We start from the raw sequence: 69,682 nt of genomic DNA on the forward strand, positions 1-69,682 counted from the left end.
TCAAAATATACTTCGCAAATATTATCCTACCTTTAGCGACTTAGTTGGTGTGTGTGTGTGTGTGTTATTCGCAACAATAGAAAAACATATCCTTCTACAAACTCCAGAAAAGCCGGCCATAAAACCTTGTACCTGGCTATCCTTTTTGCGATGGCCTGCGGGGTGCCTCTTCAGAACAGCAGTGTATGACCATGACATGTTTTTTGTTTCATGCTGTATCGATTTTTTCTCAAACTTTTAGAATATTGTTGTTGATGAGCCAGTGTATATTATTATTCCTGGCAAAAACTCGAAAGATTCTGCATTACGAACAGGGTACCGTGTCTTTGTCTATGTGGGTAAAGAGATATCCTGCGGTGACGACTTTTTTTTCAGAATATCCAGTATTTGAGGGGATGTGATGTTGCTAGTGTTATGTTTTCTCAAAAGCAGCCTTCCCATTATTGTCAATAACTCTGCTTTGCGCACACGGCATGGTTTGGGAGCAACCCAAATTGTTTAATTATCCTGCTGTCACACGCTGGAAGATTTTCTTGTTTGAAGTGTAATGGAATTTGTGTGGCACATTCTACTTGTTTTGCAGTTGAACTCTCAGTATGTTAGCTGTAAATTCTGGAATTATAATGAAAAACTTTTAGTGTAAAGATCGATAAAACGAACAACAGTTTTACCAAGGCCGTAAAAGCATGGAGCAACATGATGTTGAATCCATTTTGAACTTCCTTATGATATTATTTTATATTATTTTATGAATCCTATTAGGATTCGAATGAACTGTCAGATATAGCATAATTTTCATTCTGAGCACAACTTTTTTTAACTACTTGTAATTAAAGTAAATAGAGTTTCTAGCAAGTAAAGTGCCGCAGGCGAGCACGTGAAAAGCAGAATAACAAATCTAATGGCAAAAGTTCCTCATACCAAAAACCCACGTCCTGCTGTTCGTCATTATGATCAGGTAGGGTAAATTGAAACAACCTCGCTAGCGCTGGTGGAATAGTTTTATGTGTCGTGACGTACAACCTCAAAAGTAAGCAGTGTTATCCCGATTTTGGTTCGTAAATCCCCGGCCGGCCAAGGGTTCAACAAAGTTCTGTAGAGCGCTTCCTTGCGTCATCACTGATCACTGACTGAAAATGCGTAATTCGATGTCAGCTCTGTCCATTCCACACAGCTTCAATGGAGTATAACGATTACATTAAATATGGCGCGTGCATTGCCTATATAACATAAAAAAGAACCCTCATTACGCACCCTGGTGTGACAATCATCACAAGTTGCTCCACAGGAACGAGAGAGACGTGCGCGAGAGAATATTAAAACTAATGACAACATTTATTTAAAAAAAAGTTTCTTTGCCAATAAATCGTTTTATCCCTCTCCAGATAGCAACCCCAGGTGTAGTTTTTTTCGCTTCGGATACCAATTGATTGCACTTATTCCCCTACTTGTGAATGGAAATTAATGGCTCAGTGAAAGTTTAGGACACAGTTGGGAAACTGCTCATTACTAGCCCGAGGGATTTTCATTTGTATCATCTCACTCCGACAAGGGCATTATTCTGTTTTCATAGCTTAACATGTGTCGTTGCAATTAACCAACTATATCGTTACAAAGAGTCGATACAGCAAAGATCCGTTTACGTTTTTAGCGTAAACTTTTCCACTGTAATCAAGCATCGCGCTCTCCATTCTCTTAAGCTTTCACCATAGAGTATACAGTAATTGTGAACTATAATCAAAACATAATAAAAAACTAAAAACAAATAAATATAAATATTTAGAATACGTTCTATATGCGTGATATTTCATGATGAGATTAAATGGAGATTGTACATGTTTATCTCTATTGCATGGAAAATAAAATACAAAAAATGGAAAGATCAAAATAGTCTAGTATTTTGGTCAGCTTTACTTTACATGCTTCTATTCTATTAGTTATCAGTCAAGCACATAGTATTCATTAGCTCCATTGCTGTCAACCCTTTTAACCTTCGAAACTATAAGACCAAATTTATCACTTTAATTTCTTCGTACAACCGTTTCATTACAATTTAAGAAAAAACGGTCCCAGCCAGATAACACACTTCTGATTTCGGCAGTTTGCTAGTTTCTTTTTCTGCTCCCGAAGAAACCCAAAACCTTATTTATTGCAATTACGTTGCTAATCTAAATCAAACGAAACATCAGAAGCCCTTCCCCGGCACAGTAACCAATATTTCGACGTTCGAATGGAAATAAATTGATTCTGAGCGAACGTGCACCAGCTGTGTCAAAAAAGGTTGCCCGACATTTATATTTCCCATTCCTAGCTTATGCTTGTTCCTGTTTCAGTTAAACACTTGGGGCCAGCAGTTTGGGGGACCAGTATGCTCCTTAGTGGTGGGCTGAGTTTCTGGTTGTGCTCCACGTTTTCTCTAATCGGCGGTGATAAACGTGATTTTCATCACAAGTGACCAACTGCGTGTGACGCATACGTGGGAGCACCTTTGCTGTTGAGATCGAGCATCTGTGTCTTAAAACTTCCTTAACAATCCTTTATTTGTAAAGAAAGAATGATAAAGGGCACACATGACCAGGAAACGTTTGTGTGTTGAAAAGCTAAGGCTATCATTTCCGACTTTATCGTTCAATAGCGTTACATAAATCATCGTCGCACAGGCTGCAGACGTGTTTGAACTCTGCACCTTTTCACAGTGGCGCAAACCGTTTATTTGACGATATTTTTCTTCCTTACCATCGTGATCAAAGAACAAAGTACACAACACGTATGGCCAAAAGGAAAGATACTTGAGCAATGAGCAATAAAATGAACCAGAACGACCCCCAAAATTGTAGTTTTAAGCAGAAATATATTTTAGCTTAAAAAATACAGAACAAGCACTGAAATGGTCCGAAAGGCCAGAAAAATCGTTGAAATGTGAAGAATTAAATATTTATCATAGTTGATCAGTTGAATGAATGAATGTTTTTCGCTATATTATGTATGACGATCGGTGCATTTATGAAAGATTGGAGCGCTTTGTTGCAACATAGATGCACTTAATTGCAATGGTAGCAACTGCGAACAAAAGATTTTAAAAATTTTAAAAAAGAACAAATTTACAGCTAGTTTCCCACACCGGTATGACAGCGGATCACTTATTCTAACATTGTACGAGGGTTGAAACTAGGTTCATGGAACGTAGGTACTCTGAGAATCAGCTCGATGAAACTCTAGCGCACGCTAGAAATGGACCTCGTGGCACTACAACAATTGCGCTGGCTAGACAGCCGTGCGCAGAACCGGCATAGTAGCAACTACTACATCTACTATAGCTGCCACGATCGTGAACACTTTCTCGGAACCAACTTCAGCGTAGCTCCGCAATAACTTTAGAGAAGACGGAATGTGCTTCGATGAAGGTTCTTCTCAATACTACGAAACCTGATGCAGTGTTTTATTATTCAATAATTTCATTCATGAAACTACTTGGTGGTTCATGTTTATTTACTAAATCACCATGTTATTTTACGAAAACTCACTGGAGCTGTTATTGAGTAGATTAAGAATGATATTCATGTACACAGCAACGGTGTGCTCCTATACATTACGTCATTCCTGCTAAAATGCTGCGTTTTTTCTGTACGCGAAACCTTTCTTTTTTAAACGAAAAAAACTGAAGGGTTTTGTTTCAAGAGCTGTTTCAAGGCAGCGAAAGTGGAAATAAAAATTTATGGCGCTACCGAGTGCCTCTGCAGCGAACCATATTCAAAAATATATTCTATCCGTGACACCGTTTATGGTCACAAACTGTGCAGAATGTGCGTGTCCCTGCGTATCCAAAAAATATTTTCTTCGATGTCAAGTTTTCCACTTGTGTGCGTATGTTCTCACCATTTTCTTTATATTCCATGACCAGCCTGAGAACTCAGAATCGCTTTTATGACTGCGGCGCACACAGAATTTTCTACAGAAACGTACATGTATTCTGTATGTTTGTCGTGTATGTTTGATTGTGATATACGCAGAAACAAAGATTTGCAAGATAGCTCGCGGATTGAAATACACACCAGTCAAGCCTAACAAGGAAATGTCGCTATGTGGTTCATTGTTTCTTCCCTTTGTAGATAATTACGCAATTGAAGGTTGGGCCAAAGCCAGGAAAGCTGTTGTAAAGCTCGATAGGTAAGATTTTTCTCTGCTCCGCCTTAAGGGACCGATGGACGGTCCAGTCTTAAGGATGGGTAGTATTGGGCAAATGATGTTATTGTCGAGTAAATCAGTAAAATTATACTGATTTTGCTTGGAATTTTTATAATGTTTTGTTGTGTATTTCGGTGAAGTTAAATCTCCGGTGAAGGTAGCAGAAGATAATAGCAAATTCTGTGCTGCTAATCACTGTAGTCATAAGTTGCTACAATGTATTATTCTTGTGGGTTTGATTTTTCAAAACGTTGCTAATATTAAGAGTAGTTGTTAATGAGTCAAATTACGAGAGAGAACATCGTTTTAGCATTCAGCAACTTTTTTTTAAAATACAGTCCACTCCGTTCTTCTTATGTTTAAAAAACCTTTGTGTACGAGTAGATGTTTCCCTGGAGCCAAATTAGAACCGATGGAGAGTTCAAAGTAAAACACAACAGGTCTACACAGTTGTATGATTGTGGCAAAATAGCAAATGAACATAATTTCTGATTTAGAAAAACAATAACAACCACCGTTCGACCGGGACTCATTGAATACCAAAGAAAGCGGGCAATATTCCTACAATGTTATCATGATAAATGTTAAACATCCGCCGCGGCATAGTCTACCTCGAAAACTTTTGATTCGTCGCATTGAACGATTGTGAATGGGAAACCCTTCAAACTTAATTGCTAAGCAACCCATTTCCTGCACCCAGCAAAGGCTCAGGGCGACCTTTTGCAACATTACAGCAACGGAAATCCGTAGCTAATCTTTCGTATCACATGCAAACGTTGGTCGCCACCCCTCGCCGACAGAAAAGATGTGTCATCTGCGATGTGGCCAGGAAAATCTCCTTCAGAGGATCATATATTTTATATTATGACCCTCGAACTGCACTCAATGCTTAGGGGACGGCATTGCGCCGCTGAAATGAAATTGTAGCGAATCGAAACGGAACGTGTTGATACTTTTAACGATAGCGACACGATGCCAAGTTTTCCGTAGGGCAAACCGACTACTGCAAATGTGAGATGCATTACCCAGAAAATGCCATGCCGCTAGTCGCGTGCAGCGGTCGTTATCGTGTGACGCGGTTTTAATTTTGTCGAATTTTTCATGTATTTAGCATACTGAATATCCCCCATAATTCAAATGGATTATAGATCACACGTTGCTAAATCAAGAATCCTTAAATATCGGTCGGGTTTCAAGTTTACAAATATGTATAAGAAATTTCATAAGAAGAATAGTTCTGAGGTGCAAGAGAAGCTACAAAATTGTTTTACACTGCAACTTAAGAGATTTAATATTGAAAACATAAGGTAGGTAAAATGCACAATTTAGGCCTTCTCCAAAATATTGAGGATTTCATGACAAGCAAACAAAATCTAACCACGTTAAATTTTGACTAGAGGTTGGCTGTAAAAATCTTCATTATTCCTTCTTTTATCTGTGCACACGTTTACGAGAGCTTAAGCAGAAAGTTTTGAGAGAGAGCGAGAAAGAATAAGAATTCAATGCAGCACACAGTACCAAATTATAAAAATAATCTGATTAAGTTCTGTTCGCATACAATCAACATTTAATGGGTAATTGAGGTTGCTGCAGCTGGCAGAAAATGATTACCTACATTGCCGCGCTCACATTTTGCACCTTATGTCAAGAGAATAGAGATGTGAAGCATTGCCTGGTTATCCAAACACTTTTCGATTCCATAGAAATAGAATCGTTCCAGTATTTGTTTATCGTAAAGCTAAATTAACGTGGACAGTTCTGAGTTGTGGTTTGAACTTTGATTGCGGGTTTCACTTTTTCGTTTGCTTGGTTTGATTTGATTTTGGGTTGACTTAGTTTGCTCCATATTTCCAAATTATTTTTTTCCAGAGTTAATAAAATCGGCAAATCGAAACACTAACACCAAACTAATTGTTTATATTATTGTTTGGAGACTTTACTATGCATAAGAAATCTATTTAAATTCGTCTACTGTTTGAAACCTGTAGGCATCTATGTCTTTGAAGTGTGATGGTTTACACATTCCTGGGCGTCTAATAGCATTCCTTTTGTAGTCCAAATATCTTCTAATATGTTATTTTCCAAGATAAAGTGAAAGTGTAAATTAATTCTGCCAGACGGAAATTAAATTAACACAGTTTTTAAAAGTAGTTTGTCCATCGTTTAGCTGCTACGAAAATCAAAACCAAATGTATATCGCTCCCTAGTCATTGATATAGTGGTATAAATAATCCGAAAGGGTGGTCCAAATCCTGCAAAAACCATTTATTTGCCGCGGTCGTTCGTTGCATGGTTTAATTTAATTATCCTTGCTACATGAAATGGGTGGATCCTTCGATTTTGTAGTGCGTTTACTGTTTTCTCAATTTTGGGATGCATTTTATGCGCGTGCTACTTTATCAATGAATACATCAGTCAATACAATGACATTGACGAATGCGAATAAAATGTGATTCCTTTTATTTGCTGCGTACGGTGTTGGGCTCTGCAGATTGTCTGCTGACAATATCGAATGAGTTTGGAGCACGGATGGTAAGGGAGGAACACGAAAGATGAAGAGGCAATAGAATGTATTTAGTCTCTTGTTTTTCACAACAATTGCAACATCACAATCAATTTACCAACACGAAGTGAACTTGTTGAATTTATTGAAGTGAATTGATTTTATAGAATTTTTTCGAATTACCTCCTGAAATACCTAATACTACTTTCAACCATTCTCTGTGCATTCTGATTGATAAAACTAAACATATCTTATACATTGTACTAAATGGGTTTGAAATGGAAATTACAATATAAATCAGATGGAATTACAAGAAAACGGACAACATAAAGAAGTATTACATGTATTACGAAATGATTTATACGGCAAGAGCCCCTCTGATAATTATTTTACATAAGAAGTAAAAATATGCTTCATCGGCAGTCGTAATTGTTTCAAAGAAGATAGTATTTTCATATCGAGAATTGATTTCGAAACTTTCAATGTTGAAACACATAACAGAGAAAATAGAAAACAAACGCATCTTCCTAAATTTTGCATTTTTGTTAACAAGTTTTTCAAGTGACTGTATTGTGAATTGAGAATGAGTAAATAAGCAACTACTGCAATACGCATTATTCTTAAAACAGACTTAAAACAGCTTAAGACAACAGCTTAGAAAGTACATACTAGATAGATACGTACGTAATAAAACTACAATGATAATTTATTTTCTTTCATTTTATTGTAACTCTGCAACATCGCACTTGTATGGTGTGATATAATACATGCTCTATCAGCACATAGTTTACGTAGTATTGTTAATGGTATACGCTATTCTTGCCGAACAACGAATGTCTTAAGCACCGGGCAAACTTACATTAGCAAGGAGCAATATGTTTGCTTTTTCAGCTTTGATTTTCTTAGTGACTCAGTTCTTTCACAATGACATATCCACCAAATATAAATTATAGTCATTCTTAGCAATCACAAAAGGATTTATTATTATTACTATCTCCTAATAATAGCTACTTGTCTCGGGCGTGTTGCCAGCAAGTTAAGACATGATATTTTTGGGCGTTCCACACATTAAAACTACGCGTTGGCCATGTATTTCTTGCTTTGCATTGCCATGGCTCAAATAATTCGATACCTACAATCTGCAAAAAAATCCCATCGCTTTATCTCTTTGAGAAACATCAGCCGAAGATTCTTGATTGCTGCCAATGTATCATGGTCCATGGTCCATCATATAGAACCAGTTGTAACCAGTTACCCTTAGCTGTCCTACAATTGTTGTTTGTTTCGATTTACCACATCTTGCTTGCTACTTCTTGCAAATTACAATAATTCTGATTGTGTCACTCACGTTGTAATTCTCTTATAAACCTGTTATTTAACAAACCAAACAGCTGATGAAGAATTTTTTTAGTAAAATATATTTCACTGGAACATGCATCTTGCAACAACGAATCATTTTGGCAGTATTTGTACTAGTGCGACGGCTTTATTTTATACTTACTCATTTATCCGCTCGAGAGGACTTATTCATAACTCCCTCCACCGCGATTGACATACTTTGTAATCATATTAATATAACGAAGCATTAATTCAGGATCGAAGAACCACGAGAATATATGATACTTTACTTTATTATGCATGATACATATGATATGATGCGTTCTACATCCTACATTTATCGGCTTGATATTTTTTATTATTGCGTAAACGCCAGCATATAAATTCCTTTAACGACCTTTTCTTTACTAAATAGTAGTCGTTGAAAGTACATCAATTCACTGTGGTCAATAGACAAGAAATTATAATTTCGATTTGAGCATTTCTCCCATCTTCCCATCGAGCCTTCGATTTTGGCATTTATTCGATAAGTAAAAACTGGAACAAAATGTATTATAAAACAAAATGTATTATTATATTATGTATTATAAAATAAAAAAACAATTAAGTACTGTTCAAACGTAGTATCACATGCACCGATGCAAAACGTCTCAATGCATACAAAAAAACACGTAGCAGGAATAACAGGGAAATTGGTTTTAAAAAGTAATCATAAGTTATTGACCCTAGGGGATATGCGAACGTGGGCAAATGAGAGTAACCTGTCATACGCGTAAGTCTGCAATCAATAACGGGTCATTTCCTGTTCGGATATTGGTCCATTAGGAAATAATAACCTAAAAACGCACGACCGTGAAACTTGCAGGTACGGTGTAAAATTTCCGGCGGTGCAAAAACGTGTTAGCTATCAATGAACTTCATGCATATTAGCGAGTTCAAATTTAGTCAGTCAATGTTATTATAAATCAATGGGCATGGTTTCATAAATATAATTTGAAGCCGTAGAAGCGGATATTTACAAAACATAGAAATTTGTTTTTCACTAATCGTTATTATAAGTTGGTACCAAACCAATTTTCGCTAACTGTTGGAAAACAACAGACTTCTACTGTTTTGCAGGTTTTTGCTAAGAACAGGCAAACGAATTTACGCGTTACGCATCCAATCACGTTGGTCACTAAGTAGTGGTGTCGCGTAAATGGTACTTTTACTTTGCCTAAAAAGGGAACAATACTGCGTTGCAGAAGTAGAACATAAGCCCATAAAGACTATTTCCATGGAAGCATATTGAAAAGAACGTGATAACTGCCTCTAATATGACTCAATAATCACTTTGGGAGAAGCTAAAGTTGCTAGAGATCAGATATTTCTTAAAAGGATCTATGGAGGGGTAAAAAACTACGACAAATAGCTGGACCGCTCTAAAATAAACTGTATTAGTAACTTTGCCCAAGAAGTCTTGGGAGGACTTCATGGATTTATCATGCCTGGTTCGACGATAGCTACTGAATGTAACGATGTCACGGAACTGTAGAATGGTTGCTCAAATAGCAATGATAAGTTGATACAGCACACAAAATATCGTATAGTAATAAATGGCTCAGAGGATAAATCATAAGCAGAGATAAAGTTCAATAAAAGTTCATAGACGCAAATGATTATGGGAAGAAGAAATACTTAAAGTTGAAGAAAATATTATACAATACAGACCCGAACAAAGAAATACCTTTGAATGCGACATATTCCATGATGCATAGCAATTAAGGTAAATTAGACGATGGACTTGAGTAATTTTATTATTAAGCTCGTTTTCGAAAAAAATTCAAGAGACAACAATAGAAAAATTACTGATAAGTGATAAGTGTTGGAACATATGAGTGCACAGTAATTTGCAATATACTTATGCCGAAAACAGAAAGTAACTTGAAATGATCGTGTTTTGGATAGGTATAAATGTTCAACATCAGCTTAAAAGTGGCTGAACTCTTTTCAAAATATTTCAAATAAGATTTTAAGTTAGGTTGATAGGTCCCAATTAAAACTAGGAGAATCGATTACTACTACGTATTCAGAATATTACATTCACTTCAGTAACCGTTTAGTCCAGTATCATTCTCCTCTGGTATCTATGTAAAATAGCTAACATTATCTAGTATTTCAACAACCAACGAACAGCACTTTCGTTGCCTTAAGGAATTTATTTGAAAGAAGAGGTTAAAGGACAACAATAAACAAACATAGGAAATTATTCATAGCTATGCCTCGAAATATTATCTAGCCAGAGGGGCGAAAGATTGAAATCGCAATTGCGTGGCTTGCGAATCTTTGATCTTCCACACGTCTTGAAATTACAACGACTTACAACTTTCTTTGAACAAAAGTTTATTGCTTTCAAATCCATGAAAAGACATCGTTACCTATTATTTACTATCAAGATGCCCATTCGGCAAAACATCTATTATAGCAGATAGTAAAATGTTTATGTTGCAGAATTTTTGATCAGGTGTTCTTTATTCAAACCCATGAGTCTCATGAATTTGAAGTTAGCCTGTTTCGTATTTCGCTCCATTTAACAGGTTTTCAACGTGCAAACACAAATAGCTAGTACCTGCCATTATTTACAACACAGTGACACAATTGCAGGTAAACACGAATTTGTAAAACCTTTTTGTAAACGAATTTTTTCACAAGGTTCTAGAATTTGCTTGATATACCAGCCATTTACAAAACATTTAACATTTACAAACACTTTACAAACACAAACAGCATCGCAGAGGTATTTTAAAACATTTAGGATTAAGGTGGGAAATTTCTAATTCTGTCACTACGTATCTTTTGCCTTGTCGCCTTTTTTGCTTTCTTTATCTAGTTTTCCAAGCCAAAACTCCAATTATCGTCAATTATTACATGGCCGTGCCAGACAAAACTTCATGACATTCAATTTAGAACAACACAGTTTAGAAGACTTTTTGTTGAAATGAACGTTGGTTTTTTATTTACGAAACTCAACATTGGTTCAAACGAAATTCTTAGGACCGACCAGTAATCTACGATTATAGTATCTTGAAATAAAATAAAACCATTTTTCCGAACAATCTGATTGGAAAAACTTTCAATAGAAGAGACTAATCCTAAAATATTCAGATTAAGATAATAATATTCAAGAATAGTCTCGAAACATGTAAGCAATATATATCAGCGCCCTGAGAACAGCTGAAGATTCTTGTCCATCACTCAGAGAAACTCAAAGATGTTTCCCCATCCTAAAATTTTTTTCACTGCATTCTGCCAACTGCCAACATCGATTCCATAATCTCGAAACATTTTCACAAACGATCGGAATTCCCTTGAGCTCTGCAATCAAAAGAATGTTCATGATCGGTTTAGATCCATGGTTAGAATTTTGTCGTTCGTAAACGATACCATTCAATGATGCTGATGTAAATGATGTTTGTCAATGTAAGTGCCAATGTTAGTAGAGTATTAAATATGACTTTAATAACTTACGGAATAAAAATTCTTTATTTGAACGTAGTCAAATCCTCTAAGTTTGTTGATAAACTCCTTAAATGCCGGACTGTTTTTCATTTTCTCTGCATACAGTTGCTGCCATTGAGCGACCGGTAAAACTGAAAATAATTCTTTGACGAATCCTTTAAGTCCACCTTGTCTTGATGCTTTGAAAGCTGTAAGACCAGATGTTATAAGAACACTTATAGACTTTAAATTATATGGATAACATCACACCTTTGCCCTGTGCTGTTCTTAGATAAACACTAGGCTGTCCAATAAAAGCTGCAACGATATTTATCACATCATATACTGGGACGTTAGCGTTTGCGAGGTACTTAGTAAAATCATCAACAGCAGGCAATGCAAGTATTCCGTTCCATACAACAGAAAACTCGCGTCCTTCTAAATATGTTAAGAAGGTTTTGAAATCTGTATCTGCATTGTAATAGTCATTTGTAAGTCTAAACAAACGATCTATTGGCAACACATCAACAAATTGATTATAATCGTTTAGTAAAGATGTTAAATCCGTATCAACCGGCACTCCATTCACCGTTACTATTATCACCAAGAAACCAACTAGTTGCAGCATTGTGAATCAAATAATCGAATTAAAATTCTATCAAGAACTTAGGATTTGATACAAGTGGGATCCGTCCATCAGTTCTAGTGTTTATATACTACGAGCCGTTAATACTACAGACAACTGTTCATACAAAGTATTGCTCAATTATGTTCAAAGTACAGCAACAACGAAGATACGCTTTATTGCACAATTTTTAAATATTGCGTAGGTTCTGGAAACGAATGCTTTCACAGATATGGGCAAAGAGAAAGAAAGGCGATTGAATGCATAGTTTCGACAAAAAAAGATGCTTCATTTTTTAAAGTAGCTAAAGACCAGATATATAGGAGAATTCATATAATACAGTAGGAAGGAAGTGGCATTTTGACTTTTATCAATAAGATACCAGTAGACGATCCGGCTAACATTTTTTCTGAACAAGACTTGTTCGTCGTTGAACAAGTTGACCGTCGTTTATTGAATCATTGCGGTGTTGGTGCTAAGCCACATTTAGTTTTACGCCATGCGAAAAAAGTTTTCTCGAACCTAATGATATGAAATGAAATAAAACACCACATTGAATCTGAAAATCAAAGGAGAAAAAGCATCATATGATGATTTGAAAATGTTAGAGTTGATTTTAGTCGATTTATTTTTTTTGTTTTAGTTGATTTAGTTTTTAGTTGATTTTTGGAGTTGAATGTTGGAGTTGGCGTTAGTCATGATTGTCTGATGATTGTGTCGTAGGAATCCCAGTCGTTCGTTCCTTACATTTCAACCAAGAATTTTGGGCACAACTTTCGAGCTGACTTATTAGTGGCTTTTGGTTTGTAACGTTTGATTGGGTTGTTGACTTTTTGCCGCAGTAATCTTTCTTTTGCTGTGAACGATGTCATTTGAAACTCTCGTAATCGTAAGTTCATAATGTACGACGAAGCGAGCTCTTCTTATGTGCGCCAGAGTTAAGATCTCTGGTGCTATTCGCTACGGTTCGTTTTTACGGGCGGGGTTGTTAGAAGTTCACAACCGGTCCCAAGATTCGAACCTAGGCCAGCTGCGTGACAGTGACAAGCATTACCTACTGCTTTATCAGCGGGGGCCGAAGCAGATATTAGTGCTCAATGTACTTGCTCAGTAACTTTCCCAATATAAAAGTCAAGTATCGTGCAATGACTGAATTGTAATTTTGGAAAGTTTTATGGAAAGTAATTTTATGAACGGATGTTAAAAGTACTTAAGGACTCTTCGCCTTCAATTAACATACATAGTAGAAAGATGGGTTGTTGAATTCAAACGTGGTCGTACAAGCCTTGAAGACGAGCTTAAAAAACTTCTTAAGATAAAGCAAAGGAAAGGAAAGAAACAAGGAAATCAAACTAAGAGCCTGTTTGATTTTATTCTTAGGTTAGACTTTCGATTCGCATGACCCTATGCCTTCGTCCTTCGTGATGATAACCTGCTTCAAAATTCCACATTTCTTCTTTCTGCCAATAATACCGAACAGCACTTACGTTAATTAAACGAGTGATGATTAAATGCCCGCAAGTAGGAACACAGTAAAAGCTGAAATGGATTTTGAAGTAGCAGTCAAACAAACACACAAAGTCATCAAGAGGATAGTCCCCTTCATTTTTTGATTTTTCGTTTGGACTTCGTTTTCACACACTTTGCAAAATATTCTATGTCAAATAAATTTATCGATAATATTATTCGGTGGAATTAAATAACATTATTAAATTATTACATTAAATTAAACTATTATATTAATTCACCAACATTTTTTTCGTATACTTTTCAATGCTTGCAAAGGCGTAAAGAAATCTTTGTAACTTAGAATTTATATTGGGTCAAATACTGCGGTTTTTGTCACTCGATGACGACGTTGCCCGATACTCGATTCCTATCCTATTACACCTAACAAACACAGGCAAAGCGTTTCGGGGAACAGTTTTCGAAAATTCAGATGAGTAATTAATCGCTGTAGATACTTAGTAGATACTTTAAGAATTTCGCCATGTGATGCTTTTTCCCGATATAGAAAGTTTATGGTGAAAATGCTGTTAATGTACCCGAATAAGAAGTGTTTTCATTAATTCCGTTGCGGACATTTCAATGTTGAAGAAACACCTCTATTGCAAATGCGACTTGAATGCGGATTTCCGGTTTAGTAATCCCGCTGCCAAGCGGAAGATTAAAAAATTTGTTTATTCTTCCTTGTGCTGCTAACTGTTTCGTGTTACCATTTATTGTAGCTGCTTTGGTAGGTATTTGCTGTTGTTGGGGTTTTTGGAGAGGACTTGAGATATGAGTTGGTCTATATTACAGATTGTTCTTTCTGAGGAGTATCCATGGCAGTCGAGAAGGATGTGTGCTACTCTGTGATGGCAACTCGGCAGAACTGGAATAAAGGCGGACTGAATTTGTCGATTGGGAATGAGTGTGTTAGCCTAGTTTGCCCTATTCTCATTCGAGAAAGCACTTTTTGATTTTGGCGGAGGTGTTGTCGGTCCAGGAAAAGATGGAGGTTTTTTTATATCTGATGGAGTGGTGGGTTTTGGTGTTCTATACACGGTGCCGGTATGGTAATGGTTTCGAATACTAGAAGCATTTTGACGACAGAATTCTACTTGCATTGGATTACTTTGGAGTCCGATTTGGTTACGGTACGACGGCTTAATATTTTTCTATTTTAATAAGTCTGCATTCCACATTCTTATCACGATACCACGAGCCAACCACGCCCCATCTGTTTCTCTGGGCCGAGGATCCACCGAGGACCACCGAGGATCTGCTCTGCTAAACTTCTTCGAATTATTTGCTCGCCTAAAGCCTAAAGTATGCTGCAATCACCTCTTAGTACTCTTGCTGCAGTGCTGCTCGAGCTGCAATCACCTCTGTACTCAAATTGTACTGACGCAGATAAAAAATTAATTATATCTCTAAAAATTATAAGTTTATCTCTCCGGTAAGATTATGATTTTCGCCTTTGAAATCATTCACTGTACGAACATGGTACTTTAACATAAACATTCTTGGGAGTGAGAATGGACTCATAAATAAGGTTTCCATTCGCTATGCACAACCAACCTTTAAGTACATCACATAAATAGAAACGATTTACCAACGCGTAAGTATCTGACGTGATACTTTTAGATCGTTGCCGTTATCAGCCGATGTTAGGTTCCTCTTCTTTCCAGCTTCTGTTTGCTTGAAAAAAAGCTAGGTACATTTTTCAAACCCTGTATTGTCTTATGTGTACACATTTGTTCGAGGTCTGTTCCCAGATCTCTAAAAGACAAACAAATTCTGGGGTGTTTTCATCGTTTTCATAACGCACAAGAACTGTACCATGGCTCTGGTCCTAGAATAGCTTTAGCTGTTAACTCGTAGCATTGGCCAACATTGGTAGTAATCCTACTTCATCGCAATAGCCTTAATCTACCATTTGCATTCTTGTGAATTCTGGTGACCAAGAGGTAAAAGCGATAGTCCTGAAGTGTTCGTGATAGTCCTCATTCTAAAAAGTGTTCAAGAACTCGCAACCTTTTTTGTTAGCGAAGACAGAAAACTAAAAACCTGTTACCTGCACGCAATTGTACAAAATTATCAAAGCGGCAAAAATAATTATGTTCATGCTGTTAACGCTAAAATCCAAGCAAAAGTATGTGTAACCAATTCAAGGCGAAGCTATAAACTATCTAACCGAGTTGTTGAATTCGCTTTATATACTAGGCATTCCGCCTAATGTTTAAACACTTGAAAAAGATCCTTCTTCGACAGTCTCTGCTTCTTTGTAATGGGACCAGGCTTGCAATGATAAGAATTGTGAACAATAGCAAGGAACTACTATTCCAATCGCCAAATTTAAAACTTCAATATGAAGCTTACGATGCATTGTTACGTTGAATTTTATTCATTCCCACAATTGCTTTATTATAATTCAAATAAATAAAGTTTTTAGAAAGATAATATGTACATCATTTCAACCATTTAATGTTCAACTTATAAATCCTTAATTATTATTCGACCAATCCAGCTGCCACAAGATCTATCGCCCGGTCTATAAGTAGGAGAGATTCCTTTTATTTGCTTTATTTTCATTATTCACTACATTTTTCCGTTCGTCATTGAAATCAGTGAAGAACCGTTCAAATTCATCTCATCAAACTCGTAATACGTGTAGCATTATGAGTCCAGGATTTTGTTTTTTATTCTCAAACGTTCATCAATTTTATTACGTTTCCACTGGCATCTCTAACATCGAAGAACCATTTTCGTTCCGATTCTTTTGATCGATAATGAGATTTTCAAAACTTGGCCGTTATAGAAAATATCTTCAGCATCACCACATGACATTGTCTTTCCACTATCTGCCGTATCGCGAAATGGACAGCTGCGCAGTTTGATAAATTGTCATCGTTAGACATGTGCAAAAGTTTAAGAAGAGAAACAAAATCTTCTCAGCCATCGCTTTGCTTTTCATGGCTTCTTCACTATCGTGTTGCATATTACACAAGCAAGATATTGCCGAATACGAAAAACATGTGAAAGGCGATGATTACTGTTTAATGCCTTCGTGCAATAATGGCGATGGCAAGTATTACATGTATGTCGTTTGCAACACAACGGAAGAGGTCACACGTGTTCCAGCGTACATTCGATAAGAATTGATGATCTTTGATGATAAGATGATGATCTTTTTTTCTGTTCAGAAAAAAATATCCAAATGTTTCTAGGATATCGTCATCCTTCCATGTGTCTTTTGAATGTTTTTTTCTTTTGTATTATAAAGACTTTGAGCTGTATTAGTCTAACATTCGGCTCTTCTTTTGAATGGTGACCACCAATGTAATATGTGCTTTTTAATACAAGAAAGACGAAAGAGGCAAAGGCGGAGGCAATAGGCAGAGAACCTTATACGGGTAGGTCAATTTTTTCTTTTTAGTACTAACTACGGTTACTGAATTTGAAATGTCTTAAAATATAGAAAACAAAAATGACAAACGTACACAAAAAAGAATCTCATATTAAGTAATTTGTAGTCATGCTTTATCTGTGTATACCTGCAAAGAAGCTTAGACTACGCTTTTAAGACTTCAAGTTTTATATATTTTTTGCCTGTACTTTCAAGATAGGAATTCTTGCCCTTTTCGAGAGGAATTATTCTTGCCCTTTATGTGGAATAAAACTTAGAAAATGATTGCTTCTCTCACAGGTAATTGTATGTGGTCTGCTAAACAGTTGGAAAAACGTAATATTTTCATATATATGCATCTGTAGGAAAAACTAAAAACATTATCTTCCTAGAAACACTACAATAAATTCCATTGAAATCAACGATATAAACTTCCATGTTCAATGCAACAAATCGGAAATATCCAATTCTAATTACATTACCATTACACTATACATACACATTACACATTAATTATACCGGATCCCTGAAAACGAAATTCCCATTTTAAATTCCTTGAATAGGAGCAAAAAACTGCTTCAATTTATTTTATTTTTTCTTTTTAATAACTTTTTTTAAATAAATGTTTTATTACATTAATGAAATATTTATTTCAAATAGTTTGTTTTCAATTATCTTTAAATTTACCACAATGATTTTCACACACCAGTATAGAATAAATAAAAAATTAGAGCATTGCAACCCCCAAAAAACTCCGCTAAAAATATCATTGTTCCCACCAAATTCGCATACACCATGGAACCATACGTTTTGATTAAACTGTTTCACACTGTTTTTTCCAGACATATCACATGCACACATTTCTGTATTATCATCCATGAAAACAGTTCGGAACAATGTTGCTGGCACAATTCCAACGCTAGATTGAACAATTCTTTTTGCAACTTGCAGTTTCAGTAAAGCATATGCATGAAAAAACGCAGTCCAATTCATGCTTTTTGCTACAAGCCAAATTTTCCATTTTCGAATTACTAATTAGATATCATTAAATGCTTAATTCACATGTTGTTGCTTAGTTCACGATGAATTAGAAAGATTTTAGAAAGCATTTTTTTAAAAGCTTAATATGAATTAATTAAAACACTATACCGAATGCAGTGTGCAAAATGGTGAACGAATAGTTACCTTGTCCATCATTCACCAAGATGAACTTTCTTCGGTATGATTACTGATTCCTATGAATCGACAACAGCTAGGGCGTTAAGATATTTCAACATACCAATCCTTGAGAAATCTTCGATTTCATCCACATTTATTTTTAACACAATCAATAAACGTTAAGCTGGTCTCAAGAATCTATATCACTCGAGCCAAACGAACAAACTCATACTTTTTGTTAAGTTTCTGTACGAGTGGCTTAAGTCATTAGGATCTTGTCGAATTTTTAACATCATTGCAATAGTATGCACCTCATCACACATCATGTTTTAACAAACGAGTGGATAAAAACAAGTGAATAAAACATACACGTTAGATATTAATGAAAAGATATCACTGAGCTTCTATAGGGCAATATTTCGATGAACTGACCGATCGCCATTAAAATACAACCTCGGTGTTAGTAGTAGAAAAGGCGAATGATTTTGTCCAACCACATTGGCAGTTACCAACAACTGAAATGACTATCTGCAGTGCCTCTAAAACGTGTACATATCTTGCAGCCACCACTATCATTGTATGTTGAAGACACTTCTATATAGACATTCAGACAGCAAGAACACCATGACTAACCGAACAAAACATTTATCACAGACACTAAAAACCGGCGTAGCCACATGATGCACTCGCCCAAACAGCGACACAAGAGCTGAGCTAGTTAATTCCCTTCAAAATTCGGCCACGCAGCATGCACGACAATCATACCCCTGTTCCTGTACGCCCCAAGACTGCCTAACATAGTACGATATTGATCATTTCGATTCGACGATCATGGAGTACTCTAAACAAGAAAACACTTGTACCTATGAGGTACATGGTGTATGAAAAATGGGTAATAGTGACTGCGTTTGTAATACCAAGAGCCAGTTATGTGCCATGGATAAATCCAACCGACGTATTGACATCGAATGTAGATGTGTTTACTTTTTATGGTTTTAGTTTGCTTAGAGCTAGAGTTACATGCGCCAGCTCCAGAACAAGACACATTCCAAATGTGATCGTATCATTTATTGGAATATTAGATCTTTTAAGGCAAGAACTTGCAAGCCAAAGTTAGTTGTTTGTACTTGTTTTGGATGCTTGTTTTTGATAATTTTTAAATTCAATTTGCATTTCTCTATGAGCTACATTGTCTTTAAGACACGTTATGGTCAATTATTTGGAGCTAATATTTTGCTTGTAAATAAGCATCGGTACTGGGAAAAGAATATGATTTCAGAAAAACCGCTTCATATTGACAAAATTGAATAAGCATTTACTAGAGAAATTTAGAAAGGCTCTTAAACATGAAGCCTTTTCTCAGCATACATAAACGCTATTCAAAAAGACATAATAATGTCACTTTTATAAGTTTTTGGCAGACTACATCAAATATGTCGCCGAAATAATATTTCATCTAAAACAGTAAAAGTGTTTCAAATGTTCTTTCTATTTTGTTACCTGTCCGGATATACAAGGGAGACGAACTTATCCTCCTACTATTTACTTGATTACTAATCCGGCTACAACAATCCCGCTATCTCAAAAGTAGCCTAACACACCCCCTCTGTCTCTGTGGACGGCCTTAGAAGACTTTGCAGGTTGGTTCGTCGTCCGCCATTCTCATGAGATGACCAGTGCACGAAAGCTTAGCGAGATGAATACGTTGCACGACAGACGGAGGTTGTCGTATTGTAGGTGCTTTCTGTTGGCCCTCACCACATACTGGCCATAAATCAACCTGAATATCTTCTTCTCAACGCGGTTTCAAACAGATTCGACCAGCATAGCCCTAGCTGGACATAAATTAAAAGCTCCCTGTGGTCTCCACTCCAGAGTTCCGGATGGCTCGCTCCATCACAATGTTGAAGCTCGCCCCTTGACGCAGATTCCATGCAGTTCCTGGACTCCAGCAATAATTGATGAATTTTGAATTCATTCAGCACGTCCAGCAAATCGTACTAGATGAAAACATGAGAAAGAAAGTTCTATGCACCATCTTTATAACCTCTTCCCATATGCTTTATCTTTGCTATTTGCTTCACCATATTTCATGAAAAAGCCTACGCATTTTGGTTCATTGTTTGGCCTCTGTCGTTCATCTGGACCATGTTTTTCTTGGCGGGGCTGAATGAACTGCAACCCTTTCAATCTTATTGGTGACGCATTTTCATGAATAATCCAAACAAAGGAAATCGAGCGAAAGGCTTAAAATAAAAGAGTCAAAGACTCAAAGTTCTAAGAGAAAAAATCTCCAACATTCCATTTATATGCTATATTCTACGGCTTGAATCGGAAATCGGATACAAAACACTCTTGAAAAATGTATATTTATATTGAGCACAATAGTGACTATATACATGGTTCAATCGTTGGAACAAACGACGTAAAGGTTTCTATGGAAACTGTTCTAAAGTTGCTATGACAACGATACTCAAAACAGAAAATGTATTTTTTTAAAACACAGTTTCTTTGTAAGCAAACTTTGGCAGCAACAATGACGAAAACGATTGATTTTGTTGCGGACTTAAATGAAAGATATGCAGCATTGGAACATGACCTGGACGAAAAACTAAAAAATATGTGAGTAAAATAAAATCCAGTTGATTGTGCGGTTTAAATCTGTACTGAATTTTGATCTTTGAGAAAATGTTCATTTATTGTAGCGTGCAACCAAAACTGAAGCACCATGAAGGTGGATCAGAATTCCACAATGAAGATCGCAGTCAACCGTCGACAGCATATCATATCCTGAAAGCAAAACAACAGCGGAACCACCATTTAGTGAAGTGTTTGGAAATCTCAAAAGCACGACTTCGATCACGTGCAACTTTCAGTCCCTTGGAAACAATTTTACAAAAAGCAATTGAAAACTATCTGAAAGAATCTGCACTTATTCCTTCCAATACCATAAAAGCTTACGGTCCTACATATGTATAGTAGAAAATATTACGTTTCACCTTAATATAAACAATAAAACGACATAAAATAAAATAAGCACTATGTCAATCATTCGAATAATATTGAGATACCTTTTTATTAAACTTTATTATTTTGTATTATCGTTCCTGAAACGTTCTGTTCCTTTTTCTAATATTTTTAAAACAACACCATGATTAACCTTCCCAATAACGCAATTCATCCATACAATAACCAACGTATTTCACCAATTCATACAGGGCTTCATCGTCATGCTACATGTAGCTCTGACATAGCATAGTGTTAAAATTTCAATACAATTGATTACACACTACAAGGCTGTATTTGTCCGGAATTATAGCTCTAGCTCTGTCAATTTTTTTTTTGAATGCAATATAATCTGAAGACCATTACTGTTCCTGAATTAACCGAGTAGCACAACCTCCTTGAAGCCCACGTATTGTTTCAGTGTATTTAGGAATTCTCTAAATAACGCTAATAGTTCACGACCTGCCCTATGTTTATTTGTAACATAATTAACCATTATTCTTAATCCTCGAGCAAAAACTGGCTAACTTCATTTGATATTCTTTCCGGTGTTACCAGATGTAAGTGATGGGTTCCCGAAATTTCATAATAAACAACCTTCGACGCAGAGCGATGTAACACTTCCATTACCTTTTCGTACACTTCAGGATTGCCAAAATTCATTCCGGGTTTTCCGCGAATGTTCAACACCTTACATTTTATACATTCAGCGTAGGCAAGAACTTGTTCCAGGGAAAGCATGCCCAGTAACGCCACTTTCAGCCGAAGATCTCGTGCAAAATGATATCCATTTTTGTGCATATGCGGTGGAGCCAATGCCATGCCTCGGCGCATCAGCACCTCCACAGAATCATGATCTACTGAGCCTTCATAAGCCGCTAGTACTAGATCAATCATTTCTTCATAACCATAACAAGGCATCTTAGACTCGGGTAGCGTTTCATAATGTAAAAACTTGTCGATGCTATCGCCAGTACTAGCTGCCAATTTGATGTGATCACGAACCGTAGGACCAGCAATATCGAGACTAATGAACCGATTCACTTCATTCGGAAAGCTGGCGGCGTACATAAAACTAAGCGCACCTCCTAACGAATGACCGAGAAGAGTAATATTTTCCCATCCATAGTACTTCACAATGCGCCGGATCAGTGTAATACCATCCCAAAAAATGAAATAATGCATGCCCTTTGGATAGTGAGACGACTTTCCATGTCCTGGGAGGTCGATGGCTAAAATGGAAATTTCTGCTGGTAGCAAAGGGCACAGACGATCAAAAGACCCTGCATTATCTTGCCATCCATGAATCGCTAGCACAGGTTGCTTCAGGCGAGAGCCCCACCATTTACCTGCAAACAAACAAATAAAATTGGAATAAATATTCACGCAAATAACAACTCAACACTTGAATAATACTCTCATTGAATAGATCCTTAAACTTATAGAATTATGTGTAAAACAATAAATCAAAGGGTATCAAACTTAAACCAATGAAACAGCGTATTGTTCCTGTGTACACAAGCTTTGTTTAAGTCATACGAAACAAAAATCAATATTTTTCCCTATATCCGCTCCATCATACTTCGATCACTGTCTACAATTTGTATTTTTAGTTTAAACTTTATAAATGTTTATCGAAACTCTAAAGGTTTTTAATTTCTCTCTTAATTTAATATTTTTAATTTCTCTAAACAGCAACAAACGTGTGATTGTTGCGAAATGCGCGAAGCTGCTTAAACGAACATATTCTTGTGTAAAACTACTTCAATGCACATTCTATTCTCGCAATGCTGTTTCAAGTGATTTCGTTCTACCGATCGGATTAGATGATTAGTAATGCAAATTATTCTCTATTGAACTTGAACTGACCTAAGTGAACCACTGGACTGATGATGCTATAGAACGATTCACCACACCATGCATCAAGAATTCGTTTAACTGGGTGCTCACTCGATTCAGTCATGGTAGTTATCACGCTTTACGTGATAGCACAAGCTTATCAATAAAGAGATCCGTGACGGCGCAAAAAAACGATGACGTCAAAAGGAAGATTTACGTAAAGTCCAATGTTCGTAAGCCTTACCTGCAACGATTCCCCATGGAACAGGAATTTCTACTTCTTCTACCATAGGCTGGCCAACGCTAACCTCACCTACAATTTAAAGCGTTACATATCAATTATGCGAAAGAATATTATCGATTATTCGATGTGATGTTCGATGTTGATGTCCATACCCATTTCGTTAGCTTGTATCTATTTTGCCACCTGAAGATACGGTTCCGTTTTCAGGCGATCAACAATTTCCCAGCAATATTGAATGGATCGATTGAGACGCAGCTCCGTTGTGGGTAATTTACGAAAATTATCGAAGCTGAATAAAGTTGCCATTAACTAAAAATTACAAACGGCTAACGTAACACAGCCTCGACTCGCACAGCTGATGACAAACAAGAGCAAGAAGAACTCCAAAGCAAGTTTCGACGCTGTTACTGGGAGGCCACACGATCGTAAAAACTAGCGTAAAACTAATTTGTAATGCCAAACCGTTTACGTTCGTGTTTTTGGTCAGAGAAAATAAAAATAGAAGAGAAATGAATTGATTTTTGAACATTTTTTTCTGTTTTTTCGATTTTGTTGCTGTACCAGCAAATAAGAACTTAAATTATCCTCTGTTTGTAAACAAAGCGTTTTCTAACAGTGTTTACGGTCGGTAGTTTTCTACGCTTCGTGTGGCCTCCCAGTTACAGCAGGTGGAATAGCACTAGAGGTAGAACGAGATGCAAATAAAACGTGCATCAAACGTCAACAACAACCCACCAGGCCGACTGTGAAGACATCGCTGAGACTTGTATTTACTCTATCGTTAAACTGTAATATAAAGCACACTTAATTCTATCAGTAATTTACAATCTTTTTTGCTTAAATTTTACACATTTATTTTGCAAAGCCTTGCACATATGCTACGATGTCATCACAAAGTTCACGGATCCTATCATTTGAGACGTATTCTAGTGCTAAAACAGCGTTCCCAACAGCGATAGTTTCCCTTACGCCCTTTCCTCGTATCCAAATTCGCCCGTTGATTCCGACAGCCATCTCAAATGCAAGCTCTTTTGCGAGTAAACTCAGAAACGTGCATTTTGGGTTCAGAATCTTCCGTATCAGATTGAGACTACAGTTCAGCAAAAACCCATCATGAAGAATTCCTAGTTTGCCCTTTTTGCCGTGAGAATCAACACAAACCAGCTCCGGTTCCACGTCTGGGTGAGCAATTAACAGTCGAGCATACACAATATCGCCTACATTAACATCCGGGCGATTTTTCTTCGTGGCTCCTTCGAAGGCGACATACGACAGGGACGCAGTTTCGCTGCTGCCGATATCCACACGAAAAATGTCCCCTGCTTTTGCGGTCACAACACCAATTACCAGCTCTCCTCGACTCGGCGTGTACCGTTTCTGGTAAGCGTCCACCCAAAAAGTGTTGGGAGCCTTCATTTTCAGTTGGCCGCACTTGCTTGCCCGTACGACTTCCTGTTGCAGTCGCAAGCCAGGCCCAAGAATCACTCTTTTGTTCGTATCCATCAAATGTATCGGCTCCTTAACAAGATCACCCGCAAGAATGGGATGGCCAGCCATTCTATTTCTTTACGATAATACAATTTATCAAATGCAAAATGTGGCCAAGGCACTGTTCACCAGCGTGGAGCCAATGTTTACGTTTGTTGAATGTCAGTTCGTGACAGAACCAAGTGTCACTCTGTTTCGTTATGTTGTTCATTTTCATAACATTGAAACGGCATAAGTTTTGTCTGTACCAACTTTTCGTACGCACTATGGGGAGAAAATATTACTGTGACTTCTGTGATAAAAGAATTCAAATCGATTCTCTCATCATAAAAAAACACAAGGAGGGACTCCCACATCTCCGTGCCAGAGCTGAACATTTTGAACGATTCAAAGGTAATAGTTTAAGAAACATCTTGTGTGCGATTAGAGTGATATTTTACAATACACATTGCTTTCAGATTTGGAACAAATCATTCAAGAATCAAAGAGTAAAACACCCTGTCGCTCACTACAAACCGGTAACGAATGCATATTCGGTGCATTGTGCAGATTCGGACATTACACAGACAGACAGCTGTGGGAAATTCACCAACACTGTATGTGTTTAATTGTTTTTGTAAAAACTAAATTCTTCACAATGAATTGTTTTTTTATTCTTATCATTTACAGTAGAAAAATCAAGATCACGCGCAGCCAAGGAACATTCTAAAAGGCTTTACCAAAGAATGCATAATGTGAAAACACGAACAAATAATTTCACAAAAAAACGGATCGAAAAATATGAAGGAGACAGAAACGAACCCTTACCACCATCGATGCAGCTTATTGAATACGAGAATGACCCAGAATGCCCAGTAGCCGAGTGGGGAAGATATGATAATATAGCAAAATAACACTGCTTTTGATTAAACCACGGTACAACGACCACATCGCCATATACATTTGTGTAAACCTTATATATTTATTTGTTCTTAGTTTGGAGCTATGCAATCGTTACCATTGCTAAAAAACGATACTTGGTGTTACACTGAGAGTTACAGATGGACGTAATAACGTAATTTTAATTGATATTGCTAATCATCCCAATAATACGGTTCAAATTCTAGTGGAAGAGGAATCTACTTTGAAGATCATCTTTCACGATCACGTTAGAGTTCAAAATATCTAAATGTCAATATAAGCTCTGCAATGCATATTATGTTTAAAGTTAAATTTAATAACGATGATGCTACAAGAAACATAAATAATTATTTTAAAATTAGATAAACACTATAAACCATGGAATTGTTCGTAATGCTTGTAACGATTTCCAACTTCTTTTTATATCTTTTGCTATAGATCAATACGACGACTGTCTATGGCTACATTCATTTGGAGGGTTACATGTTTGATACAGTATAGCCATACTTGGTTTCGGTCGTCGGCAAAACAATGTCCAAGAAGCTTCCAATTATTTCCATTTCCATTCCAATAGAAAAGTTTTTTTTTCTGTTAATTCACAGGCACTGCAAACACCCTTTCGTAAAATCCTCAGAGAGTTGTGGAGGTGACATCGTCGATGCCATGGACAAGAATCGTGGGTGGAAGATCAAATGTCAGCTCAGTGAGCAAATCAAGATAGTGGTGACACTTTTCTTCATAATCGATTGATGCTGTCGCGGGAGGAATTGGAAGGTACATAAAGGTCACGGCCGTTGCGTTGGACTTCTCGCGAATAATATGATTAATTCTGAAGAATACGAACACAGTTGCGATATTGGTAAAGGCTCGCAATCTTCCATCCGGTTGTACTCACCTTTGCATGTACAGTTTCGAACGGTTGATGTTTTCTTCCGTCATCGCTCGGTTACTACTGCTTTTCCCTGTAAATGGCTTCAATATACTCCGATATTTGACAAAATCAATATCTTTGTTCCATTCGGGTATCTGATGAAAAAATCATATAAGACACACAAACGTTTTCGAAACAAACAATAATGATGCTTTGTAGTATACCTTGTGAATCGAAGCTGATATTCTCAATAGTTTCAACCGTTGATCAAGTCTGTGTTCCGCTGAACGTTCAAAGTTAGCACTATAAAAATTAAAAAAATATTGACAGCATGATGCTTAGCTTAGCTCGGGCTTAGCCATTCTCTCACTCACCCATTTTCAAGAATCGTTTCTGACTCGCATAGGAAAACGCGTAATTCGAGCTTCTTCCAGACTGGAAGCATGTTGATGATACATGCGAGCTGCAACATAAACTGTGAAACAACGTCGAAGGAATCTTCATTTTTCGGCTCAAAAATGTTCACCGGCCAGACGTCGATGTAGCGAATATGGTTGTTGCGTGCTATCATCTGTTTATCCAATCGATGGAAATGCCGACAGAGGCAGAGATTCTTTTTCATTCGCAGCACATCATCGATTATTCGTACGTATTCAACAACGCCCAATGTCTTGACGTCTCCATTTTTGCGATAAGGGAACAGCTTCATTCCGTCACCATCGAATTCGTTCGTCCTGTACGGCGAATCTTCACTTTAAATGTAGAACAAGCAAGGTTAGGGCAAAGCAAGAAAATACAAAGAGACGTGTACGAAACTTACTACTCAAAAAAGTCTCGAGCTTGTTCCTCGTCGTAAAAGCCTAAAATAGTTGTGTTAGGTTTCATCGCACCCACGCCGGCAATACGTATTAATTGCTGTATGCCCTCGCGTACGGTTCTCGATAGCGTTAACTCTACGAAAGCTTTGACTTTCATATGATCGATCAGTGAAAGCCACTGCGTGTACTCATCAATTGTTGGATCGTTTGAGGAGTCATTGTCTTCGAACTCGCCCACTTTTACGTGTCCTATGACGTACAAACCCCCTTTCTTCATATCGTTTACAAAGTGGATTAACGGACAGCAAGAACGTGGACTTGACACGAGTAGCAACATTTGTGGACGCCAAAACTTGACGTGGTCTTTACGGGAGTCAAGCATTAACAAGTATTTACGAACCTGATGGAACATCAATGCTTGAGAAATCGATCCCCACTGTGCACCCTGCGATGCGGGTGAGAAAAGGTGCAGAGCGATGACGAGAAACATGCAAAGTATGATGCTAGACAGCGCGTAGATAGAGTTGATCACAAACATCATAATGCCTGTCCCGAGTAGCCCAACAAAAGCCGTATGCCATGTAAAATATTTGTACGTTGGGCGGAAGTTTGGTGCTCCCGTTATTTCGATACCGAGACATGCCAAATTAGTGGCAAGATAGGAAAGCATGAAAAGTACCGAGTTGATTTGAGCGATAGTGTTGAGTGAGCCAATCAATAAAATCGCTTCAACTAACATCCAGCTGGCGATCACTGCTGCTATTGGGTTACTTTTGTACGTCCCCTTGACTACAAAGTTCATGAGTGAACCAAAAACGCGATCTTTCGCGAGGGCTTCCATTACGCGACTGGCCCCAATTAGGTTACTTAGGCCGGTGGAAAAGGTCGCTGTAAGAATACCTATCGTCACAAACGTTGGCCACAGGTTTATCGGGCCAAGAAAAAGAAAGTTGTTTTGAAGCAGGGTTCCCGTTGTAGTGGCCGCTATTAGTACTGCTAGTGCCATGTAGCAGAGGAATGTGAACAGAACCGCTGACAGAGTGCCGGCTGGAATGCTTTTGGATGGATTTTTCAGCTCGCCAGACATATTTGCACCAGCCATGATGCCGGTAACACCGGAAAACAGCACCCCAAACACGACGGCAAAATTCACCTGATTGCCGTCCGACGTGTAATCTTTGGTGTAATTGCTGTGAAGATTCGCCCACAATGTATCTGCCTGCAGCCCGCTGTAGTGTGCCGCCGTGAAGTTAACCAGATGATTCTCGCGGGGAAGTTTTACCTCAATTGGGCCTTGCGTGAGAAAACTGATGTAGGTTGAAAGTAAACAGACGATCACCACGCCGAGAATGACCATCGACGTCTTTGCGAACATTTCTGCTCCGATTAGCACCACAATCAGCATCAAAGTATTGATGCAACTGCAGTATAGAAAACGCCACCAGCGCCCGTCTGGAATCGACCCACTATCGATGCTATCGTCAGTTGGCCCGAAGTTCTGGATGATACCTTCAGCGCATCCCGATATGGCCAGCCCGCACCCCACAACATTGGCAAGAAAGAAGAGAGTACCAATCGAGCCTCCGAATTCTGGACCAAGCGTGCGGCTTATCATAACTGCAATGACATCATTGTTCAACACTTGAACTGAATTCATAAAAAATACATTTATAACGTACAGTAAACTCCACCGCCCTCAACGGCTCCATTTGTCGAAATCGCGCAGACCGATGACACGGTAAATAGCAGAATAACGTAGGCTATGATAAATTGTAACAGCGTTACATACAGACCAGCATTGCCTACGATGAATCCTGTGGAATGGAAAAGCATTTTGATGTTAGCTGGTTCCGCGATCTTTTAAGCGACTCATACTCACCGACGCGGATAAACACCAGAGCACTGAACATGGATAGTGCCACGGGACAAAAGACGCCCGCGAACGTTCCCAACGTCCGACTACTGGATCCGGGAACTGGGTCGGATATGCTGCCAAACTCGACATAACCTGCGGGATCGTTCGGCGGTGCGGGAGACGAAAACAGGCTGCCAAACTGTCGAAACAGCCGTGAAGCTCCCGTGCCATTCGAAGATCCCGTTATGGGCGATGAATCGGACGATTCGACTGGATCGTTGTTGGTACTATGAACATTATTTTGGGCAATCATTCTAAAAATCCACGACCAAACCTAATTGAACGAGACTCGTATCGCTGACTGTTTCGTGACACCATCCGTGAGTCATGCAAAATGGGAAGATAGTGGACAAAGGCTTATGGCACAACTGTTGGCAAGAGACGCGGACAATGTTACCTATCTGCACTTTCAGTGTTGATGAAGATCTTCATACAGGCATAACTTTTTACACTTCACGCACACAGTCTGTTATGACGTAAATCACAACCAAAGCGCGAAGAAATGTTGTGGAATCCTAGTCGATCGTATCCCCAAAAGGATGATCGAATGCGCACTAAATTCAACCCGCATCTATCCTCGCACAGTACTAAACGAAACCATGCACACACAGTAGATAGTAGACTAAGCAGTCTACTCTTTATACATAACTTCACTATATATATAAAAATAAATGTTAGTAAACACAAGACTCATCTATGAAATTTCACACGAAATCCTGGAAATCTCATGACACGAAACGTCAACAAAAAGCGCTCTCGTGAATCGCCTTGGACGCAATGTTGCGCGCAATAAACGTATTTTTTAAATTTCTCTTTTCTGTTATTGTGAACACAGTTCAAAAACTGATAGTGATTGGCTCGTAAAAAGTTACTTGGAGAGGCGGCAAGAAAAGTTCTTATGTTTGCTTCCTAGTCGCTTGAATGTTAATCATTACGCCGAGATATCGAATTGCCTTCAGAGACCTGCCTTTTAGGTTGTCGATTGTCTTCCGGCGCTAAGACTTTCTTTCCAAAAACACATTGTGTTGAATTATGAGTCATACATGATACAACATTTGAATCATACTGTTTATATTTGTTATCATTGCTTTCCGTAGACATATTTTTTCGTGGACCACATCAGCTTTCTGCTCGGATGCTGTTGCAGTCGTTCTTTGTTCCAGGTTAGAAATCAATGCCAATACAGCATCCGCATTATTTTGCATCGCATCGTACGGGACCTTTTATAATTCGTTTATCTTTCATTCACTCTTTTACGTTTACTTAAACTGCGATGTGCTGATCCGTAATCCGATCACGTCTTTCCCTACCTCAGCTACCTTGCACACGACACATGTTATACCTTTGTAAGGCGGTTGATACGAAGCCGCGCACAGTGAACATTTTTCTTCTGGTTTTCCGCGATATATCGGTCTGTATGTAACTGCGCACAATGTGAATGGATTATGCTCGTCGTAAAGCAGGGTGTGTTCATCCACTTCGTTCATCTCACAAGCCTGCAGTATCTTTCGTGCTTGCTGCGCCACTTCCGGCCGTGGGCCTAGTTCCAAGACTCGACGTGCGAACGAAGCCGCCGTTTTGTAATTCTTCAGTTTAAAAAACAAATTGAGTGCGGTACGCAACGTAAGAATCTGATGAACGGGCTGTAGGTTTACATGCGTGAAGTATGCAGCTAGTTCACAAATCCGCTTTTGCTCGTCGAGCGTATTCTTCGGCAGAATTTTCCGTTCGGTTTCCATCTGTAAACCGACCACATATTCCCGGCAAATAGTTAATAATTGTTGTGCTTCCGCGATTTCTTGACGTGTTTCCACTATTAGTAGTGGAATACACAAGATTATATATTGAAGCTTTTCGATCGCTTCTCCGAATTTGCCGGTCGTTGTCAGCTGATAACAGTTCTGTAGACTTTGCACCAGATCGTTTAATTTGAATGCTAGGACAGGATGACCGTTCTTAGGATTTAGCTCTTTCCAGTTACGGTTGGGATACGCCGACAGTGCCGGTACGTGTGGCAGACATCGGTACGACGTTCTAGAGGCGACAAACGACTCCAAAAATAGTTCTTGATAAGGTTCAAAGTGGACCACACCGACCTGATCATTCAGCAAGCGACATGCAGAGTCGTAAGACCCGGCCCGTACGTGATCTGCCGCCAGTTGCGAATTGAGCGACCAAAAATGTGACGGCACATGTCCCTTGGGTGGAACAGCAAAAAAGCTTTTGTTCCCGGTTGCGTTCGAGGCAGATATTTTAGACATCAGCTCCTCAGGAAGCTCCAGGTCGTCGTCGCCAACATCCCAGCCTGCTCCGTCGCCTCCATCGCCACCGGTCCTGCCACCATCATCCTCTTTAGCATCTTCGAACCGATCACCATCATGTATATCATCATCTACACCCCATCCGTCTTCCTCCGCGGCAGCTTCAGCGACAGTTTCGCTAGGTGCTAGCGCTTGATGAACAGTTGTGGCCCCGCGTGACATCATTGTTCCTTCGAAGAATCCTTTTGACACGGTTAGCAAAGGCCAGTTACTTTCAGCCTGCTGTATCGGAACCGGCGGGCGGAGGAATTTAGCATTTTCGTACACCTCCGGCAGATCCTTGCCATCAGCCACTATTTCTTCTGCTAGTTGGACTGCATCATCCTCAAGTCCATGCGTTTTGGCCGTCAGATACGCTAGAGACGTTTGCTTGCAGTTTTTCAAGATCGACACCCTCTCTTTAACGTCACCAAGTAACAAAGCACCCTGATATTGCGCCGAAACATCCTTTCTAATTTCAGCTATCTTGTTCATTTTTTTCAATTTTTCCAAATTGCCCGTAATTAGGTAAAGGAAAGAGAGTTTATCGAAATTTTTCGTGCGCTGGTAGCACATCTCTACAACTTGATGGTTGCCCTGCATAAGAGCACTTTGCGCCAACCGCTCCCAACATTGTTTGTCATCCATTGCTTTAGCCGCCTCTAATGCCACCTCGATGTTACCACATTCAAGTGCCAATCCGAAACGGGTTTTTTCGTCCTTAACGAAATGCAGGGCCACTTCTGGATAACCCTTCTGTTGTAGATAAGCAATGATGCTCTGACCGACCAACCGAGCATTACGTACCATGTGCAGCACTTCCTCGTACTTGCGGTTGATTAATGCCAGCTTGAACTTGTACTCGGTGGTATCGATCGTCAACAGTCGGGTGCGACATTCGCGATCCAAACAGAATACCTGACTGTTCTTGACGCGTGTTATGTATATCGGAAGATCGAGAGTACGAATAATGCCGTGATCACCATTAATGATCGCGTACTTAATGTGATTAGATGTGGTGTAGATGAAGACGCCCGATTCATCCCATGCTCCGGATTTGATGCGAGCACTCTCATGGATGGAACAGAGCAGATCTAATCGGCGATTACAAATGTTGAGCGTATGTTTGGCCAACAATGCTACGTGGCTCATATCCGTCGACCATACCACGTACTTACATTTGGCTATTTTGACCTGCGCCAGCGATCTTAGTTGCTGTACATCAAAGAGCGTCACATGCTCAGGTTCACGTAACAGCAACATGCCAGTGCCTGCATAGAATATCTCATCGCAGACGGGAGTCTGAACTTTCTTAGTTACCTCGTTTTTGAAGTTCTTTATCACGAGCTGGTTGGTACGATCTAGAACAGCAAATCGGTTTCGCGCTACCCACACGGCCGTCACTCCCGATGAGCGCTTGCTGTCCGTTTCTTTGTTCTGTGATCCGCTATCTTTTTGCGGGATGCTGTACAAATCGTATGTACTGTTCTCCAAATTGGAAGTTCGCGTGCAAAGTAGTACCGCGTTCAAGGCCGGATTGTAAGACATGCTGTATACCGGCATCTTTCCACCGCCACGAATAGTCATGACTACCGCGTCGGTGTTTGTATTGAAGTCCAGTTCACGAAGAAATCTTTCCTTTACGTAATATAAGCAATTTCCGTACACTGCATATGCCGGACGCTCTCTTTCCAGCTTGAAAACAATCGTGCCTGAATCGTGTCCAGCCGCAAACAAATTCAAATTCGGATGAGCCGCCAGGATCCAAAAACGTTCATTCTCGCGCCGAAAAGTGTGGATGCACTGCCGCTTAGTCATATCCCACACTCGAATACTTTTGTCTTCGCTATTAGAGATGATCAGATCGGCCCGAGGATGGAACAGTACACACGAAACGTTATGATAGTGACCACGGCAAGTATCTACCTCCCATGCCTTGTACTCGTTCATGCGCCACAGCTTCACTTGGCGATCGTCCGCACCCGACGCTATCAGCGGCATCGAGGGGTGAAAACTGGCCCAATTAACGCCACGATCGTGGCCTTCGAGGACATGTTTTACAACGGCATCCGCTTGACCAAACAGATCTGCCGTTCCTGGGTTTTTCAAATGGTCGTCCAAACCTGCAGGGCCAGGCGCTACGTTTTTCTTACGAAGCCCAGAAATATCCCAAATGCGAACGGTTTGATCCAACGACGCCGATACAATTATGTCCTCATCACTCATGTGGAATTGGGCGCACATCACGTAATGGTTGTGGCCAGTCAACACACAGATGCAGGAGCGAGACTGCCAGTTCCATATGCGAATGGTTTGATCGTCCGAAGCACTTAGAATCCAAGGATATTCATGGTGAAATACAGTTGTCCGCACATAGTCTAAGTGGCCCAATAGCGTGAAGATACAGCGACGCTGCTTGTAATTCCATACTTTGATTTTGAAATCATCGCCACCCGAAACGAAGAGCGGCTGCTGGTTATGAAATGCAATGCCGCGTACCGGGCCATCATGTTCGTCAAACTTTTCGATTAATGTGCTGATGCGATAATCCCACAGTTGTATGACGCCACTGTGCAAACTGCAAATATTTCAAAAAGTACAAACAAATATCAAGTATAAAAGTAAGTTTAATGTATAGCGATTATCGATTCTAAGAACACACCTTGCAAGAATCCACGGACGTTTAGGATGGAACGATAAACCCTTCACACGAGCCGACTTGGTCTCGAAATTAGTCAACATCTTCGAATACTTTCACTCAACTAATCACTCAAATCAATGTTTTACTTTCTTACTTTAAACACTTGCTACTTTCGTAAAACCTGTGGAGAAGCAATGCTCAATAATACGCTTTAATTACTCGCTTTCTGAAAACGTTCGACAGAAAATTGCATTGCTGTACAAAACAAAGTTGGACATGACACGTCAAATCGTAAAAAGAAAGAGAAGAAGAAAGAAAGAGAAAGGAAGAAGAAACACAGAGCCATATTTTCTTACATGAGCAGAAAAAGCCATATTTTCTAGCATAAGCAAATGCCTAGTGGCCGTGACCTTAGAATAAAGAATGAAATTAGAATTTGAATTAAATTGTATAAGAAGAATATTCAAACAGTGAACCAAATTTAAAATTATCACAAAATACGCCAATTATTTGAGGTTGTTTCTTAACTCTATGTTCGATGTGTATTGATGTGTATGTATATTTTTTGAATCTGTTCTGTTCTGTTGTTAATCTAATTCTGTTCTAATTTTAATTTTGTTCATAAACATATAAATTTTTGTGCATAACATTTCTATTTCAAAGAGCTATTGTATTACTTTATGTAAGTCTATTTTCGACGAAGTTTTTATATATTGCGCTCGGCTCTGAATGTGCCTAGTGATTTTCGCTTTCATTTCAATTATGGCTTGAATCCATTGTAGTAACGAAAAAATGTCTTGTTAGAGTATTGTCAAAATGGGCGGAAGTTAAGGAATTGTCATTCGAAGCTGTCTTTCGCTCTTTTTCCGGCATCTCTACTTGTGAACAGGACACATTAGATTTGGCTGATTATTGAACAATGTCTAAGAGAGGTATTTTTTGTGTTTTCTTGCCCAAAATGTGAAACAGTGATCATATCTGTTGTTTCGATGAGCTATTGCCGTGTTGAGGAAGTTCTTTGACGCTGTGCGGCTCGACTACGCATGTTGTTTAACCACCAATACAAACCGATGTTATGTTCTTGTTAAAGCAAAAAATTAAATAAGTAATAGATGATTTCTTATACTTTTTAAAATAGGACGTGGAGGATCCGCGGGAGGGAAGTTCCGTATTTCTCTCGGTCTGCCGGTGGGCGCAGTTATCAATTGTGCCGACAATACGGGCGCCAAGAACCTGTATGTAATTGCCGTTCATGGAATCCGTGGTCGTCTGAACCGTCTGCCAGCGGCAGGTGTCGGAGACATGTTCGTTGCCACGGTCAAGAAAGGCAAACCGGAGTTGAGGAAAAAGGTATGGTTTATCGAATTGTCACACAAAGTTGGTATCAAATATTTCAAAAATGATTGTGCTCTAGGTAATGCCTGCTGTCGTCATTCGGCAACGCAAGCCTTTCCGCAGGCGAGACGGTGTTTTTCTCTATTTTGAAGACAATGCTGGTGTAATAGTCAACAACAAGGGTGAAATGAAAGGCTCTGCTATCACTGGACCCGTTGCAAAAGAGTGCGCTGACCTGTGGCCCCGTATCGCCTCCAATGCAGGTTCAATTGCATAAAGGACCGTTTGTTGTTAACCAAGTGGATTAACAATGACGTGGAGTGTGTGAAAGAATTTGTTATGTTTCAATACGACAGTGAAACAGAAAAAAGCCGGTTTTTGATGCTCCATCTTATCAATAATCGGAATAAAACACACAATGGATAAACCTAGTTTGAAAAGTGCATTTGAAACGCTTGTAAGCCTGTGCGGACTACCGTTAATTGTTTCGTTGAAAAATTGTAGAATGGATAGCAGCAGGTAAGATACCGATATTGGCACTCTAATGTAAATATATTCCGACACAATGCAGTACGAGCGACCCAAACTTGCTCTTCGCTTCATCACAAAATATATTATTTTATTTATCCGTCTACCATCGAGTCCACCGGTCCTGACATGCTATAGAGACTCTACCACTTGGTGCCGAGTGCCAGTGCCAACAACCCCTTTTTCAGGCCATTCTCGCATCGTTATCGATGCAATCTCGCCATCTCAAAACGGACCTACCACGTCCCCTCTTTCTAGAATTTTCTTTCAACTGCTTTCATACTTAATCTCATTCTTTTGCTCAGTCTGTCGGTTCTACTAACAATAAATCATAATTTTTGTGTTAGTAATTTATTCCTCTTTCGTTGTAGAATGTTTTCTCCTCATGCTCATTACTAGCATTGTAGAAAGAATTCGGAAGACTGGTTTCACGACAGCCATTTCCGGGCACATTTCTGTTGCCAATGCTTGAATTCTGGTTGTGATTCAACCGGTTGTTATCACTAGTTCTCTCAAATTCCATCTCACCACGATTTCGATGGTTATTTGCCTGCATCCTTTGGCCAGAGAGCACAGAATTTACTGGTCTTGTTCGATGAGCAGCATGCCGTAAATTGGGTCTATTTTCGACGCTATTTCCATCGTCCAAATCTTCTTCATGACTAATATCAAAGATGTTGGATATTTCCGTTTCAAATGATTCCCCGTAGTCTTGTGCGTCCGGGATACTATCTCGATGGCGGCGGGAAGTGTGACGCTTGTTTTTATCAACATTGTCTCGGATATCTAATACAGCCTTTGTACTAGCAACTTCTGTTCGGTATCCTCGAGTATTGTTAATATTGGCCATCTGGTGTTCGTCGTCATTTCGACTACAAAAATATCGATTACGTGTACAAATGATTGCATCGCATTTAATATTTTATGTATACATTCTTAATTTGATCTTACGCTTTCGGTACATTGGTTTTGTAACCAATTCTTGGTATTTCTCCTAACTCACTTTGGTGAGACGGTCTGTGGACATTGGTTAACTGGTCTTTTGGGTATCTGTAGACGAATATGCAAATCAGTACGGTATGCTACCATTGAGCAAAACGACCTCAAACTTACCTTTCTGCTTCATTTTCATTGTTCAGCAACTTGACAGCATTTTTTATGTAAATAGACAACAAAACAATCAAGACAAAAATGAGGACAATCAAACATCCAAAGACGGCAATGAGCAAATATATTTGATTCTGCAGCTCCATTATTGTAATTTGCGCCGGAGTTACGTAGATGTAAAAATGTAGATTTTGAATTTAAACTAATATTTCTTCAAACTCCTCCACTGGTCTTGAAGCAAAAAAATTGCTTTTACTTTATCTGCAACCAAAACAAACGAAACTAACTACTACTAAAAGCACACCTGAAATTTCGAATGAAACTGGAAGTCGTCTGTTCCACTTTTTCGTCAGATATTTACCAAACGTGGTTTGGTTTATCTTGAAGATGTGAAACTTGTTTATCTTGAAAGATGTGAAACTCGTCAGATGTTGCCGATACATTAGAAATTACACGACTACCCAAATGGATGTTTCGCGTTTCGTTTCAAAGATAAGAACGTCCTATTTCATTATTGAAAGGTAAAGTGAATGCTGTTTGCATTCTACATTATTTATTGTTGCTCTGAAGAACTTTGTGTATTTAATAAAGATTATTGTGCCATGCTGTCCAGCTAGTAGGAAATGTATGAAAGATTTTAACAACAGAACTAAGTCTCTTTCTTGTCTTTATACATTTGTTTTGTTCGGTGCTATTGTTCGGTTCGGTGTGATTTTGGCTATTTTTTCCTTCAATACACAGTTTCAATTGCCTAATTTTTTAAGCATGTCCTCTTTCATCTGAACAGCAGTATCAGCAAAATTAGCAAGAAGTTGGCAAGAAATATTCAAATGTAAAGGAAAGAATTTATCTTCACTAGATTTTTGCATTAAATGGCATCATTGGTTTTGGATAATTTTTGACAAACATCAACTTTTAGACAAAAATTAAAATTCCCTTGCATTATTATTGCATTATTTTTGTAACATTCGAGTGCGCAGAACGTTACAACTGCAACGGAAACCAGATTTTATAGTTGGCTGGCAACAAATGTCAAATTGTCAATTGTTACTTCTCATGTAAACATATGAAAGATTTGTTGATGAAAGCGAAATCAGAACTAGCAAAGTAAGAAAATGTAAGAAATATAAGAATCGAAAATGTAAATCTAACTAGCGACAGTGGCATTCTTTTTCAGAAATGGAACGGAAATCACTGGTTTTGCTTTTAATTGGCACTATTGTAACTCTACACGTCGGATTTATTTGCATAAAACCATTAGTAATTCATCCTGCTTCGAAACGGTCTGCAATAGACAATGAACGGCCCAAGTATTAACCAGCTTAGCACCAAAGCATTTTTGTTAAACCTATTACAGTTCTCAGAAAATACACATGAGCCAAATCAATGATTAAGACAGCAATTAACTTCCGTTTTATTCAAATTTGAAGGCAAAGAAAAGACAATTAAATGTCATTTGATGAATACAAAATTTTCTTTTAACCGTTTTCAGGGTGAGAGTTTGAAAAGTTTTAGGGTGAGAGTTCTGCCCGATATCCTCTCAAACTCCCACCCATTATCCCAAGGACGCTAGAGGAAAGCAGCATTGAAGTCGATCCAATGATTCTAAGATGTATAGATGGCTCTCTCTGCTGCTCAAAATCGCACGGATTCATTATGTCAATTACGTCTCCATCGCAACGACCGGGATCGGATCCGCTGGTACGTTTGGGGGCTGATCGTCTCCATCATCTCTCGGGGGCTGGTCGCCAGCGGCTGCCTCCGCAGCACCACCACCCCGCCGAACAATGTTGCTCAAATATTTGTCGTTATCTTGCTCGGTCAGTATGTTGAAGTTTTCATCCTTGCCCACGATCGCAATGGAAATGTTCTTGTTGTTTAATTCCACTTCGTTGGGCAAGGTATCTTGGAGAGCTTGCACCCCATGGCGAATTAGTTCGTCCTTCGTGTAGTCGGCGAACGTATTCAGATGCTTTTCCAGATAGGTTCGTGCACTCTGCGAGCGTGACCCAATCGACATTGCTTTACAGTCGAAAAAATTGGCGCTGGGGCAAGTTTGGTAAATATGTGGACCTTGATCATCGTAGCCAATCACCAACAACCCCACACCGTATGGGCGTCGGTCATAACGCTGTGTGCACACTTGCATCTTATTTCCAAGTGTGCTGATTAATCGGCCCACCGGATAGTACGCGTCGTAAGCATACTTATAGTTAAGACACTCTTGCCGCAAATAGCGACTTAGGATCCTAGCGTCGGCCGTAATACCGGCAAACGACAGCCCTAGATGATCATCTACAGAAATGATTTTTTTCTGGTACGAGGACAATTCGGAAGAGGCGCGTTTCAGAGCGATCAACACTGCGTAGTCCTTATTTTTCAATCCCACGGTGGCAGATCCAAGCTTAACCGCTTCCATCGCGTATTCCACTTGATGCAAACGACCCTGCGGACTCCACACGGTCACATCACTGTCGTACTGGTTACGGAACTAAAGTAGTATCAAAGGATAGGTTATAAGCAGCAATAATAATCTACAATAGCAGCAAACAATACAATTATTCACTACTTAGCTCTCTTACCATTTTCACAAGTAGCACGATAAAGCTTCGTCACTTCACGCCGCAATCGGATGAAATGTTTGGATGACAATCGAAAACCGCTCGCTGACAGATGACTGACAAGCAGGGATGCCAAACAAACTTGAAATATTTTATAAAGATGAGTTTTGAAAATATCGCTTAAACGGTTGAGAATATCGTTTAAATATCGTTTAAACGTTAGATAAACTGGGGAATAAAATTGTGCATAGCGGTGTCTTGAGCACACTTGTGGGCTTTCCTGTGGTTACTTGATTAATGCAAAGCGTTATCAATTGCATTTCTGTTCAGAACAGAGTATTTAGCACGAAAACCTAGATCGAAAAAAAAAATCTGAAACTAAAATGTTGTCGGTATCAGCCAGCAAGGCGGAGGACAGTAACCGTTTCTTAATATCAAAGAAGGATCTATTAAAGGATTTACTGAAGCGGAGTGATGTACAACTGGCGAAGACAGATATGGCGAACACATGTGGGGATCACCCAGCGATGTTCTCGGCGATGCTAGAAAACATCTGGCAAACTCGTGGATGTTTGTAGAAAACAATACGCCACGGTAGATTGGTTTAGTTTGAACCAGGGTCTTGCAGTTTGCTGCTTGTCCGATTTATTATTCAGCTTTAATGAAAAACCCATCGTGCAAGAACCGCGCAGAAACTCAATTCTGTTCAAAACCAGATCACGGGACATCTCGTCAAGTACACCGAATAAAAACATGATAACTTAAACCATCTGGTCTTATACTACTCCAATGTGAAAAAGCTTATCATCTGATTTTACAATACTTATCCGGCGACAACCGCTGAGTGGTCTTGGCCTGCACCTGAGACAAATCTCTGTAGCTCTCTGTAACGGTTCGTTTTTACGGGCGGGGTTGTTAGTCCCGCGCCACCCCCGTTCACGACGCCATCGGCAATCAAAACCATGGCCGGTTGCGAGACAACCAGACAACGTTACCGACTGCTCTATCAACGGAGACAAGGGGATTTTACAATGAAAAAATTAAATATAACTGCGAAAACATAATTGAACTACTGTCAAAACGGGAAAATTAAAATAAGTGATCCAAAAACTGAAGCTGTCTATTTACATGTATTTCAAGAAACAAATAACAAAGAAATAACAGATGGTAAAATAGTTAAGAATCCACTTCGGTCAAATACTTATTTAAAAACAATATAATATGAAAATATATTCAAGGCATTGAACTATTTCATGAATAAAATATCACAACTTAGCCTAAAGAAGAGATTACACATTTATTAGGTAGCCTTATGGCCTTGAAAACCATATGCATCGCCAGTTTGGAAAAAGTGTGCTGTAGAAAGAAACTTTACATTATTCAGAACAAGCTCATAAAATCAATCTCAAGCTTACGCCTCGGGCATATATTCAATGAAATTCACGGAATAAGTTAAGATAAACTACCAAACGTACAACTGACCAAACAATGTTTGCGTTGCAAAAAGAAATGCCGTGCTTGAACTTTCTTTAGTTGGTAAACGTTCAAAAGTGTAGTGACAATTTTTTGTCCAAGTAAAACATAAGTAAAAAAGTAGGAATAGTTTTTTTTGAAAATGACATAGCATTTTTGGATAATATTTTCAGTCGCATAGGACGATCTCGTTTAAGTTCCTTTTATATTATCCAATTCGTTTCAGGTTACCCATTTTTTTACAAAATGAAAATATGATTACCTGTATTTATTAATAATTATTTATTAGTATTTATTAGTATTTATTAATAATACAGGTAAGCATATTTAATTTAATCCTAGTTTAGAGTTGATTCACTATATGGCCACTCATTCATTTATGTATTTATAATTACTACCGCTAGTGTACAAGACAGGCCTTTGAAATTTAAGACAAAGGATCGGAAAAGTATTTGATAATACGTACAATATAATAAATAAAATAAATATAAAAATACTTTGATACGATTTCGGTACTATCAATTTACAGTTATAAGTTAAGTTTTTTATAGTTTTTATATATTTCGGGACATACAAATACAAACTTTAGTTATAAAATATTTGCAAGAAAAATGTGTTTCAGATCGAATTAAATGTGTGTCAATCAATGACCGTGAATGATTTTTTGCCAGATCATCTTCTTATGTTAGAGTGGTTTTAGTGAAGTGACTGCATGACTTGATGTTAAGACACGGGCGTCATTTGACGATGTGTGCTGTAATGGGCATAACGTCAGCTTCATTTTATTTTTATTACAAGTAGTGAAAGTATTTTCGTTGTATTCCACATACCGTTGGATGCCCAAACTGTGCCGCGATTGCAGACACGGCTGGTTTTTTACGTTAATGTAACGGGATTCGTTGCAAACAGGTACGTTCCTGCTTAAGATTGCGGTTGCTCGGAGTTTGTGAGTTCCATTGCGTCATAAGCAGATTACTTTTCCTGTAGATTACTCGAGCTTGGCATTCGCATAAATTCCGGCTCACTAACACGTTTGGAACAGTGGATTGACTAGGCAAGGGCTGAGGTAGACTGTAGAAGCATTGAAAAAAAAGCTCTGGGTGATGCAACATGCAGTTCATTTGAATGCTTCACTTCCACATGCAATGGTAGAATTATGCCAGAACATCGTACATTGAAATTAACATTACTACTCCAAACATCCTTCCATAGATTTGAAAAGTAGAGATCTTATATTTGTTTATTTTCTTTTATTTGTAGTTGGCTACAGTCTTCATCTAAATGATAGTTTGATAATGGAAGATTGAAACTTGGCCAAATCCATTTTCACAGATGCAGAAATAATACTAAACAAATAACGTTTGCTTCGCCAAGTTTACTACATATTTGTAAGAAGAGCTCATTCAGCAATATGTGATTGATTAGAGCAGTAGGGTATTTCTTTTATCTAAACTTTCAAAGTAATTGAGCTTTTTTTCGAATGAGTTGCAATTAAATTCGGTCGGAAAATTTTGATAGTCAGAATGTTTAATACTATGTTAACAATGCATATTATATACCCATACGATATAGTTAAAAAAGGCAAAATAAAGTAAAACACCACTTTATTGAGAAATTAACAACTTTAACATGACCTAAATTCTAAACTTTGAAATGTATTATTTCAAAATAAAAAAACTTATGTTTTAGAAAATTTCAGCTGTTGTTATGCTGTTGCGCGACTCATCAGATCCTCTAGCACGCATTTAAAGTAGTTTTGTCATCCTCTATTAGACTACATAATCCTCATCCCATTACTCCAAATTAGTTAACGCCAGAAGCATGTTGCTCATCCGTCTGGTAAACTTAGTAATTAATACGTATGCGTAGCTGCGCATGCCTCTTGCCCGAATGGAGCGTTGACCCAGCTTACTTGGCCGTCCATAATTTCTCGCCATATAAAGTGAGTTTAAATGACCATCGCTTGCCATTGTCAGTGGCCGTTGCCTCTACTAGCCGATTCAATGGATGGAAGTACGCTTCACACAGACCTGGCGGATGAACGATTGACTGGATTAGATAATCCACGGCGTATTCCGTTTTTGTAGCTCAGCAAGTCATCGTGCGGAATCCCCACAGGCCATCATTGCCACTGGGTAGTCGGTCCATGGTTGGTAATCTTGATTAAGGTGAAGTATGACGAAATAGAACGAAACACATGGGAAAGCCGCAGTAATTGTTGATTTTGAAAAAATTAAAAGCCATCTCTACCATACAGGGTTGTAAAAATTAACCGAGACTAATTCCTCGGCTCATGATGCCGAAAAATTACGTGCAGCTAAATGATCCAAAGTTCGTACGATGTGGTAACATTGAATGTGTTTTTTATGTCTATATAGTCATGTGTTTAGCGAATATGCATTTGTGAAGGTTAGCTGTTGACAGGGCAGTCGATAAAGCTAAATGGTTGTCACGCATTTGGGCATGGGTTCAAATCCCGCGGTTGGCGCGAGACTAGCAACCTCGCTCGTAAAACACAACGTTACAGAAAAAATCAACAGAGATCAACATTGTCTCTGGTGCAGGCCAAGACAGCCGTGCAGTTGTAGACGGATGAGAAGAAGAAGTTAAGTTTTGTTGGTTAAACAGCCTTTTAACTGACTAAAAAACCTTAATGCCTAGGTGAGCCTGATTCGCCACCCATATCACTACACATATACTACATGGTGCTAGCCAAAATTGGACGTTGAGAGAACATAACTGTGCTGTGTAACGATGTAACAAGAAGGGCACGGAAAACTCTCCGGCTGTGAATCTTCTGCGGTTTACGCTGTAGCTGGGCTAAGTGTAACATAAACACACTTTCAAATCGTTTCCGGAACGTTGTTCACGGTAGTTACGGTGTTAGCTGAGGCGACCCACTCCAATCGTTGGCGAGTGGACGCAAGCAGCGGGTATTGTAAGGTTTGCGAATGCTAATTGTATCGTTTTTCATCCGTAGTATTGCGTCTTTTCACCAAAACGCACCTATCAATCTTACATGTGTTGAAAGAGGACACATGTCGTAAGATTATTCCATGGAAGCACTAGAAACTGCGTTACGTATTTAGGATTACATGACACACTCTAACAGTGTACTTCCAGAGTGTCTTTTTATTCAAATTATATCACGACTATCGAAGGAGTATTCATTATGGTAACCTAGAGAATCTATCTGCTAATTTAAATGATGAATTTAAAAGGCAGGAGTAAAATAATAGATGCAGTTCATGGCTTGGTCATTTAATGTCATACGATGAATACGAATTGAGGGATTTTTTTGCATCCGCATTGGTCAATGTACTGCACTTTACACTTGGCCCCTCAACTCTTTCAAACTGTTGAAAGGTTACTTTTTTGTTTTGTACCAATTGAATATGTGATAGTTGAAAGATGATCAACTAGAAAGACTAGAAAGATGAGTAAATTTCCGTTCTTCTAATATAAAAAATGGACGATTGGAGTTTTCGTTCAGACTAATATTTCGCACGATTTACAGTACGGGCGAGTTCGTGATCTACTATCTCCAATATAATCAAATTGAGTTACCTGTGATTATTCTCAAAAATCAAATTGCCAAAAATTCGGTAGTCGGTAACGCTCGTCGCTGTCACACAACTGGACTGGGTTCGATTCCCGGAACCAGCGTAACAGGAAAGTTTGTGCCAGGGCCCATAAACGCGTATAAACGCGTAATAAACCTATAAACACGTAAAACAACGTAAAAATACAACCTTACAGTATGCAAGAGAGATTAACATTCTCTCTGTTGCAAAGCAAAACCGGGTGGTGGTTGTAATTGACGGATAAGAAGAAAAATCACTAGAATATGTAGAATAACGAATTCTCATTTTCTGCTCTGTTTCGTTGCTTTACATTCACCCTTTACAAGTTTTGCCCACCCGAGAAGAGTGCAGAATGTGGTCGTTTACAATGCCAGATGCTGCAGAGTTCGAGTATGTTTAAGGAAGTTATGGAAGAATGTTTAAAAATCGTTTCTTTTTGTTCTGAACGAATTCGAACGGACACTTTAAATGTTTTGTAAAACTAGCTTACTGGGCGATTTTGGTTTCGCCTTAAAAATACTTTAAAACATGAATAAAACGTTTAAACGACAGTATTTTGAGTTTGGCCGGCCCGGCCAAAGCGATGCAACCATTATAGTTCAAATCAAATTATAAAAGCCCTTAAGTTTCTATAGTTTCTTTATTCTATTTTGCAACCCTTAATTGCCCTGATTTAAACAAGCGGTTCAATAGTTCGACAATCAATTGCGAGACAGTCAAGTAAAGTTAAAACAACGTTTTATAAGAATTTTATTTGTTATTTTAATTCTTTGTAAACCACTTAAGCTCTTTGAGCTTAGATATCATAATAAACGACACCAAAAACCGTTGAATTGGTGTTTTTCAATGATAAATATATTTAGTGTCGAAAATGTTGAAACAGTGTCATCAAAATGCTAAACTCAAAGCTTATAGCTGAAAGCTAAAGTGTAGCTAAACCAGCGACAGAATGCATTAATAGATTCATAGTGATGCGTGGTGTCAAAAAAGGTTTTTGTTAGAAAACATTTTACTAAAATACAAAAAAAGTCCTTGAGGATTTTTTCTTTGTCTTGTTTGCAGAATCGCGACCAAACGTTATTAGAGTTTTTATTTCTTATTTTAAACCTTGAAAACCACTAGAGCTCCTTGAGTTTGGATATCATCAAAAAACGGTACCAATACCTGTTCAACTGGTGTTCACCTGTTGTTTCCGAATGTAGAATGTAGAGCCTGACGTTACTAGCAATGATTCGAAAAACACTACAGCCGGCTTTTATATGGTACATAAAGTTGTTGCCAATGGTATTAGTTATTTTATTTAAATTTTTGAGTTTTTGTTTTAGTATGAATACTGGATCGCTAGCGCAGAACTTATGTTTTTGAAACTTTATTCGGGGCCTGATCAGTATACTGTAATGTGCATATTTGCCTTTTCCGATGTTTGTAAGATGACCTTTATTTGCTTTTTTAACTAGACTACTAATAACAGTATAACAATCACTGAATCATTGAACAGTGATCGTATTGTTTGGTAACTTAGTTAATTAGTAATATTAAAATGTGAGTAGATATTGAACGTAACCACCATAAACCCTGGCCAAAGCCCATGGTGAAAGGCCAAATAGGTCAATCTTCAAGCTTTGCTCGGGTCAACAAACTGCATCACGATTGTTAAAAATATTTTCATCTTCTCTTTTGAATGATGTTCACTCTATTTATTATGAAACATCCCAGTTATGACTGACCACAGGAACGTTAATTCAGTCAGCAGTGCTTCAAAATAAAATCTATTTCTCTTATTCTTTTTAACCAACAAATGTAACCGAGAAGCTCTGCTGAGGATTATTGCATAGAGTGAACGCGGTTGTCTGATTCGTTCGTACTTCGCAACTCTTGGTTTTTCCTTTTCAAACAATCAAACTAGCTTATTTGTCTACAAACCCTGTCAAATATTAGAAATACAGATATAAAATATTAAATTTATCTCGATTTCGATTCCATGTTAGTCCAGCTGGGCGTGATTGCATACAATAATCAGATTGTATCAATTTTCATCATCACTATGTGTTTTTATTTTTCGCAAGTCATTCATTTCTCTCTTCTGTATAATAAAAAAATTGTATTACAGAATTCCTTGAACGTGTTGATTCATTGTATATTGCATTGTACAACGTTCGTTATAGGTATTCTTAGACAAAGTTGAGTTTATGAGACACCATCAGTTAACACTCACGGTGTTAACTTTATCATTCCCAATAGGCAAATCCAGTCCGCCTTTATGTCCGTTCTGTGGAGTCACCATCCCAGTAGCCCACATTCTTCTGGACTGCTATGACCGATCCTCAGAAAGATCAATTTGTAAAATAGACCAACATATCCCAAATCCTCACCAACCATCACAACCAAGAGTCTAAACTGTTAAATTTCCGCACACCCAAATCTAAATACTTTCAGATAAACTGCAACCAGCGACAACTTCAAGAGACAACTCGACCACAACAGCCAACCAAGAGACGAATGAAATTGAAGCCCTGTGCTCAAAATAGCTATAATAATACAACAACAACAACAACAACAACCATGAGTTTAACCATGACTTGATTTCTCTTCAAATTGGGGCAGACTGTGAATTATTGTTTTAACATCCCTCTGGATAGGTACCGTTACCTATGGGAAAAGACCCTGTAATGGTTTCAATTTCCTCCCGGGTTCGAAAATATCATGAGACATTTAAAGTTACGAGGCATTCTCTTTCTCCTCTTTTACAGGTTACACAACATCGATGATCTTAATAAATCAAGTAGCGATAACATGTTTAGCAGACGTGGAGCAGTTATTCATATCCACGCTCTTTCTTAGTATTCTGCACTTTCAACCTTCGCTATTGTTGAATGCAATTGTGCGGTCGTTCTAGTGACTTGCGCCATCAGGCGAAAACTGCATCTATTTTTATGTTTTCTTTGTTAGGAAGTGAACAAAGTTAAAAGGGTGAAAGCATAAATAGGTTCTTTCGAGCCTCTTTGGAAGGAGGTAGCATTTCGAGAGATTTCAAAATACAAGAAAATGTCACCCTATTGTTTAAGTAACACACATTATCACGGTTGAAATGGTTACCAATAAATCATAGTCCGTTCTTCCAGATCCATTCGTTAAAATAATTTATTGTTATATTGAACGATTGATATCAGAAGATTCGAGTATCGAGAATTCGCTAATCAAACATCAATTGTAGGCTGCGATGAGCAGGCCAATCCACAATGAGAATATCAGGTGATGGATTTTGCGACCTGCACTCAGACCACTTTATATGCATTTCGCGATTGCGGTGAAACTGGTATGTAGCACAGATAAAAATGAAGGTTGACGATTGGTTGATAAACATGGAGAAGGAGCATTTTATTCAGTTTGTACCCATTATGCTAATAAATTTGCATTTGCAACAGGCCACGATAATAGTTATTGCGCGAGTGAAGCGACGAATGCGTAAGAATTGACTTCAAACTTTTTGTAACTACTGGGTAACTATCAAACATATTCAAACAATCATTGATGCATATATTTTAATGTAGAAATACAATATGTTTTTCAGATGAAACGTGCTTCTGATGAGTTATAGCTTGCATTACTTTCTTTAGATTGTAAATATTTTGATTAACAAGGCTGTGGAAGAGCTTATGAATATTTAATTACAACGTTTAATTGTTTCAAATCAAATCAAATATCTATGGGGCAGTTAAAACTACTAAATGCATTCCAACAGATGGCAAATAGATAGCCACAATTACATTACAATCCCCAGGCGAATGGTTTAGGTTTTGATTTTATTGTTTGTTTAAGTGATAACCTTTTCTAAGATATAAATCCATCAAATCAGCCGCTTATAAGATATTATGTAAAATGTCGATGTTGGTTGAAAAACCACCAACTGATATGGCATACATCGTCGGTTGAGCAAAAACTTTATACACCTGAAACACATAACATCAAATGTGTACCACATCGTAGAATTACTGGTCCACTGTTACGCATTGGCGACAGCACGCGGCGAACGCGGCACGCAAGTTGATCGGAAGGTTCGTGTTTAACATTGTTTTGTTTTTGACGGCACAGCCCAAGAGCCCACATTCGGGCGCGTGGTTAGTGAAGCATGCGTGAACATGACGCGAACGATCGATCATGCTGCCTTTGGCCTGTTAATGACGACGCCCCATGGGTGTAACTAGCAGCAAATGAGGAAGTAGGTTGGGATTTGGGTGTTTTTGAGGAATCGCTCCGAAATGCCCTAGGCAAAATATCAGAGCATTAATGTTACATCATTGCCCCGATGGTCGTTTTTCGATAAACCCGTCTAATGGAATTGAACCGAAGCCGAGTTAGTAACCGTTTGCAAAGCCGAACTGTTTTGATTCGCTGGTGTTCATACCGGCATGTTATATTAGGAAAAGGTTGACAGATTATGATAGTGTCTGCGCAAATAATAATGTCTCGTTTGTTTTTCGAGATGCTTTGAATATAAACACAGGAATTTACACAATTACAATCTAAACAGTCTATTCGAAAAAATTATACATGTTGAAAAGAACTAGTGAATGTAACGTGGAGTGGAAGCACGCAAGAAATTGTACTGAACGTCAAAACAAGAATGTAACGGAGTTTATTTCAAATTTTCACAGGCAATCATAATTCGTGCTACAGACCAAATAAAAAATATTAAAAGTACTTTATCCTTTTGACGATATCCAGAACAACTAGTGCAAAGATCCAATACTTATCTATAAACATGTATTAAATATAAATCATATGGTTAACCCCGTATCCTTTTACTTGCAACTATCCAAATGTTTTAAATTTACCTTCTCTGCTACCTGTACCTACTCTGTACGTGTCTGATCTCTAAAACGGCCTTCGGTCCTTGGAAATTCGGGAGATGAATCAGGACACGGCTACTAGTTCTCAGTAGATTTTGTACACAGAGTTTGAAAACAATATTACACTATTTATGTCTGTTAGCACGATTTTTGTATAGATTTTTGCCAACTCAGTCAGGCTCAGGCATCAATTTGGATTCGAATTATGTACAGGTAATTTCAGCTTCTCATGTAGATGAAAAGTAATTCCAGCAAAGGAATAAACGAAAGTACGCGAACCTGTTGTCACTGTCAAACTGATGCTACTACCAAACCCCCTTCGAAGTCTGAGGGTTCGGTTTCCTGGTTGTGCCAGCAGACGACACACAGCCATATTCGCGTAACAGGTTCCCTGTCTATCCTTAACACGAGGTAAACAGTCCGCACGAAAAGAGAAGTTACTGCATAGTTCGAATGGGAGTTAAAGGAGGTCTGCGCACTCCGGTGTTCGCCTCAAAGCATTTCACCGGGCAAGTAGCAGGAGACCATTATCGTATCGCATTCGTGAGCGTATGGTATGCATGGTCGATATTATGTAATCTCCAGACGGCGGTCCGCATTTGGTAGTACAAAACGAGAAAGGTAGCTCAAAATTGAAAGGCATAGAAAAACTACAACTTCTTAACCTCGGCCGAAAGCATTACCGAGCGTCTCTAGTCGAGGTATTAGGATTATGGGAGTCAATTGAATAACTGAGTTTGTTGCATTATCGTACCAACACGAAGATAGAATTTATTTTTTCTGAGCAAAATAAAACTTGTTTTGCGCTGTAATTTGTTTTATAATTGAAAACCAGAAACAAAATTTAATTTAAAATTAATTGAATTTTTTTAAAGCTTCAATTCCAACTTCACATGCCAGTAGATGGGAACCTTCCTAATGATGTGTGTCCTCTTTTATTTAACTATCTATTTTTTGTTCTAAAAACGTTCGAATTTGGAAGTTCAAACTTTCTGTAGCATTTTACTTCAAAGCTTTGCCTATACTATTTGACATATATTATCGCATCAGCCAAACTTATTTACATAGAATGAAACGTAGTATGAGTAATTATTTATTGCACGTTCTTTTCCTTGTTATACACTTCACACTTTTAATGTTATGCTTATTGCAACTGTTGATTGAACTGTACAGTCTTTTATAATACCTGTAGTAATGTTTGTACCAACAAAGAGGACAAATGGCTCGTCGATTATGATGAAGAAGGTAAGTTTGACCTTCAACGGACTTCGTGGTCTATATCATCCTGGTCGCCCAAAGTAGCGCATGAAACTGTCGAAAAAGAAAAGTAAAAGTTTCAACGTTGTTCCACTAACGACCAGGAGAAGGTAATACAATGTGGCTACTACGGAGTGTGTGGGGAGAGGAATGAAGAAAAACCGATTCCCAAAAAAGTGATTGTACGCATTCCACTTCTACCTAAAGACCTAAAGCTCACTGGACAGCTCCAGGCGCCCTACTAGGAATGCTTGAACTGCAAATCCCCACTCTATAAAGAAAGATGAGAGATGGCTTACGGGAGAGCAAATATAGGAGGAAACTAACATTTCATACAAACCGAAAAGCGTAAGTACATAACGATCGGAAGAACCTGTTGCATCGAAAGGTTGCTGTAATCGGTACGTGGTTATGGACTCGCAGTAACTATTCGATAATGAATACGCGTGAAAGAGCACAGAATGATTGCAAAATATGTAAAATTATTTTTAAGGTAAGTTTAATTTATCCCCAAACAGTTTACCTAACTGATAATAAATCAGTCCAAAGAGAAAAATGTCAATTCGTGCCCTGCCAATACATTAATTTGAATGTAAAATTTTAAGTTTACGGATCGTTGTACTTGATGAGAATGAAATTAAAAAGGTACAATTAAAAAGGTACACCATCGCCAGCATGAACGCTTATAGTACGCACACATGCTTCGTTTGCTAAATTTAATGCAGGCTGAATAGGGTCTTTGCTTGCTTATGTCATACTTAAGAAGGTCGAACATCTATCGTTTTAGGGCCGCAAGTACACTGAGTCTAAGGTCAACAATCCGTCGCTTCGAAGATGGAGCTTTGGAGGTACTCTTGGTTCCTTTGTTCGTTTCTTTGATTTTGTCGGTAGAAGATGGCTCATATCGGTCACAGATTTGCAAAATACTCATCAAGAAACTGCTAACACATAGCCATAGTAAAAATACAAAACAAATACTTACAACTTTGAATTTGAAACATGTTTTAACTGAAAGCGTTGTCAGACTTTTGAATACCTTTTTTAGTGTCATAGATTTATTCGACATTCGACTATGGAGTGATGCATTTACCAAAATAGTAGTGAAGGCGTTTATCATGATTTATCGCTTTCGCCAATTGATGAACACTTCTTCCATTAGTGCCATCTTGTACACTAAACGTTTTCAATATTACCTTGTCGCATTAATTTTTTTGTGTTCTTACAGTCTCCATCTGTCGGCCATCTTGTGTTCTTACAGTCTTCAAATATCAAATATAGGTTTCCTTTCTTTTTCTTTTATCTTACTATCTTTTTGAAATTGTATATCCCAAGTGCTGTTTGAATCCAAGCAAATGAAGCTGCAGACTACAAAATGAGCAGCCAAAACTGTAATAATAAACTGTAAGAACAAAACGAGGCGTATCTTTTTAGCGTACAGCGACTGAAACTCTTCCATCTAAGATACAACAACCACACAGTAGAATCGTTCAGTAATGGTCAGTACAATAAGGGTCAACGTTCATCCATGACAAGAGCAAACATAACGACTGATTCATTGCCGATTGATTCTCGTATGGGTCATAAAATTTGAAATGTCCATCATGCTGAAAAGAGAGGACTTATCTACATATCGTGGACAGGCTTACCATGTGACCATGTGGCAGTGACTTTACCATGATACCTACCGTTTGATGAGCTGGGAGCAAAATTCAAACCCTGGCAGCGGAGCTGTCGCGATCGCGAGTGATCGTGTAGCCTTGCCAGAAGTTGATTTGTATTTCCTGTCTCCAAAACCTTCGGCTTTTTCTCCTTCTAGCCAATCGCCAATGATGTTGGCATGAATTTGAAGTAATGTAGGACAAAATGGAAAATAGTTCGAGGTGTGACGCATTGCACAACACATGATCTATCAATTTGTCAGAAAATTAACATTAAGTGTATTGTGGTGAAATTAAAATATATATTGTTAGTGTTTATAATGTGAACACGCACCGTATAATATTGCGGTGAATGTTGGTGCAGTATCTAATCTAATCTAACCCTGATGTCTTAGAATGTTTAGTCTTCTATGAATATTCTCCAATCAGATATGAAAGCCAATCAAATGTTCAGACTTAGTCAAAAATGTGCACAAAGTGTGACGCGTGGATTGAAAGCGGGATACCTCGTGATGTGCTGAGTGATCGGTGGGCCTGCCACCCTGACCTAACCGTAACCCTGTTCTAGACTTGGTTATGACAGGAATCTGTATAAGGATTTTTTGAGGTACCCTTTTTCCCGGTACCCTTCAATTTTCCCTTTTTTGTTTTCCCTTTCCTGTAACGGTATATTCATTGCATTACATGGCCAGATCGCCGCTATCATCGTTGCATCAACTTGGCGCTACATCTCACACTAGCCCAAACTGCGATGTGTGTGTAAGTGGCAGTGAAGAACCAAAACTGCGCCAGTTGCGTGGCGCATACGGCAAAAGCTTTCGCTTTTCTTCGGCTCGACTCGAATTGCAGACTGGGGCAAACTTCAATCTTCGCGCAAGCAACGAACAGTGGTACTTTAAAGGGGGGGGCCACGCTGCAGCCACAGTTTGAGTGACGAACGGGTGGCAAAAGCCTTCCTTCGGCTGCTGATCGTTTCGGTTTGAGGTGGGCTTTCGTTGGAGTGGCAGTTGTGCAAGAGAAATGGAAGCAGCACAAGTTACCATTTTTCGGTATAAAACGCCGATCTTCTTCAATTTATTGACAGTATCAAGACCAGCACGGTCAAGGAGTGTGGAGTGTCACGGTAGTGTGTGGTTGAGTTCGTTAACTACCGAATTCATGCGTCGGCCATTCAAGATGAGGTCGTCAACGCTTCTGGTTAGTGTACAATATGATAGTTTGTAAGAGAAGGTTTCATGAACTCTAATCGTAGTGAATTTTGTGAGAACGTGCATCAGCCGTGGATTAATCGTAACTGAACAAAATCCCACAGAGTTCTAGGACATTGCATCGGTATCGAATCACACCAAAAGTGGCTGTTTGTTAATCTGAGTGCTGAATGAATAAGAACAATTTTGTATAAAAAAGTTACAACATTGCGATGCTGGAGATACATTATTATACTGATGTGAAACAAGCTAGAACGTAAACATTTCCAAATAGAGTGACTGCGCACGACAGTCTAGTTATGGTGAAATTAATTAAATGCTTTTGGACTGTACCGGGCTGTATTTGTATTTGGTTGGATTCGTTGGCCACCAATAGTTAATTCATTTTGTTCGTTAGCTATGGCAATTAGTGTATGGTTTACAAACATCCTTGACGGTTCTGAGACGAGAACGTTTTATGGTGATCTAGAATGTATCGATGTGATCGTAGTAGGCAAAAGTAGAAGTAAGGCGCTTTCATTTCTTTCATTTTGGACTGGAATATGATACAATTTCATCTGGCCGTATCACGTGAAATAACGTCCGTTATTGTAACGCTATCAAATCATGATACAGTGGTGTACCTAAGCCCAAAAGTTAAAGACGTGCGAAAATGATAAAGTACAAGATTTCAATTCTACATTCCAAGGAGATTTCATTTTTAACGGTTCCAGTGACGGGATTATATTAATTTGCTAACAAATAGTGGATGTACTTACATATCAGATTGATCCTAAGAGATAATTTTATTTGAAAAGCTATTTACACCCCGTTTATGCCGTTGCTAATGGCACACAACAACTATGATCAATCGTCTACCTGGAACCAGTTCATAATGATACATACACCCAGTGATTTAATGAATGAAGCAAAACTGGTTTCAATATCACTTGTGCATGGAACGATTGACCATCTCAAGTCATTGATGACTTGGTGTCGTCGAAACCCATAAGTGAGCAGTTATGGCTCACAAATCAATCTCATTAGCTTCCTGTCGACCTGTACTCACTAGCCATTTGTCCGTTACCAACTCGCAATTAATGAAAGAGTAAATGACGAAGCGAATTATGGTGTCACTGTTCTTGCTGTGTTCTTATCAATCTTTCACAGGCCGCCATAGGCTGCTGTCTCTGTGTCACTCTGGTTCTAGCGGACGACTCGATCACCATTCGACAGAAGCGAAGTCCAGCTCCGTTCTTCTTCAACAAGGGTCACGACCACCACGAACCAAAGTGCGTCTGGGAGAAAAAGTTGGCCTGGAAGGAGGACTGGAAGAAGGTCTGGGAATCAAAAAAAGTCGAAGTGTGGAAGTCCGAGTGGAAAAAACATCAAATCCCAGTTTGGAAAAAGGTGGAAGTCCCTATCTGGCGCGAGGTGAAAGTGCCCGATTGGAAGATCATCAAAAAACCCTACTGGCAGGAAACGGAGCTACCCGCTTGGAAAGAAGTGCAGGTGCCGGACTGGAAAAAAGTCAACAAGCCCGTCTGGCGCGAGATCCAGGTCCCGGTGTGGAAGGAAGTGCAGGTCCCAGAGTGGAAGCAAATTTGGGTTCCCGACACGGTGAAGGTCGGCATTCCGGGCGAAAAGTATCTCGGCAAGGACGAACACGGTTGGGAGTACACTAGCCATGACTTGTGGAAGAAGAAGATGGTTTGGAAGCCCCTGTGGAAGAAAGTGTGGAAGACCGTGAAAAAGGAAGAGTGGAAGACGGAGAAGAAGCTTGAATGGAAGGAAGAATGGGTCCAGGTTTGGCGCACGGAAAAGAAGCAGATTTGGGTGAAGAAGAAGGAGGAACTGTGGAAGGAAGAGAAGATTGAGATCTGGCGCATCGAGAAGAAACAGGAGTGGGCGACTGAGAAGAAGCTGGAATGGAAGGAAGAATGGAAAGAAATCAAGGTCCCGGCCGTTAAAGAAGTTCAGGTCCCCGCGTGGAAAAAGGTGTGGAAACCCGTCTGGGAGAAGGCCTGTGTACCAGTCAGCCACGGATGGCATTAGTCGGAAAATCTTTCTAACTTAGTTTTTAGTAGAATGTTTTCGTTTGTCATTATGTTGCCCTTTTCTTTCATTACCATTTCCTTTGCTACGGCTCCTGCCATTGAGTAGTTTTGTGCTTCTTACGTTCAGTTTTTCACTGCAATGATTTCCCACCGTTCGACACTAAGTGTAAAAGGGTACTTTGTCGCGTAACACATGAAACGGACTGTCACTTTTACGTTTCGGGTTTTTACGTACGTACTTTTCCTAGCTTCTCAAGCTTTGTCTATCGCGTTTTAACTGCATCTACCTGAAGATTGCTTGGACATTAACTGTACTTTTATAGGATGTTACATCATCTTGTTAATGACGACCCGCATTGAAACATTCCCACAGAAGCCGAACACGCCAGCACTTCCAATTCACGTTTGTTTTCAGAGATCCGGCTAGGTCGCCCAGCTGTTGTGTATCTTGTAAGCGGCAAGACGACTTTGCTATTGAGTTGGCTGCCTAATAATACTTCCCTTTCGTACATCTGGTCGGTTGGTGAGAAGAAAATATTGTTCGCTTTTACGCTTTCAATTAAAAAAGGCAGCTTTTACTGAAGCGCAAAGACTTGCAAAGGTAGCTTTTACTAGCAAACACTGTGCAACATCACTTTGCACTTTAGAATGGTGCTAAAAAGGGGTATGCGATGCGCGAAGAACGTGTTACTAGCACTTTATTGTATCGATGCTTTGGAATGTTTTGTATTGTTTATTTCAAATGGATTTTTCATATGTTTATTTGATATATAAACATGTTTTGTACATTTCTATGTTCAAGTACATGTACCACTAAATTTCCAGGGCTCGCAATGTCACCTATCGCATTGAAGCTAATATTTCATCGGCTTGGATGAGTGATTTGTTACATTCTGCATACAAAAACCTGAAGGTAATGTAGAACAAATTAAATAGAACAGGGCTTTTGGCACATTTACGAAAAAGCAAACCTTAACCCAATAACATTCAAATGAAGCGGAATTCATGTATTCCAGTGATAACAATTTTACATGGTTAATGATTGCAGTAAGACCGTCATCATCTCGGAGTTTACTATATTTGCACCACACACTTATCGATGGTCAATTATTGTATCTCTTGTAGATGTTTTCGCAACAATGCACGATTCCTACACTTACGAAAAAATCATCTCATGCATTCTGGTAAACACGACTGAATTGGATTACATGTGAAACACGAACAAAGGAAGTGCGATATAAAATACGTCATCCACATACGTTTGTCCAAGCAATGTGTATCTTAGGTGCAGCTAATACCTAATACATGAAGTTCCTTCTCTAATTCAAAGAGCACATCTTCTCGTATTAAACAGAACTGAAACACTGACCTATTAATATGCGCAACAGCTGTCCAAACCTCCGTTGAATTAGAAAGCATTAGGAACACTTCGAATGAAACACTAAAGAACGCTTCAATTGCTTATTCAATGTGTGCTTTAGATAGTCTCTCGGTCAATTATCTTTTACGCATCTTGTACCCTCTATCAAAAGTTTATTGCCAGTGGAAAACTTCATGCATAAAAACTCATTCATTCAACACCGGTCAACGAAACCGGAACAGAAAAGGCAATCATGCGTCGTACCTTTGTAAATAATTGTGTAAATAGTTATGGTTTCATCAGGCAAGTGCGCGTCCAACACAACATTGGTCGAATAAAAGAGAAAAACAAAACCTTTCAATGAATGTCAATACTTGCATGCCATTTTATTTCACAGAATGACCGAACTATTTCACAGTGATGATTTACAATTTCGACCGTCATCGACTTCTGCGATCTGAACTAAATGGATTCGTGCTTCAACGTGTGGAACTGGCATTCCGATGCGAAATGGAACAACTTCCGGTTCCGCGTTGGTCGGGTGAAAATAAAAGAAAAGCCACCGGCAACCGGTCGCTTTGCGTCGTCGCAACCGAACGATTAACTTTGACGAAGTCAAGCTGAATTTATATTAAACGCTTCATTAAAAGGCAACAAACATCAACAGAGGATAGCTTCTTCATCAGTAACCGTATGGAGTGGTGACTCCAACTATTACACCACTTTTGTAGTGGGTAGTGGGTCGCTTGCCGTTCACCGCCGATGATACCGCAGTTTCGTGCTGCGTTGTAATTCCGCGTGCTTAGGAAACCGGGAAATGCACCATTTAGTTCCAGCTTAGTTGAATCGTGTTTCCTTGCAGATAGCAGAAGATCGCCCTTCATCTCCTCTCCTCACTTCTCTACCGCAGCCGATATGGGCAACGCATCATGTTTTTCCCACAGCTCTATTCGAATCGCCATTTGCAATTGGGCGAAGAGGAAATGGAACCACCGCGGTGGGAACGCCATGGTCGGTGAAAAAACCGGTGGAGGCTATATTTTTACCGAACAACGCCGGATCGCCGGATGACGACGCTGCGGCGTGAATAAAAACTTTGTGATAGCGCTTGAGGCGCGGAACTGCAGATGGGGCGGAAAAGAAAAGCACGGTACCGTGTTGCGTATTTCACAGATCAGAGCAGTTGGAGGTAAGCGTGATTGCTGATACTGGCCGCGACGGCTGCTGGATGAAAAAAGGAGATGATGAAAATGGAGAAGAAATGAATGAAAGTGGAAAGCGAATACGCTGTTAAAATTTACGTTTCACTTGCATAACCGCAAAATTTCGACGCAATTGTAAATACTGTCTGCTGGAAAAACTTTGTAGAGGAAATCGTCTCGTCCGAAATTAACTGCTTCGAGTGGGAAAAGATTTACTATACCGACAAACTTTGTTGCGTACGATGCACCATTCCTGCTCTTCATGTTAGGTTTACATCCTATATTATACTTCAATATTACAACGATTTAAGCGTACAAATGTACGTACATGTTTAGATAGCGAGCTGTTTCAAGCAATGAACAGTCATGTAATTAATGGCAAGAATCAAAACTCTTTTTATTCCAAACATAATTTGATGTAATGGCTTTTGTGGTCCTTTACATGCTTTTACTAGTTGTTGAAACTTGAATAAGAAGACTATGCTAATCTCTCATCAAATCTTTAAAAATTACGTAAATCGTAGAAATTCGGCACGAAAAAAGAATAAAGCAAACTATAGGAGCATAAGCATTTATAAGCATTTGAACATGTCAAGTTTTGTTCCATGTTTTTGCGGGGAGTACTTTAATATGACGAAAAGTGTTACCGAACTCATCAAATTTTAAAAAAAAATGTATGGTGAACTTGCTCTTTCTCACAGAACGTGTCGGATGTGGTTTGCACCATTAAAAGTGGTGTTTTGGCTTGCAAGACGAAGTGCGACCTGAACAGTCAAAAATGGTTGACGATGAAGAATTGGTAGCATTGCTCGATCGGGATGCATGTTAGGCGCAAAAAGAACTTGCAGAAATGGTAGGGTGTTAGGTTGACCAAACGACAGTTTCCCATCGCCTGAGTGCCGTTGGAATGATTAGAAAAATGTGTTATTGTGTTCCACATGAATTGAAAAAAGAGACATTGAATGAAAGAAAACCATTTTGCTTCTCCAGATGTGCTCTTTCGGACCAGTAATTGTTCTGTTACATGAGTAACGATTTGGCAGCACAGCGGTTCACTTCTCATGGAAGTATTGAAAAATGCGTCTCTGAGTGGATCGCTGATAAGGATAAGAAGTTCTATCGACACGGAATCGGGGAACTACCTAAAAGATGAGAGAAAGTAGTATCTAACGACGGACAATACTTTCAATAAGGTAGTCATACGGTTTGTTGTGGTAATAAGGTTACAAATATAGAATAAAAACCGAACTAATTAATTTGCAGACCTAATACATATCGCATTATCGCATGGTATTCGAAAACATTCCATTTTTCGCCGTTGTTTTCTTCGCCATTTGATCGAGTATGCGCGAAAAGGTAAGCTATAAAATCAGAACAAAGAAAAAGAACAAAGATTTTAGATTTCGACAATTTTCGTTGAATATTCGCATATTCTTGCCATCTCTATTAGGTTAGACTAGGTTTTCGGAGTTTTGGCCTATACTGTCAAGAATCTTACTAGATTTACGTAAAAAATCCAGGATTACAAACAAATGTTTAATAGGATACTCAGTCCTCATCCTTGTCCCCCCATGTCCTGCACAGCTCAACACGCACACAAAGACACACACGTTGAATCTAATTAATTTATTACAATAATTAATCAGTAATTAAATTCAGTACAGCCAAGTTTTACTCCGTGTGATCTTGTTAGTGCGCCTATTATGCTGCAATTCGTTGCATACGTCCTATAATATGGTGGTTTTGTATGGCATTATGGTGAATGATTTTATTATTTTTCTATAATAGTAATAATAATAATAATAGGTTATTTTTTATACTAGAACGCGTGTAGAATGTTCGAGGAGCTTTGGCCATTGCGTATGTGGGTATTTTGAAACAAGTAATTATTACCGTGCGAAGTATTTAACCTATTATTCAAACGCTTGATAAAGTATTCATCAGCCCATTTTTTCATCCAAACTTAAATTGATATTATCTACTTAGTTAAATGATCAATCGCCGAACCCAAATATAACCCAATAAAATAGAATTAGTTTTCGGGTCGCTGCTATTTATTGCCCGATTTATTTGTCTTCTAAATTGTGTTCTTTGCAAGACTTTCTGCTCTGCACTAAAGCACAAAAAGGTTTGCACCGCTACAATATGTGTCTAATTTTGCGTTAACTTCGTTTTGACAGCTAATGATTATTAAGATATTAACTAAACCTTTCTGTCAAATTTTTATCTACATTAAGAAACTGTTCTTAATGCCCCAAAAGATACATATAAAGCATGGTCCACTTAGAATCGGGAAAAGTTGTTTTCTTTATACTTATGGTGGTCGGATTTCAAATGTTTTGATAGTTATGTCTTAAGTAAATATTCGACTTTCAGTGCTGAAACTTTCATCCTGGTACGCGGAGTTTATAGAAAGTTATGCTAAACGGAACTCATAAGAAGAAAAATAATTCTGAACACTCACGTCGAGAACCCCACGTGGTCTGCTTTAAAAATCTCAAAAACTCACAAATTCGCAAAATCAACTGTATATGCTGTACTTTACCGTTTCTGGGAACCCAATACCATAGATCGGAAGATTCCGAGTAGACGACGTAGTGGAATTTACGACCGGCAGCTGATCTGGAAGGTTTTGAGATCAATCAAGGCAAATCCTGGACTTTCGGTTCGCGATGTTGCAAAAAAAAAAATGGTGCCAGCAGAAGTACTGTCCAGCGGGCCTGTTTACGAAGAGGCTACTGTTTTTTCCTTGCATGTAAGTATCCAAACGGGACACTTAAGCAAAACCTAGTCGCTAAAACACGCGCTAGAAAGTTGTACGAGAAGGTTCTGACGAGGTAAATAGGATTATGGCGATATTTTCTCAATATGTTGTTGTTGCAGGCCAAGAGGACTCGGCGATTATAGCCGGATAAGTAAGTAAGCAAGTTTTCCCAACGTGAACAGAGGGAACCGAATTATTATTTGATTTATTTTGTCAATTTATGGATAGTATGTCTAAATGATAATAATATCTTATTTAGCTAATTTTTGTGAGAGAAGATTCTGATAACTGCTTGACGCTCTTTCACTGCTGCTACCTATGTCCTTTCCAGAAAATAAGCAAGCGGAATACGAAATAGTTGCACGACCAACGGTGAAAGGCCAACAAACCGCACGGCTTATAGTGTAGGATTTTCAGTCTTCTTCCTCTTCAAAGCTTCTTTGAAACTTCGTTTCTTGTTTCCCTAAATGTACTCCACCATTAGATGCAATAGGGTACGGATGTGTGCTCCAGAAGCGAATCAGTTGCGAGTGTTCGACCACGCTTTGCGATCGGATACGAGTCCTGTTTCCCGTAACCAGTTACTCTCAACGGAGATGTTATGTCATACGACTGAAGTCACGCTTTTTCCTTTCATCCGTTTTAGTCTCCCATTTCATTGCGATGTTACATCAGCCGTTTGTCCCAGGGCGCAAGTGTTCCCTTCCATTCGGAACTACATTTAGCCGTATGTTCCGTTCGTCCAACTACCTTTACCTTAAGTGTATTACCTTTTACAAAAGAAACAACTTCAAAATTGTAACAAAAATCTATTTGGTATCAATGCTTCTTTTCCAATTTAATACTGTATAAATAAAAATTTAAAAAAATATGAATAAACTGGTTGATGCTTTACACATAAATATTACATCTGGCAGACAGTACAATAATAAATCCATCATATATATAGTATGATAGGATTGAAAGAAAGTCTCTGATACAAGTTCGTGCCAAGCGTTAACGCTTCAGTCCCTAGCCCCTGTCTGCAGTGGAACTTCAGTATGTGTGGGCTGTCGATTCACTGCGTAACTTGTCCTACTTAAACACCTTTCTTTTTATTGTTTCTCGTGTCTCCGTTCATGAGTTCTCTGAATTTCCCGTTTGTACTGCACGCTTAGTCATGCAACACACCTATTTACTCTTGAATACATGCGCACTATATGACCGACCTAGTTTCAGCTTCCAACCATCACATCGTCACATCCTCAATCATCATGGTAATTGGAATAACCACACCTCGTTCACGTCCTTGCTATCGATAGCTTGTCATGATCCATCGTACCTCATTTTCAGATCATGGTTGACCTTCTGTACTTCCGGAAAATGCCAACCCCAGTGCCATGACCCATGGAGAGCTAGTTTCAAGTTCAATGAAGCGATTGCCTTCAGCAATCCATGCTCTGTCGGCTGCTGATGCTCTGTCTGCTGTTCGCTCGATTTACATAATGAACTTATCTATAGTCAACAAGTTCGAACGGAGACACATTCCTCACACTTTATGTTGCGGAATTGATAAAGAAGACGCTTTGTCTGTTAAAAAAAGAGAAGAAGAAAAATGAGACTCGTCATTTTTCTGAGACGATCAAGGACCTATTTCAAGACTCTGTTCGCTATTCTTATAACAAGGCCAGCCTGTCTTGAGTAGCATACCGGAACTGGAGCCTAAAATTACCTTTCGCTCATTTATTAATACGGAACATCCTTTCACGCTCCTGAGCGTTGGTGATCTTTGAAGTGTACATACTCATCTTTTCTGCAGAAGTTTTGTTTTACATTTTAAATCATAAAACGGACATACCCGTATTGTAGCCAGCTTTAAGTATAGAATTTAAGTTAACGCACTGTCACGGTTCACACCGACGCTTTTCCTACCTTTCTTTCCTTTGACGGATGATCGCATACGGACACACAACAAACCAGAAAAAAATCTGTGAGAACTTCCCATAGCATATAGTATCAGAACCATAAATACGAAACGACACGAGGCTGAGTTTTTACTCAGAATAATGTGTTTGCATTTCAATTGTGTGTTCAAATTACCTACGGCCATACTTCAGCTGCAGAAATCGAGGCCGCTTCGAGCGCAAGGAAAAAGAGATTCCACCGAACGACGAGAAAGTTTGTGGAAACGGCCTTGAGATAGCCTTTCCTGAGCGGTACCCACTACCAGCAGAGAGCATAAAACTAGTGTGACTCTCTTGGAGAGCAACTTACTACTTCTTACTTCGATCGGTTAACTCTGCCGATCGCTCTTGAACGTGTTTTAAACGGTTCTCTGTTTCGCCGAGCTTCGCGCGCTCACACCCTGATGATATAATAACGGTGGCAAAAATCATGCCCATCGGTTACGCAAACAGCGGCTGCTCGAATGGATCAGCGGGGTTTACTAGTGTATGTATGCTGGGAATGGTGGTACCGGTAGTGATGTTTCTAGCGAGAGAAAAAACATGCCCATGAGATCTATCGCACTCAACGGGAAGTAAGTTGATATGAAAGCAGGAAATGTTCAGGATACACAGTTTCATTACTGCATCGGTTGCAAACCATTTGAAACCTCTAAATCAGTACTCAAGCCTATGTAGCCATCGACTTTAAAAAGAATTTATGGATGTTATGGAATAAAATTTGACATTTTTTAACATTGCCACCACTTCCTTTTAGAACTTCATTCAGGGGCAATCTGTCTTAAAGCTCACCAAATACCGTTTAAATCTACTTTACTAATTGTTTTTGAACAAACACTTTGAGGTACACTACCAATGTTATGCACATGCAATGTTAAGTGGAAAAGTGCTGCACAATGAAGTTATACGTTCTAGCTGAAAAGGAGAAATATTAAAAATTCGACAACAGCATTGAGAGTAATGCACACTAATGCTATACTATGGTATCGGTAGAAAACGCTTTTGAAAAGGAAGCAGATCTCGTTTGTTGAAACGGGGGGTTCAAGCTATTCCAAATCATCAATGGTATGCGTGCAGTCGAGGGAAAGAAAGCATTACCATCTCCCTCTCCTATTTGCAGCTTTGGTGAATGCTGTGAATGCGTGCCAAAAGATTAACCCCCACCGGCGATCGGAGGCATCGTCACCGGCGCGAGTAAAAGTGCAAGTAGTTCTGCTTTTTCTCATTTCTCCGTGTGACTCGTTTTCGGAGGGGTGACCGATTGTTTATATATATTATACGGCGAACGGATGTAAACAATTGTCAGTCAATTTGAAACAGCAACTAAAAGAAGACCGCTGCTCCGAGTAGTTTCACTGTTCATCTCGTCTTCTTCGGGAAGGATGAAAACCCGATGGAACCGCGTGGTTAGTGACATACAACTATTTACAATTTGGAACTAACTGCTGTATGAGTGTTAAATCAGAGTGTTGTTTTGAAACAATCGAAAGATATCTTGAAATAAGCCTAGGTGGTTTCTTTCTCTGTCTTGGATTTGTTGGCATCAATCGTTGTTTAATCGTAAATCGTTAAATAAACTATATTGTGGATGTGTAGTTAAAAAACAAAAACTAAATGACCGTCTGTAGTGACTAGAATGAGTACACAAAAGTCCATAAGGATTGGAACAACATTTGAAAGTGGAAATAATTAATTGAAGCAGTTGCATCTGCATTGTGCACATGTGTAATCGAAAAGACGGACTTTTGAATTAATCAGCTGATATAATTCGTATAAGTCTTCAGACTTTTCTAAAGTTTAAAAGCTTCAACCAAATTGAATAAAGTCTTGGATGAACTAAACTAAAGTTCCACAGTTGAATGTTCCATAAAACATAAAAAAGAAGCCCTAAAACAGTGGCGTGGTAGTTCATGTTTGTTTTCTAAAAATAAATTGAATCTGAAATAATCAAAACCGGCTTTTAAAACCTTGCAATGATGAAACTAGTGCATGAGAAACCATAATTTAACTTTACTTGCTTTGCTTGCTTGCTGTTGACCATCAAATTTCGTGCGGGAGCGTCAATAATCACAGTTTTCGTTGATTATTAGTGCTAAGTTGATTCTTGGTTCTTTAACACAGTCTAAAACAATCACGTAGATCCGTTATACTTAAATTTAGAAAATGTCAAATACGACTTTTGCAATGATAAATGAAGCGATACCTCCAGACTTAGTCACTCTCGATGTACCATACGGACTAAGAGGGCCAAGATGAGATTTTCGAGAAGTGTGGTATTTATAATAATTTGCTCGAAACCCCTCACGAACCCGGATATAGCGTGTACTCAGCTTTTGCCCATTGTAAGACAAAAGAGAACTTTACAGCATATATTGAACATATTTATAAAACATCCATCAGTTTTAATTATTAAGCAGATTGAACTAGCGGAAAAAGCTGTAATTTGATCCTTTGTAGACAGGGTGTTACTCAATCAGTCATCCAAAAAGTAGCTCAAAACCACCCACACGGTTTGCTTAAAGCTCGACAATATACAGGACTTTTCTGAGCATCACTATTCGCTCGGTGGTGCTATCTTACATAATTCGGCGAATGAAACAAGTTATTTGGTATCGAACGAGTATAGATTATGAAAATCTCGATTGAAAACACTATTTACATTTTAGCCTGATAGTCTATGTTAAACAAACATATAGTGCGCCACAACTCGAACATTTAGAAAGTATTGCATATTTTGTAATACGCGTTGATCTTCAATTATCACTATAATCACTTCGCTGAACACATTCATATGTGTTTTCTTACATTTCCATTTCTTCAAAGGCAATAAATGCATATTGGCTCTTCATGGCGTAGTTGTATTGATGTCTTCGAGCCAAGGTGTTTGGGTAACATAAAATAAGCCTGCTAATCAATAGTACACGACTTGCTGGCGATCAACACTTGTTCCCGTTTACATCCGCTTCCGATTTTCAATCGTAGCCATGCAACTGTAACACCATGTGATATCGAACACTTTCATCTTCCGATTGAGTAACTAAACATCTCAATCTCTCGTTTATTTTATGTTTAGAGGTCATTTTGCTGCTGTCAGTGGAACACATTGCATTGTTGTATTGTTACTGGTTAATTGTTGCGTCATGAACAATGCTTGCAATTTCATACATCTACCTGCAATTAAATCGCAGCAATTACGTTTACAGGTTTACACGTGACGGTTCTCCAAAGCATCTGTTTTCTATTCTCTCTTGCAGCTAACTATCGCATTGATAGTAATATTGTGTACACCTGTGGTAACACCGAAAGCCGTCATCGATCAGAAAGCCAAAGAAACACAAAACACTAACGATCCGGCTCAAGCTCACAAGCGCATAGGATATGACTATCCAGCACCTGCAGATCCCATAACATTCGACGATCACGAACATAAGGTTTCAGAGTCGATTCCATTGCTTCAACACGAGGCACAAATTAGTCAATATGATGATAATCTGCACCAAAACTTTGAAGACTCACATCACCATCATCACCACCTTGAAGAACAGCATGATCCGGGTTATTGGAAGAAAAAGTTAATATGGAAAGAGGGGTGGAAAAAGATCTGGAAGGCTGGCAAAAAGCAAATATGGAAACCCGACTGGAAAAAGATTTGGAAACCGATTTGGGTTCCAACAGAAATACCTATTTGGAAGGATATTCAAGTGCCTGCGTGGAAACAGATTTGGAAACCCGTTTGGAAGGAAATTCAAGTTCCAGCTTGGAAAGAAATTCAGGTGCCTGACTGGAAAAAGATTTGGAAACCGATTTGGGTACCCATCAAGGTTGCAGCATTGAAGGATATTCAAGTGCCTGCATGGAAACAGATTTGGAAACCCGTTTGGAAGGAAATTCAAGTTGCAGATTTCAAAGAGGTGCAAGTCCCCGGTTGGAAGCAGTATTGGTATCCCGAATGGATTAAGGTAGGCATACCTGGTGAGAAATTTTTGGGTAAAGATCACGATGGGTGGGAATACACTAGCCACGACTTATGGAAAAAGAAGCTTGTGTGGAAAGCGGGGTGGAAGAAGATTTGGAAAACCGAACAAAAGCAAATCTGGCGCACAGACAAAAAGCTCGAATGGAAAGCAGCATGGAAGCAAATCTGGCATTCGGCCAAGAAACAAATATGGGTAGAGGATAAAAAGCTTGCGTGGAAGGAAGCTTGGAAACAGATTTGGAGAACGGAAAAGAAACAGATATGGGTGCCAGAAAAGAAACTGGAATGGAAGGCCGCTTGGATACAAATTTGGAAACCGAGTAAGAAACTTGCGTGGGTCCCAGACAAAAAACTTGAATGGAAAGAAGCATGGAAACAAATTTGGGTGCCTGATTGGAAAGAAATATGGCTCCCGGCTTGGAAGAAGATCTGGAAGCCAGTGTGGATATCAGAGTGGTTCCCGTCACCAGACCATCACGATCATCATCATCATCACGATTGGGACCGTAAAGATACCTTCTTTGGAAGAGAAGAAGAAAAACTCATATTCAAAAGGAGCGAACCTTCTATTGAACAATCGAAAACTATCGAGCAGACCTCTAACTCTTCAGGCGATCCTGAAACACCGCCTATGGCTAAAACAGACGCAATAGAAAGCAAATCCAATGCTGGATTTTCTGCCTGATATACGTGTTAGATTATTTAAAAAACAAGTCAACTAGTTGTATGATACATGTATTGCCTGAAGCTGCATATTTGAATATGTAAAAATAATGTAAGAAGATTCTTCTATCTTTGACTCGCTTAATCAAAAGAAGAAAAGTCCCAAATGGTGATGTCAGATGCAGACATGATTCTAATCTTCTGACAATCCATCAGCCATCTTTTAGTGTTACTAGCTACAAATGTAATTCATTCCACGTCGTACACCAAAATAACTCACAAAATTGATGGTATTATTACCAATTAAAAATATCCCTGTACAGCACAAGTCATCAAATTATTCAATAAAGAAAGCAACAGTGGTTTATAAAAAGCTAAGACAAAGATAAACGAACATCAACGGTTTATTAAACACAACGAGGATAGCTTTTTGCTTGTTCCAAACTCACTCTTAAACGAAATTTATCTTTTAACAGCAGACATGATGCATAAACGTTCTACACAACTTTTAGCGTGTTAGTTTGTTCAATAAAAATCGCTAGGACTCTACAATAAAGATGCGCCATAAGGTGATATGAGGCGTATTATTTATCAGAATTATTAGATCTGTTTGATACTTTTAGTATTACGACATCACGACATCACGTTTTTACACACGAAACTTTAAAAACGACAACTCCATTAACATCTGTTATGGTTATAAAGAATGCACAGCAATCTTTATGGAAAACCATTCGAATGTGGAAGTATCTAATTGATACGATCCTCACTTAATCGGAAGCTGCTGCTCACATGCGAACTCGAAAAGACGAACTGAAAAACAAAGTATAAGCTTAAAGACTTTTCTAATGTTTAAAAAGTCCGATCAAAAGATTAAAAAATAAATTGAATCTTAAATAATCAAAATCGAATTGTAAAACCTTGCAGTTCGATTGCAATCATCGAACTTGTGCATGAGAAACTGTAGTTTAACTTTTCTTGCTTTGCTTGCTTGCTGTTGACAATCAAATTTCGTAGCTTTGTGAGAGCGTCAATATTCACACTTTTCGTTGATGATTAATGCTAAGTTGATTCTTGGTTCTTTAACACAGTCTAAAACAAAAATTTCGAAGATTCACTAAACTTAAACTTGGAAAATGTCTAGACATACGTCGTTACAGTATCGCTAATTTTGAATTTCCGCGGCTTACGTATGTTCGATTCTCGATGTTTTGTGGCGTTATGATTTTACTCATGCTCGCACTTATTCCGACAAGTTCGGCAATTTTTAATGTGAGGGACAGAAAAGATATTCACGAATAAAATTTTTTTTTAACAAACACAAAATTACATATAATTTTTTAACAAACCACGTATATGATTTTTGCAATGAAGCGATACCACCAAGCATCGTCACTCTCGATATAGTACCATACGGACGACTACTAAGAGGACAAATGACAACAGAGAACCATGATAAGGTTTTCGAGAGGTGTGGTATTTATAATAATTTGCTCGAAACCCCTCACTGACCCGGATATATCGTGGCACTCAGGTTTTGCCCATTGTAGGACGAAAGAGAATTTACAGCATATATTGAACATATTTATAAACCATCCAACAGTTTTAATTATTAAGCAGATTGATCTAGCGGAAAAAGTTGTAATTTTATCCTTTGTAGACAGGGTGTTACTCAATCAGTCATCCAAAAAGTAGCTCATAACCACCCACACCTTTTGCTTAAAGCTCGACAATACACAAGACTTTTCTGAGCATCACTATTCGCTCGGTGGTGCTATCTTACATAATTCATCGAATGACACAAGTTATTTTGTCTCGAACGAGTATAGATTATGAAAATCTCGATTGAAAATACTACTTGCATTTTAACCTGATAGTCTTTGTTAAACAAACATATAGTGCGCCATAACTCGAACATTTAGAAAGTATTGCATATTTTGTAATACGCGTTGATCTTCAATTATCACTATAATCACTT

At 38.7% G+C, this 69,682-nt stretch overlaps 10 protein-coding genes across 11 annotated transcripts; 4 read left to right on the forward strand and 6 right to left on the reverse strand.

The window, feature by feature from the left end:
* Positions 1-11,260: 11,260 nt before the first annotated feature.
* Positions 11,261-12,131, reverse strand: LOC131207650 (protein G12-like). Its single transcript, XM_058200273.1, has 3 exons — positions 11,780-12,131; positions 11,534-11,712; positions 11,261-11,380 (listed from the first exon to the last, which is right to left on the reverse strand). The coding sequence occupies exons 1-3, from the start codon at positions 12,129-12,131 to the stop codon at positions 11,261-11,263; spliced, it is 651 nt and encodes a 216-aa protein (XP_058056256.1).
* An 8,576-nt stretch (positions 12,132-20,707) lies between these two features.
* On the forward strand, positions 20,708-21,156 carry LOC131211301 (uncharacterized). The gene is made up of 2 exons (XM_058204719.1): positions 20,708-20,799; positions 20,883-21,156. Exons 1-2 carry the CDS (start codon positions 20,714-20,716, stop codon positions 21,154-21,156), a joined length of 360 nt encoding a protein of 119 aa, XP_058060702.1. The 5' UTR covers positions 20,708-20,713.
* Positions 21,157-21,234: 78 nt separating this feature from the next.
* LOC131208697 (probable serine hydrolase) lies at positions 21,235-23,670 on the reverse strand. 2 transcript variants are annotated; one of them, XM_058201516.1, is made up of 4 exons: positions 23,419-23,670; positions 23,267-23,335; positions 23,053-23,178; positions 21,235-22,532 (listed from the first exon to the last, which is right to left on the reverse strand). In XM_058201516.1, exons 3-4 carry the CDS (start codon positions 23,144-23,146, stop codon positions 21,685-21,687), a joined length of 942 nt encoding a protein of 313 aa, XP_058057499.1. In that variant the 5' UTR covers positions 23,147-23,178; positions 23,267-23,335; positions 23,419-23,670; the 3' UTR covers positions 21,235-21,684. The 2 variants fall into 2 exon arrangements, with proteins under 2 accessions (XP_058057499.1, XP_058057500.1); XM_058201517.1 differs by lacking the exon at positions 23,053-23,178.
* A 448-nt stretch (positions 23,671-24,118) lies between these two features.
* LOC131210418 (exosome complex component RRP40) lies at positions 24,119-24,892 on the reverse strand. The gene has a single exon (XM_058203661.1). It carries the CDS (start codon positions 24,821-24,823, stop codon positions 24,119-24,121), a length of 705 nt encoding a protein of 234 aa, XP_058059644.1. The 5' UTR covers positions 24,824-24,892.
* A 799-nt stretch (positions 24,893-25,691) lies between these two features.
* Positions 25,692-29,871, reverse strand: LOC131212585 (solute carrier family 12 member 9). The gene is made up of 8 exons (XM_058206504.1): positions 29,656-29,871; positions 29,223-29,559; positions 29,023-29,157; positions 27,346-28,960; positions 26,900-27,277; positions 26,750-26,828; positions 26,550-26,680; positions 25,692-26,483 (listed from the first exon to the last, which is right to left on the reverse strand). Exons 2-8 carry the CDS (start codon positions 29,509-29,511, stop codon positions 26,285-26,287), a joined length of 2,826 nt encoding a protein of 941 aa, XP_058062487.1. The 5' UTR covers positions 29,512-29,559; positions 29,656-29,871; the 3' UTR covers positions 25,692-26,284.
* A 442-nt stretch (positions 29,872-30,313) lies between these two features.
* Positions 30,314-34,450, reverse strand: LOC131212222 (coatomer subunit alpha). Its single transcript, XM_058206003.1, has 2 exons — positions 34,221-34,450; positions 30,314-34,136 (listed from the first exon to the last, which is right to left on the reverse strand). The coding sequence occupies exons 1-2, from the start codon at positions 34,298-34,300 to the stop codon at positions 30,518-30,520; spliced, it is 3,699 nt and encodes a 1,232-aa protein (XP_058061986.1). The 5' UTR covers positions 34,301-34,450; the 3' UTR covers positions 30,314-30,517.
* Positions 34,451-35,032: 582 nt separating this feature from the next.
* LOC131208719 (large ribosomal subunit protein uL14) lies at positions 35,033-35,965 on the forward strand. Its single transcript, XM_058201551.1, has 3 exons — positions 35,033-35,131; positions 35,338-35,549; positions 35,614-35,965. The coding sequence occupies exons 1-3, from the start codon at positions 35,119-35,121 to the stop codon at positions 35,809-35,811; spliced, it is 423 nt and encodes a 140-aa protein (XP_058057534.1). The 5' UTR covers positions 35,033-35,118; the 3' UTR covers positions 35,812-35,965.
* Positions 35,966-38,552: 2,587 nt separating this feature from the next.
* LOC131208247 (proteasome subunit alpha type-1-like) lies at positions 38,553-39,814 on the reverse strand. The gene is made up of 2 exons (XM_058200900.1): positions 39,752-39,814; positions 38,553-39,660 (listed from the first exon to the last, which is right to left on the reverse strand). The coding sequence occupies exons 1-2, from the start codon at positions 39,752-39,754 to the stop codon at positions 38,833-38,835; spliced, it is 831 nt and encodes a 276-aa protein (XP_058056883.1). The 5' UTR covers positions 39,755-39,814; the 3' UTR covers positions 38,553-38,832.
* Positions 39,815-53,681: 13,867 nt separating this feature from the next.
* On the forward strand, positions 53,682-55,794 carry LOC131210591 (golgin subfamily A member 6-like protein 25). The gene is made up of 2 exons (XM_058203863.1): positions 53,682-53,749; positions 54,910-55,794. Exons 1-2 carry the CDS (start codon positions 53,711-53,713, stop codon positions 55,792-55,794), a joined length of 924 nt encoding a protein of 307 aa, XP_058059846.1. The 5' UTR covers positions 53,682-53,710.
* Positions 55,795-64,447: 8,653 nt separating this feature from the next.
* On the forward strand, positions 64,448-67,726 carry LOC131207651 (uncharacterized). The gene is made up of 2 exons (XM_058200274.1): positions 64,448-64,471; positions 66,320-67,726. The coding sequence occupies exons 1-2, from the start codon at positions 64,448-64,450 to the stop codon at positions 67,724-67,726; spliced, it is 1,431 nt and encodes a 476-aa protein (XP_058056257.1).
* Positions 67,727-69,682: the final 1,956 nt, after the last annotated feature.

Source organism: Anopheles bellator, chromosome 2 (genome assembly GCF_943735745.2).
Source record: "Anopheles bellator chromosome 2, idAnoBellAS_SP24_06.2, whole genome shotgun sequence".
Taxonomy (NCBI): domain Eukaryota; kingdom Metazoa; phylum Arthropoda; class Insecta; order Diptera; family Culicidae; genus Anopheles; species Anopheles bellator.

What these genes read in the sequence shown, in the direction of transcription:
- LOC131211301 (XM_058204719.1), top strand. Translation starts at nt 20,714, where the DNA reads ATGACGAAAACGATTGATTTTGTTGCGGACTTAAATGAAAGATATGCA. An exon ending in GACGAAAAACTAAAAAATAT is followed by an intron (nt 20,800 to 20,882) that starts GTGAGTAAAATA and finishes CATTTATTGTAG; the next exon opens with CGTGCAACCAAAACTGAAGC.
- LOC131210591 (XM_058203863.1), top strand. Translation starts at nt 53,711, where the DNA reads ATGCGTCGGCCATTCAAGATGAGGTCGTCAACGCTTCTG. An exon ending in TGAGGTCGTCAACGCTTCTG is followed by an intron (nt 53,750 to 54,909) that starts GTTAGTGTACAA and finishes AATCTTTCACAG; the next exon opens with GCCGCCATAGGCTGCTGTCT.
- LOC131207651 (XM_058200274.1), top strand. Translation starts at nt 64,448, where the DNA reads ATGAAAACCCGATGGAACCGCGTG. An exon ending in AAACCCGATGGAACCGCGTG is followed by an intron (nt 64,472 to 66,319) that starts GTTAGTGACATA and finishes TCTCTCTTGCAG; the next exon opens with CTAACTATCGCATTGATAGT.
- LOC131208697 (XM_058201516.1), bottom strand. Translation starts at nt 23,146, where the DNA reads ATGACTGAATCGAGTGAGCACCCAGTTAAACGAATTCTTGATGCATGG. An exon ending in CAGTCCAGTGGTTCACTTAG is followed by an intron (nt 22,533 to 23,052) that starts GTCAGTTCAAGT and finishes GTTTGTTTGCAG; the next exon opens with GTAAATGGTGGGGCTCTCGC.
- LOC131212585 (XM_058206504.1), bottom strand. Translation starts at nt 29,511, where the DNA reads ATGATTGCCCAAAATAATGTTCATAGTACCAACAACGATCCAGTCGAA. An exon ending in TCTGGTGTTTATCCGCGTCG is followed by an intron (nt 29,158 to 29,222) that starts GTGAGTATGAGT and finishes TCCATTCCACAG; the next exon opens with GATTCATCGTAGGCAATGCT. An exon ending in TGAGGGCGGTGGAGTTTACT is followed by an intron (nt 28,961 to 29,022) that starts GTACGTTATAAA and finishes ATGTCATTGCAG; the next exon opens with TTATGATAAGCCGCACGCTT.
- LOC131208719 (XM_058201551.1), top strand. An exon ending in AACCGGAGTTGAGGAAAAAG is followed by an intron (nt 35,550 to 35,613) that starts GTATGGTTTATC and finishes ATTGTGCTCTAG; the next exon opens with GTAATGCCTGCTGTCGTCAT.
- LOC131210418 (XM_058203661.1), bottom strand. Translation starts at nt 24,823, where the DNA reads ATGGCTGGCCATCCCATTCTTGCGGGTGATCTTGTTAAGGAGCCGATA.
- LOC131212222 (XM_058206003.1), bottom strand. Translation starts at nt 34,300, where the DNA reads ATGTTGACTAATTTCGAGACCAAGTCGGCTCGTGTGAAGGGTTTATCG. An exon ending in CGTCCGTGGATTCTTGCAAG is followed by an intron (nt 34,137 to 34,220) that starts GTGTGTTCTTAG and finishes AAATATTTGCAG; the next exon opens with TTTGCACAGTGGCGTCATAC.
- LOC131207650 (XM_058200273.1), bottom strand. Translation starts at nt 12,131, where the DNA reads ATGCTGCAACTAGTTGGTTTCTTGGTGATAATAGTAACGGTGAATGGA. An exon ending in TTATCTAAGAACAGCACAGG is followed by an intron (nt 11,713 to 11,779) that starts GCAAAGGTGTGA and finishes CTGGTCTTACAG; the next exon opens with CTTTCAAAGCATCAAGACAA. An exon ending in AAATAAAGAATTTTTATTCC is followed by an intron (nt 11,381 to 11,533) that starts GTAAGTTATTAA and finishes TTTTGATTGCAG; the next exon opens with AGCTCAAGGGAATTCCGATC.